At 39.7% G+C, this 72089-nt stretch overlaps 1 protein-coding gene across 1 annotated transcript; it reads left to right on the top strand.

Moving 5' to 3' along the window:
* Nucleotides 1-20359: 20359 nt before the first annotated feature.
* TMEM47 (transmembrane protein 47) lies at nt 20360-45237 on the top strand. Its single transcript, XM_032100896.1, has 3 exons — nt 20360-20852; nt 33827-33967; nt 41459-45237. Exons 1-3 carry the CDS (start codon nt 20627-20629, stop codon nt 41635-41637), a joined length of 546 nt encoding a protein of 181 aa, XP_031956787.1. The 5' UTR covers nt 20360-20626; the 3' UTR covers nt 41638-45237.
* Nucleotides 45238-72089: the final 26852 nt, after the last annotated feature.

Genomic DNA, 72089 nt, shown 5'->3' with positions numbered 1-72089 from the left:
TTAATCTTACTCTGCATAATAATTTTAGAAAAAGTATTTTCTTCCAAGTGGAACTGGCCTCCAACAATTGCTTTTATCTAAGAATTTTGTGAACAGTGGAGAAAGGAAAAATTCTTTATTTTAAACTTTAAAATGTCATAAGTAGCCTTATTTTTATAAAAGCTGTCAAAGTTTTGTGAATCATGAAGAAATTAGTAAGACTGCAACCTGTTTGTAGATGTCTTGTGTGGATCATTGCATACATTATTTTTAATGGACAATTTTACCACCGTTAGCTCAATCAGCACAAGAATTATATTTCTCAAAGCTAAGACAACTTGGACACATTTTCCAAATTTCTTTCCAACATGTTGGAAGCAAAGCAAACTGCTGTGTTTACTGAAGAGGACAGCTTTCCTGTGAGAGTTTATTTTTATTCCTCTTCTTACCCAGTTACAGGGAAAGATCCTATAATTATCGACTATCTTTTAGTGGTGATTTACTTGGCGAAGATTGATTAGCACAATCAGTCACTCTAAAGCAATTTTCATCACCAAATATTAGATGGTTTCTTCTCCTGCTTGATTAGCAGTCCTGCTGCAGGTTACATGGTAGATGTAATTCTATAAACACGGCTTGCAAAGTGTTGTTATATGAAAAATCCACATCTAAATATAGAAATTCTTAAATATTTATAGGTACTAATTGTGTGCATCCACGTGTGTACACGACTGTGTGTCTGTATATATGCATATAAAGAAAATCTTGAAAATCTTGAAAATGTTGATTATATTCTAAATATGGAGCTAGATTTGGATTCAGAGATTAATCTTCCACATGTGTACATGAATAATATTTTTTTTTTTATCTTATCATCCTGCCCCAGCATAATCTGGGTAAAAGAAATTTTAAAAATCCTTATATATGCTTAGCAGAAAATAATTCAGATTTGTCCTTAAAAATGTAGCTAGCTTAATACATTTTGGCTCAGGAAATGTGTTGTGCTGGTTTTGGTTGGAGTAAAGTTCTCCACCCCTTATTCTGTACCATTTGTGTCATGCTCAGGTCCTACACTATCCAACAATTTAAAGGCATATCCGATATAGTCTCCACCCCTGACCATTTTGGGCCAGGCTATAGAGTTTAACATTACAATTAACTCCTTCCCTTGCTCCTAGCCTTCCTGTTATAGCAATTTCATAACACTTCACTCAAATTATGAATTATTTTCATGAAGGTTTTGTGTAAAACCAGCCAAAACCAGCCTATACTGTTCAGACTGAGTTGGTTTTTTGTGGGTTTTGTTTTTGGTTTTTTATTTGGAATGTTTGCTTGTTGAGCTATTCTGTTTTAAGCTTTCAGCTTTAAAGGCTGCACTGTTTGTCTGTTTTCTAGGGCTGATTTGGGTGAACTGCTGCTCCAGCTGAAGAAATCATATGTAATTCCTATCCTAAAATCTTCCTCAGTTTGGAAAGAAATCAGAAGCAGCTATGCTCAAGTATAGATTTAGCAGAGCTGCTAAAGTGTCTGCAACTCTAGGTATTGCAAGGCAATGTGCATGGTATGGATCAAATAATTCAGCTCACTCTCAGAGCCATGTAAATAATACATTTGCCTATAAAAATGTTATATGTGCATTAACAAGAAGCCACATTTTATGAGCAACTGAACAACATTGATTTTGTGTTTTGGTGCAGTTTCCTCTGCTGTGCAAACAGAAGGGCGAGTGAACTGCAGGTACCTGCACAGGAGGCACAGAATATCTATCAGATGGGGGATTCATTGCCTTGAGGAACTTCTTAACCTGTGGCTGACCTAGAAAAAGGAAAGAGACTTCTACTGCCAGACCCTGGCCTGGGACAGCAGTCTTCCCTCAGCAAGAAGCTGTGGTTGTGCTGAGAAAGGAGAGGCTGAATGCAAAGCCTGTGTAGGGGATGTAGGACTTGGGAAAGGGATGAGTTTCATGGGAGCTGCAGCAGGGCCCCGTCTGCCACCAGTGCTGGCAGCCAGTGTGAGGAGCTCCCAGTCTCCTTTGGTTCCTGAGATCAAATTATTTCCTGATTTCCCCAGAACTGATTTTCCTGCTGGGTAAATTCAGTCTTTCACTTTGTCTTGACTTTCCTTTCAGTGCCTTGACTTTCTGTTCAGTTCAGTTGGAACTGGCTATTCAGTTCCAACAGTGGAATACAGGATTCTAGACCAAAATTTTTTTATGAAGCAGAAATGAAAGCTTTTTGAAGCTTCAGTGCACTTTCTCAATTTTCAAATGGCACAAGTCTTCCAGTCCATAGTTATGCAGAAGTGAAACTATCTATATTTATATCTATCTCTCTATATATCCTACTCTCCTATAAATCACATAGGCAGGTAAACCCAGGAAGACAATCTTTCATTTAAAAATCAAAACTGAGGAAGGCTGCTGTTTTTTTCTTGAGTTGATAAACATATAGCCCTGTTTTCAGTGAAAACTTAGTTCTGTTTATATCTCCTGTTGTTCTGCTCACTCATATCTACTGTAAGAGTTAATGGAGTTGTAACTTACCGCATACAATAAATGAACATGAGGAAATTATGTTTTCATGTCAAAATCACATAACTGATATCTTATAAAACACTGAAAAAACTTCATGCTTTTGCAGATATATCTAGACTTACAGTAAACACCCAGTACCAGAGGAAAGTGTGTAAAAATTATTCCTTCTGATCCGAGGACAAAAACTGCATGTTCACATAGGAGTCCAAGTCTGAATTCTTGTTTACCAAGTAGCAAAAAAGAGTAAGGCTGGTACAAATTCATTATTCTAAGCATGGTACCTGGCTGTAAAATTATAGATAGAAAAGCTTGAGGAAAGAAAACCAGATATGTAACATTTTAGAAATGTGAGTCTGTTGTATTACTGTAACACAAAAAATCTCCAGTGACAGAATTATCACAAGGAAATGTTATTATTCTGTGTAATTCCATCATTCTTTCTGACAGACGGGCTTTAAGTCACTACTGTAGAACACAAGTTAACAAAGAGAATAGGAAAACTTCTTGAGTCTCCAGTGCTTCATTTTTTCAACTTCTAAATGCACAGGATATTAGGAAATAGAGCACTTTTGATAATGTAGGAGATGTCAGTAACAGCTGTCATGGTTTAAGCTCTGCTGGAATGAAGCTACACTCAACCACCATCTCTTACCCTGAGCCCACTGGAATGGAGAAGAGAATCAAAGTAAAACTTTTACCTTGAAACAAGAACAGTTTCATAATCAGAAAAAAAGTAAAATACAGTAATAATGGTAAATAATAATAATGATAATAAAAAGGGAAAAATAAGTGATGCACAATACAACTGCTCACCACTTGCTGACCAATGCCAGACCCCCCCTTCTGAATGCAGCTCAGGTCCCACTTCTTATACTGATCATGATGTCACATGGTCTGGAATATCCCTTTTATCAGTTGGGGTCACCTGTCCCAGCAGTGACTCCCCCCAAATTCCCATTCACCCCCAACTTCCTCGCCAGTGTGACTGTGAAAAGCCACAAAGGCCTGGGCTCTGTGTAAGCCCTGCTCAGCAATAACAAAAATATCTCTATACTATCAACCCTGTGTTCAGCACAAATCACAAACACTGCCCCATACCAGCCACACAGAAGAAAATTCACTCTACCCCAGCCAAAATCAGCACATGAGCATATTAATTTCCAACAGTAACCTCTTTGCAGATTTTTTTTTTTTTTTTTTTTTTGCAAACTCTCACCATTAGAAGCAGTGATGGTAGCAGGCAGCATGCAGCAAGGTGAGGGTTTTCAGGTTAAGCCTTATTCCATTTCTGAAGCAGCTAATCCGCTCTGTACCACTAGTACTATACACATACCACAGGTTACAACCCCTTAATTTATGTCAGGAATTTGTCTGAAAGCAGTGAATGCATATAGAAGGATTGCAAAAGTTTTCAATTAGCCAAATGAGAGATGCTGAGATTATTTCAAGTAGTATTTGTGGCAAATCACTATATTCCAGTTGAACAAAACAGAAGAAAACTCGCTGATCTGTAATGATTCCTGTTGCTTACAAAAGCTTTGACTATTGAGCTGGAGAAGATCTCTCAGATCATGCAGTACGACCTCCTGTGCGGAGCATGATGTTCCTGTACAGTAAGCCAACAAGAAATGTACCTAACTTATTTTTGAACACCATTAGTGAAAGTGACTCGGGTTCATCAGTAGAAAGCATTTTTCCATTATCTAATTGCTTGTCTGCTAAGGAATGTTTCCTTTTATCTAATTCTGACCTTTTATTTTTAAACCATTAATTCTGATTTGATTTCTAAAAAGAAAACAAGCAGTTATTCCTTTAGCTTTCTCTTCAGATATAAGCAACTGGTAAATAGCTTTAAAGACAATTAAGCAATGCCAACTTAGTGCTCCAGTTCCATGATATATGATAATCACCTTTGCCATGGCTGAGATTTAATTGAGATAAAAATAACCCCCAAAAACCAAAAAACAACAAACCAATCTGGATAGGTATTTGCTTTAGAAAAGATCTCCCAAGTAGTCAAAATGAAAATATTAGACTCAGGAGTCAGACCCAGTCTTTATAAATAATGCATTTTCTGCTGAAGTGAGGGATACATACGGTTTTTGTTAGATCTGAGTGGGTACTTTCAAAATACTCCAGCAGACCAAACATTGGAAATCTCAATTATGTATTTGCACTGAAGAACATACTAATAAATTAGATTTATTAGCACAAAATCCTGTGATAAGCCCTTAAATTCATTTGACTTCTCCCTGTAACTATTACAATTCACAAAAGCAGGAACTAGAAAATGCATAACCAACCGCTAATTCAAGTCCTGAGCTGTGTCTTTGAAATGTGTGTTGTAAGCTGTAAGTTAAAGATAATATCAAATCAGGAAATAATAAGTATCTTTTATGACTGGTTTTCATTGTGATGCAACTTTTGCAGGAAACCTTTTAAATGATAGGCAGGAAATGAAAGTTTTCTGGTGTAGAACACTACAAATTCCCATCTCCAAGAGTGATTAGGAGCACTGCCTGATGTCAACCGCCAGTGTGGTTGTTTATACTCTGCTCAGCTCTCCTTTTAAGTCCCAGCCTTGTATCATACTATTTTTTCTAAACTCATTATAGTTGGGACTAAAATGTGCCTATAAGTCACAACATTTTCCTAGAGACGGTCTGGTGTCCAAAGTCATGGGAATGTTGGCTGCTCTGACTGACCTACCAGGCCATTAATCTTAAATGTATTACTCTTCATTTAGTGGAGGAGAAAATGAAGTTAGGAGTGTCTCCTTTGGTTTCAAAGAAGAAAAAATTAAAATAAAAGAAAGAAACATTTGAAATAGATGTCATAACAGTTAGTGATAATATCTAACCCTGTGGACCTGAGGTTGAGAGCTAAGAAGCTTGTTTCTAATTTTCAGATGAAGGATAATTATTACACAGCAAGGCTTGAATTAAAAAGAAAGAAAAAAGAAAAAAACACACAGTAAAAGTTGCAACATGAAAATTGGGACAACAGAGAAGTGATTACAGAGAAAGGGCTCTTTTGTTTTGGTCACAGCTGGATTTTTAAAACAGATCTTCCTTTCCAAGGAGTGAAAGTCCTGCCTGCTGCTAGGAGAGGTTCAATCCTGCAACCCATGTGCTGCTGGATGCTTCCCCAGGAGTCGCCTTCCCGGAGCTGGGGGTGTTTGCCTGAGAGCCCTGGGCTGGGGCTTGCACGTGAGGGGCACCTCTCTGAGGAGATGTACTGTGGTTTTCCTGCTATTGCAAAATGCTCTGTCCCTCCAACAAAAAGCTGTCACCAGCAAGTGAAAAACGGATTTCTGCTTCCTTCATACGTGTGACACCCTGAGCCTCACCAGGGGCTGCAGTCACAGCCACCAGTTCCATATCCAGCATCTGCATCCCCTCCTGTCTGCATGGGTGGCTGGGGGTGTCTTCACCCAGCAGTATTTTTGGGCCAGTTTTCCTCTTTCTCTTCAGCACAAACCTAACCCATAATTTTAAAGCTGCCCAGAGGGGTGCTGGAGAATTGTTTCTTGCATGCTTTAAGGAGAATTCCAACATGTAGACGATGCTCAGAGCGAATTCTTTTTATCCTCATTCTATGGGGAACTAAATAGAGCACTTGTCTGCCAGTGCTAGTATTCACATCATCAGACATGGTTACTTTGTTTGTATTTATTTTTATACAGTGAAAAAAACACATTCTTTTTCCAGAAGAGATTAATTTTATTTTAGTTTGGTTTTGGTTTCCTTTGGGTTTTTTTTTTTTGGTTTTTTTTTTTTGGTTTTTTTTTGTTTGTTTTTTCTTTTTTTTTTGAGAGAAAGTATCATATCTCAAATTGGAAGATGTACACTTAAAGACATTAAAACACTGGAAATAATACAGCAACCACTAATCCAGCAAGAAGTCTGGGGATTGTTCTTAAAGACAAATAATAAAGCCCTATTTTGCTGGTGATGATGCCAGCTCTAGACAGACAGTGACAGTTGAGTATCAGTGATGGACAAAGCAATTTCTGTGTGTGTCTACATAAGCTGTAGTAAAGCCACCGGGACCTGGTATTCTTTCCAGTTGTTTTAATTGGGGTTTTGCCATTAAAATTAGCAGACTTAGACATCTAATCATGATGAGTCTGATTGTACATATCTACAAGAAAGCATTTAAATAAATAATATGCTTAAGCCTCTTCAACTGTATCAATATCTGACACCCAATCAAATGTTTTTAAAGTGAGATACCCATAGATCTTCCAAGCCTCTGCTAAGTGGTTGTTTTTAAATAACTAGAAGATGTATGAAACTGCAAAAAGATTTAGAATATTAAAAATCTTGAAAAGAGATGCATTCATGAGCCTACCACTGGTAGTATGCATAAGTACCACTGGTACCTAAAATATATGCATACTCACTTACCTGCACAAAATTTCTGCCATAAAAAAAAAAATTCATGATGTGCCATTGTTGTGACCGTCTTTACCTGTGATCAAAGTACTTTCTGTTATATCTCTGGCATACTGAATTCTAGCATGGGGAAAAGCACTTAGAAAGGACTCAGATATGAGGGCCAAAACTGTTTTAGAGACCGACACTTAACAGAAATGATGATTCATTTTTGCCACGCCAAGTATCACAGCTAAGCACTGCAATCTATTTCTTCATTGTAACCATTTGATAGTAATCTATGCTCAATGTTCAAATCTCAAATTATTAATTCAACTATTATAAAAGAACTTTGGCTGACAGACAAAGTCTGATAGAAGATAACAATACCAGGATCCCTGCTAATAGTTGTACTTCCTGTGGCTAAACTTATCTGAGTGGGACTAGAGCACCAAGGTGGTCACAAGAAAATATGCTAATAATAATTCATTTAAGGGACTGAAGTTCCTCTCACTTTGTGCCATGGGATGTGCTTTCCTTCCCACACCTTTAAAATGCACAGGGATAGTAGCTACTTGATGATAATCTAATTTCTTGCAAGAAAACAAAAGTTTACTATCATTGCAAGTGAGCTTTTTTAGAGAGCCTGAAGTATTTGATCTTGTTTTAGGAGTTCCATAAAAATGCAGAAAGTTACAAAATTAATAGTCAATTGTGAAAATTTATGCCGTTTATATACAGGCCCATATATTTGATTTGTTTATCTTGAACTATATCAAGGTTAATATAATTATTCTAAATCTCATTGCCCGTGAATGCAATTACCAAAAAATTGACACGTAGGTAAACAGGAGCCTTTAGCAGGTCCTGCTGCAGGGTACTTGTTGCTCTATAAGAACCTCCCTGCTGAAGTGCAGACATTCATTTTTACTGGTGTCTAAATTAAATGTTTGATTCTGAACCACAATGGAGTAAATTGAAAGGAATAGTGGGCATCAATGGTATTCCTATTATTATTCCTACATTATGCATACATCTGGGGCTTTAACCAAGACAGAAGAACATTAATTTCTGACTCTTTTCTTCCTCCACTGAAAATGCCTGGTATACATATGTATTTATAGACAGTTTATAAGCATATTATATATATGTTGTATTTTATATGCATGTGCATACATACGTTAAAAAGTAAAGTAAAACCATGAAATATTAAATTTTCCATTTATTTAGACTGTTTTCCACAACAATAAGTACGTGAAAAGGTGTTTAAAAAGCCCACTGTGATTTAAAATAAATTATAAAGCAGTTCCGTCATCTAAATGAATGCCTGTGTTTCTGGAAAAAAATAGATTGCCTTTTTAAAAGGATGAAGGTACCTTCTGCTGTGACTAATCTTATCCAAGCATCTGAGAAAGCCATAGCAGGAAGGAGTTTATTGAGTGTAATTATTCAGTATGCAGGTAGCAGTAAATAACAAACACAAGCTTCTTAGGCCATAGAGTCAATAGAAGAAATACTTACTTACTGAGGGTTTTGGCAAGTCTGTTTTCAGAGCAGAGTCAACATTCAGCTCTTAGGAAGGGCACATCATTATCTGCTGTGGAAAGACTTTGGACTAACAAATTAATATTGGTTTTTTGTCCCTGTATTATCAGTCTTAAATACAGCAGAATATGGATAATATAGAGGTCTCATTTTATGAACTATAAGAACTCATATTTCTTTAAACAAGTTGCTAATAAAATAAACCAATTCTAATTAAAAGCTCCTGCTGCATTATCCTCTTCTCTGGCTGTATAGGACGTATATAACTTCAATTACAATATTTTGGAATCTATCAATTCATCATCTTCTAGATGGCTGTTGGCAGAAGCTTTATGACCTAGAGATATAGGATGGCTAAAAACGTCATTTAGACTTCATGGTCCCTCTGAAAGGAAATCAAGTATTCATTACATTGATCCCTTCAGCATAGAGAAAGGGAGCCTAAGTGTGCCTTCCAGAAATTTGGCATATGCAACTAATAGTAATTTTCCTCTCTTCCTTTTGTTCTGCTCCTTTTTTGTCTTCTTTGGCTGCTTCAAACAGAGAGATGAGTCTTCTGGTAAGAGGTTAGTCCTTATTTCTTGGCCTCATTCTTGTAAGATAAGAAGTTACTGGAAATAGGCTGTAGCTCTTGTTCCCCTGAGAAAGAAACTTCCTATTTTTGTAAAAGGTTCCTTCCTGTCCCTCACTGTATCAATGTCTATCAATTCTGAATTATCTTCCAAGGACTTGAAGACCCTTTAATTTTATAATTTCATTTTAATTTTACAAACATTTGTCACCTTTTCCTTTAATTCCTCAGTTATGTAAATGGAATAAAATAATTTTCAATTTTTGATAAAATATTTTAAAGGATATTTTATTTCTTAGTACTAAAAAGTTTTTCTAAGCACCTTTATTATAGAAATCAAGAAAGCTTAAAGTAACTACAGTGCTGATAGCATCACCTTTTTTCTTTCACTTCTTTCAAAGCCTTGAAAGATTTGCACATATATATCACTTGAATATTTTGCTTTATACTGTCTTGTAGATTCTTCAGGGGATATGTAAAGAATTTATATGGCTGATAATCTTATAGACAATGCCACATTGCCTAGTATTCAGAAAGCTTGACAAAAAAATTAATGTGTTAATGGGCTAGTGAATAGTCACACTGGGGTTTTACATATTTTCTTCCTTGTGTGCTGGTATTTTTGATAGTGGTTAACAGCTGTTCAGATTGCAATTTTATATTTTAAATCAAATTTAATCACCTTTACCTAAATGCAGACTCAATTTTTTCATTCTTCTTTATTTCTGACACCACATCAAGAAATACGGAACAATCCCCCAGTAACAGCATTTAATTCACAACTGTTCAGTGGGTTTCGAGGTGACCTGGATGCATTATTGCATGATATTTCATCTCCTTCATTCTGCCTCTTTTGCATGACATATCTATTATTTAAAATCTAGGCTGGTGTCTTCCCATATCTTTTGCAGTTTTGAATGTCTTTCCTCCCATAAATATTCTCTGCCCTCCCACTTTATGGCTTTTCATTGCCATGATATGAGCTTAGTCCCATTGCTTCTCTCAATATTGTCATCCTCATATTTACAGCCTCGGTGTTACCAGATGTGGTATCTCCTCTGATGCTCGCATATACAATCCAGTGCTCCATTTTTATGTTGTTTTGGTTTATTTTATACTTTCAATTGAATTACAGCCTTCACTAGTATTAGACTTTGACAACTTAGGATGCCTTTCATCTATTATCTATCCTAGCCCATATTCTTCTTAAAGCCCTATACTCACAGTTTGATCTCACTGTGAACTGCATTAAAAAACCAAAAAATCCATGGGGGTTTTTTTGCTCATTCCATTCTCCTTTGAACATTATATTTTTAATATGATATGCCTATTAAATGAACACTACTTTTTGCATCTTTATGAGTAATCCATATTTTCCATGTAAGTGATTGAGAGCATACAGACTATCAGGTGTCCGAACCTTTGAATTCAGTAACACCTGTGTGTATCTGAGTTTCCACAACTGACTACTCTTACCATTGTGAGAGGGATTACAAACACCATTGTATTGCAGTGACATTTCCACAGTTTCATGGCAGCACTTCAACCTTGCTGCCACTTCTTGCACAGCCTGAATACCTTCTTGAACATAATAATTCTTTCCATCATTTTGAAGGTATTTCTGGTGCTCTATTTTTTTTTTATTTTTACAGTTTCTGCCCAGTATCCTTGACATTTTGTCCCCACCCATCTTCAGCTTCCACTCCAGCCTTTTCATTGCATTTCTCCCTATTACCTCCCCAACATTTCATCAGCTCTCCTCATAGCTAGCAGTTCAAAGGGATTTGGAAGGCTGTTGCATTTTCTTTTAATTTCTCTGTAGTCCCATTCCAAAGAAAAAACACACAGTTCTGAAGCATGGGAAAAAGGCAAAGTTCCCAGACACCTGAGTAGGCAAGGTCAGCCTGATCCAGGAGCTTTCATAAAACCTTATTAAACTCCTGCTATGCATTAGGTTGTTTTTTAAAGTTCCCAAATGCAAATGTAACAGCTACCAAAAGCAAGAACAAATCCATATGGCTCATTAGTACAAAAAATAAACCAATGCATAGATTTAAAGTCAGAGTCATCATTTCAAAGGGATGTGAGATAGAAAGACTCTTGAATATTGGACAGAAATTATTGTCTCCAGATTGCATGGCTGTTTCTAATTCTCACAACAGTCCTTTGTGTCCCTCCCCACACTGGAAGTACTTTTCTTGCCACAGAATTCGTCCATTTTAATTAAGTAGTCAATTTGTAAAACCAACACATTTTGCTACTACATTTTGAAATTCGCATTCTTCTTGCTCCTTTTGTGGAGTGGGAAGAAGAGAAAAATTCACTATGACAAACCCAAATTTGCATAGTTTTGAATCCAGAGACATGGAGTCACTCCAAGTCATTATGGAGGTGCTAGTTTATCATGTCCACATGCACTTGTTCATACACAGCACCATCTGATGCTTTTGTGCGAAACAGAAATATTGGCGTCGAGTTAAAGTTGACGCAAAATTCAGCAAGTTTTGAAAATAATTATGGCACAGAGAGTTTGGATCTGATCCCAGCCTTCAAGGACGTCACACAATTTCCATAAAGCTGGAACTTATTAAAAAAACAAAAAAAAAGAACCAGCCCCATAAATTTAAAACCTTGTGTGGTCATATACAACAAAACATTGTAGCTCACTTAAAATACCAAGGAATGGAGATTTATGGGAAAATACTTCAAAATTAATTTCTGTTTTCTTTGGTAATGCTCAGGCCAAAATCCGCAGCATTTAAAAGTTTCTGCTCTCTGCTAGCTTTCTTCTGGCAGCCTGTGAGACTGGTTCCAGCCCTGTTCTCTGGCAGATGGAGCACAAGGAGGGAAACATCTGCCTCCGTCTGCCAGGGCACTGAAGGCATGTCTAACCTAAAGTATGTGAATACTCCTTACAGAGTGGGAACTGGCGCTATAAAGCACAGAAGGAAGCTAGACAGCATTTTCTTCTCTACCAAAACAAAGTGAATTGCTATAGATGAGAGGGTGACCCAACACTGATGTAAAATCATTGGCATTCCCACAGAGAATTCCCTGTCAGGCACACTATTTCAGTGGGGAGGCAGGGTAGTGGGATAGGTGTGACGTAGGCTGAAAAGAAGATCCAACTCTTCCAACCAACTCCCATCTCGCACCCTTTTTTCACAGTGGTGGGAATCACTTTGCTTTCAGTATAGTGTCACTCTTTCTAGTTGGTTTTTAAACCCCAAATGCCATTTTTAGAGAGCCAGACATGTGATGTAACAGGGCCATGGAATGTTTTCTTCTCATCCCCCAGACCTGTACTGCCAACCTGCAGCTGCCTTCAAGCAGAGGCGAGCCCTCAGCACTTGGCTCCCTGGCTTCTTAATGCTCCTTGTACATTCAGGCTGCATCTGTTTGTGAATCAGTCCCTTCATCCTTCGCACCAATGGGGCTCTTCAGACAGATGAATCCCACTCAAAACAGAGAGGCAATTTCCAACCCACATTTTGGAGATGCAGGGATGAACAGTGTGAAAGGTCTATAATGGTCCATCTCCAAATGAGCAGCGTGCCACAGACATCTGTTCTCCCTGCCTGTGCAGGCACCGCTTACAGCCAAGGCTCCAGCAGCAGGGCAACACCAGCCACGCTGCTGCCAGCAGCTGGCTGCCATCCCACTGTGGTCCCGTAAGGACAGAGAGCTCTGGGGATTATATAATGTTTCTGTAAGTAATAAATGAAGAAGGAAAACCTCAGTGCAACCTTGCACTCCTGAAACTGAAAAGGAAGTTGACTTTTTAAATTTATTGATTTATAAGGAGCAACACCAAAACACAAATATTTCCCCCTGTGAAGGGGTGAAAGGGGAGAAAGGGGAATGGAATGATACTGCAAAAGGGCTTGGGTTATTTATTACCAGTGCTTGTTCTAAACTAGTCTGCATTCCTAATGTATTCATCTACTCAACTCAGTAGGAGATTGGGGTATGCAAAGAATCTGGGATTGGGTTTAATTTTCATGCTAGTCAAAGTGATTTTTCTTCAATCTATCATATACTGTATTTGACATACGGCTTTTCCCTTGATCAGTAATTGACTGGTACATGCTTTGTGCTCCAGTGAAGGTAGATTTAATACACTGGACATCAGATTGAGCTATTTTTGTCTTTTGAATGACAAATTTAATTTTTGTAAGATGTATTGTTCCATTGTTTCTACTAATCTCACATTCTTCACCAGCTCTTCGGTCCATCATTTCATAACTAATGTTTTACTTCAAGTGAACAAGGATCCTGAAAACATCAAAGGTGACTTGACGTCTCTCAACAGATCATGACAGCCTCTTTCGTTCTCCATATTCCTTAATGTGGAGACATCCAGTGAAGGAAGAAACACAGGACTGTGGTAAATAGACTTAGGAAAAGTGAGTCACTGTTTTTTCAGGGACTTTAAGAGTGGGATTTCACTGCCCAGATTAAGTGGGCTAGGGGATTGAGCAATTTACTTGGTCAGCTAGTGGAGAGAAGCACATGTTAAAGGAAAATGTAAGTCACCTTCCACAAGAGAGCTTTAATTTATTTTCTTTATCTAAAATTGATTTTTCGAGTCAGAATAATTTTTCTGGTTTCATTCTGAATCTTGTTTTTATGTGTATTTTTTCCTTATGAAAACAAAGCATTTTGGTGAACAAAACACTTAAAAATAGATCTAGAGAAAAGGCCTAATAAATATCCATTATTTTCTCAATCTTCTAAAAAATAATGACCTTATTTGCTTTGCATTCGATTCTGTTAAGAAATGAAGTTTTTGAGACTTCTCAGTGCAAACCTTTCTTGGCTGTGCTTCTGATTGCAAGCTTCCCTTAACTTTTATTTTCACTACTTCTTGTATGACTGACAGAAGCCAAATGAAACTTTTACTGGCAGTCTTAATATGAACAACAAAGCAACTGGAGCTGTGCAGCACCACTTCTTGGCTAAAAACAAGTGGTGAGTGTACAGTGTGGAGGAGGGAGCAGGAGGAAAGGGAACTGCTAGGTCTCAATTTTCTTCTTCTTAAATGTTAAACATGCATGAAGTTAGTCTGACAGAAGAGGAGATTACAAAAAATGGGTGTAAAACACTTGTTGTTGATTCTCAGGGTATCCAAAGAAAGGCCAGACAGGGTTTAAAAAAGACCCAGCCAGATGACTGTCCTTTCCCTCATTTAGGAGAAAGATCTGAACCTTTGCTTGAAGGCAGCACAAAGACTATGACAGAAATTCTGACATTTTATAATAATACAATAGCCTTGCTAGACTAGTAATAGGATTGTCCTCAACAATGAGCCTTCCCCTTCCTCATCTGCAATACTACTAAGGGCACTACAGAAAGAGAGGAAATGCAAGGGGACAAAAGGGCTGGAGTTTAGGGAGAGGGAACTGCAGGACTGCTGCTGGAGGACAGGCCTGGTGCCTTTGTCAAATGCCAAATGGACCACAGGAAGGTAAAACCTGAGGGAGCACGGACCTGGGATGGGTCACACCAGGAATAGCAGCAAAACTTCCAGGCTTGGCTGTCCTTCCCATGAGCAGGAGAGCTAGAACCACAGGATGGATGCCGGGGGGGGAATGGTTTTCTAGGTGACCTTCATGTTAACCAAAGTAATCAAAGAGCACAGCAATAGTGCAAATCCTGACTTCTTTCTGTGTTTCATAAATTCCCATTTATCCCTTTTTTCAAATGCTGATTTTTTTCATTAATTTTAATTAGATTAGCTCTAACATTGAAGTTAGAAGCATTCTCTTAATATAGCAGAACAAAATGAACCAGCTTGCTCTCTTTAAATACTTTGTCATTTAAAGTGGAGTACTAGGAGAAAAAAAAAAAAACACAAAACAAAACAAAAACGAATGTCACATTACAAATGCAATGAAAAAACAGCAACATCAATTCAGCCAATGAAAAATACATTTCTGTTGATGCTCGAGGGCATATGAAAAGTGCTAAAATATATGAGTGAAGAAATGCACTCAGTCAGATGTACAAATGACGACGATTTGGGGATAGATTCAAAACATTGTGAAAGAAATTCCAACAGGCATCAACAAGCAGAACAAATATACTTTCTCAGATATGATGTCTAGGAGGTTGCACAGTAGCTCATTTGGTCATATGAGGTGATGATATATCAGGAGATAATATTTCTACAATCCCAGCCTCTGCAGAAAAAAAAATAAAGAAAAGAAATGAAAAGGATATTAAAATTTGTAGCAATGATACTCCTCTTCTCAGTTTTGGATGAATCAGTCACATTGAATTTTCTGTTTGTCACTAGCTTAACCATATATTTCCCCTTGGTATGAGTTTGCCACCTGGCAAAGAGTAGTTTCTACTCACCTTTTTTATTTTCTTTGATATGTCATACTCAGTTTCATCATAGTTTTCAAAACACATTTTGTTTTCTTGTATGGACATAACACTATTTTCCATTCCTGCTAAAATAAACTTTTCACATGCTTTTTCAGTATCTGCCTCATTTTTTTTCATAGTGACTGTGCACTTTGTGTCACAGCCAGTACTAAACCACCCAAGGTTTTCTTCTGCCACATAGTGACAAGTTCACTATGGATAAGGGAAATGCAGCAGCTCTTAGGTGGTGCTGTACTTCCCAGTTTGGGTGCTATTTGGCTTTAAAGTCTAATATAAAACCAAGCATGTTAGCAGCAGTGACCTCAGCCCATGCGTAATTCAGACCCCACCCCACTTCAGAGAAAAATAACTGAACTGCTTTCTCAGGACTCCTGATATTATCACAGGGGCTGGTGCTGAGATAGTATGCAGAACAGCAGAAGTCCCATAGAAACCAACATCTTGCTTGCTTGGATACTTGTTTAAAGGTTGCAAGACTGGAACCTTCCCAGGGGACCTCTGTCACACAGCTTTTCCTACTGAGTCTGCAAAATTTGATTATAGAGGCAGCTGTGGGACTGGGCTTTGACTGCTTGCTGCTGCTCTCCTGTAAGAGTCTTGTTCATGACTGAAGGGGAGAAAGGCTTGTCTCCCTCACTTTTCCTTATGCAGTTGCCATCATATTCAGGCAATTCCTTCAGCTCTTTGACTCGGAAGGACCCTTGACAAGGCATATGGTTGTTTCAGCTGTGACTTAGGACAATTCTCCACAGATTTTCAGGAGACACTGAAACAGAGGGGGAGCAGCCAATGCACTGGAGGGCAGGACTGGGATTCTGAAGGAGCTGCTCAGGCTGCAGTACTGGTCTGGTAGGAACTTCACAAAGGTCAAGAATGCAAATGCAAACCTTGTACCTTGGAGAGGATTATCCCACACAGCAGTACAGGCCGGGGTATGAACAGCTGGGAAGCAGCTCTGAACAAAAACGACCTGGTGATCAAGCTGGGCAGTGAGGTGAACAAGCACCAGCAATGTCCCCGTGCAGCAAAGAAGGGCAACAGCATCCTGGGTTGCCTTGGCAAAAATGCAACCAGCAGGTCCAGGAGAGTGATCCACCACTTCTATTCAGGATTTGTGAGACAGTTTCTAGAGTGCTCTGTCCAGAATTTTGGCTCCCCAGTGCAGGAAATGTACAGACATGCTGAGTCAGGCCTGCAGACAGCAATGAGGATGGCCAGAACACTCTATACTAGAGAAGCTGAGAGAGTTGGGATTGTTGAGCCTGGAGAAATAAAGGCTCAAGAAGATCTTAGTATTTCCTGACCTGAAGACACAAAAATGATGGTGCCAGACCCATGAACTAGTACAACAGAAGAAGTAGTAGCTCACTTTTATAACACCTCTATGTATCTTGGAAAAATAGTATTCGTTGGAAATACTTCAAACTAGAGTTGTTCTATTTCAAGTTATATGCAGAATAACATAATTAACTTCAAAAGATATTGTTGTATTGTTGTTCCAAAGTGTGGCACTTAGAAGTGTGGAAATGACAAGATTAAGATGGATTTAATTCAGCTGTTTCTACATGTGCTCTGACTAACATAAAGGGTGGCATACTAATTAATACATGAGCATGAGCTATGTTTCCCGAGGATCCCTGCCTCTCCAAGGAAATGAAGCAGGCAGACAGTAGGTCTTAGAATCTTTACTATTTATTCACTGCATTTTATCTCTAGACTGACTTGAATACAATGGTATTAATTCTCCTGAAATACTTTTATGGTCCTTGTGACTTTAGCATATGGCTTCTCATAAACAGTAATGAACATCTCAGTTAGATTTAGAGATGGTATATTTTTTCCTGTTTCCTACGAGAGATTTCAGGTACAGACTTACTGAGATTCATTGGAACTGCCCAGTTATGGTAAGAGTGGTCAGTGCTTTGCACCTGGATTTTGGAAATATTCAACAAGCTTTTAATATCTTATGTGTTAGAAACATCCTTGTAATTGATTTCATTTTCCAGTTTGAGCTCCAAACATGAAACCAGGTAAGTCATTCCAACATTTCAAAAAATTACTTATTTGTACAGATGAAAGGTACATTGTGTGAAACTGCACTGAACCACAGCTTATGTCATCAGCAAAGGTCAGGTCTTCCTGGGGACACAGAGGAGATCCTTATCACTTGAACTAATAGTTTCAGTAGCTGTTCCTTCTCTGGACTGACCACCCAGGGAGGCAGGGCAGACTTCTGCAGTTGATTTCACATCCATTCACCATAGGAAAACAGACAGTCACAACACTTAAGTCAAAGACAAATTTTTGAGGCAATGGTGCTTGTTACTTTGTTATGAACTCTGCTACTTCAGCTTTCTTGCTGTCTTTTCCCATTTTGCCTCTATTCACTTAATCTTGCCTGTCCATTTATACTGTCTCTACCTTCTTTCCAGCCCTCCTTGCCCTTTGTGAAGCTCAGGTTTCCAAATCCTTGAACCCCCAGTGTTGGATGGTACCTTAGGACAAGTGGTCCCACCATGTGGGCTGTTTTTAATAAGCTCTGTGAGCAGAACATCTTTGAGGAGGGCTGACATGTCCCTGTTCCTTTTCACTCCCAGATGGGCTCCAGCAGGCTCTCCCAGGTACACTGGGAACAGTGGGTGGCCAGAAGGTGGAGGCTGGAGCATGCCCAAGCATCCACTTGCTGATACATCATTCATTCAGACAGAGGAGCTGTAAATGGTTGCAGCACAGTCATGACAGATGAATTCTTTGGAGACTGTAAGATACAAAAGCATCTCTCTCATATGCAGCCCACTGTACTGAGGTGTGCAGGTCATGCTTGGGTTTGTTTTTGGGGGGGCTGTATGTCAATCTTTTGCTTCTCACTGAGAAAAATGTTGAAGTCTTTGGGATTTTTTTTTTTTTTTGGTAGATGGTGAAAAAGCCTATTTTTCAGACTACATATGACTGAACTTTAGTGTAACTTTTAAACAAAAAATCAACCTGAGGCAGGTATCTTGCAGAGGCAACTCCAGCCCAAACAGCAAAGGTTTAATAAAGTAAAAACTGAGTTTTTGCTGCCAGAAAGTACTGGCAACATCAACTATAGGTGACAGTGTTATCTCTGTATATAATATCACAAGTTTTCACATATTCTAGCAAACTGTTTACTTTTTCTCTCCCTTTTATATGAAATACTAGACCAGAACCACGATTCTGCACTTAATGTGGTTTTGAAGTCTTTAGCTTGGCACATGTATGTTGTTTTATCAATTATTGTTTAAATCCTTTCTAATTTTTTAAAATTATTTTTGCTATGTTCTTCCAATGCTTAACACTTTATGTTTGGGAGGCAATAGAAACATGACTCAAACAAATTGGTTAACATATTACTCTGGTATATACCTACTGAAGCGATACCAAATATTTTTAAAAAATCCCAAAAAACAACAAACTCTGCAAAACTCCAACCCCAAATTTGTAATTTCTTTCCAAGTTCTAGCAGTAACAGGTCAAGGAAATGTATTTCTTACTCGGGATTAGTGACAGACTGGCAGTAGTTGAATTCACAGATACCTATGGCCAAGAGCCCTTTAGAAACACACCCAACTTCTGCTAACATCAGGGTCTTCAGACGCACTGTGATACATCTACTATGGTATCAGAGCACCGAGCTTTGGTGGCTGTGCTTCTAGCAGAGGAGATAACTAAAATGAAAAGGAGAAATTGTTGCAATATTCTGTAAGTGTTCTCTAACATAACACCAGTGGGAAACCAGAACTAGACCTCAAATGCTAACTCCTACGAGCAACTGTAAGAGCAAAGCTGTTTGTGCTCCGAGAAGTTTGTCATGTAAATAATATTTTTTCTTTCTGTTTCAGCCTTAAACTGTGAACAGAATGAAATGAAACTTGGAAGGAAGTTGTGCAAACCACTAGGGTAATCCTAATTAATGTGAACATTTCTATAGTTGGTAAAAAAAAAAACAAACCCCTAAATACTATTAATAGGGATATAATAATTAGCACTTATGGACAAGATTTTTCCCTGTTTCTTCACTAGATGATGGCTTTCCTAGCTTAATTTTTCTCTTCCTACTTTACAGTTCTCCCTCAAATGTAAGTAGCAACACTTGCTTTAAAATCTGCAGGTTGTATCTTCCTGCTCTTCTTTTTTTAGTAATCCTTTATGGACATCACACTCCACCTTCGTGCCTATGTGTGTTTGTATCTTGAGGAAGAGCTGCTTCAGACAGTGAATTATACTAGTACCTTGTTTAATAACTAACCTAAACATTTGCCCTTGACATTCCCAGCACCTCAGTGCTAATTAAGCAAAATAAAGACCAAATAGAAACCGGGCAAAGTACTTATCCCTTCTCAAAGATTTAATTTGGGATCAGCAATGCCGCAGACGGCAGAGGGAAGAGGGAACGGCAGGTAGGTCCACACACGAATGGTGAAACGCTGAATTATTTTTTTAAACCCTCCACTAATAACTTATGATTTAAAGGTCACTCCAGAAGAAGAATTTAGGTCAGGCACCGCTAATCCTGCACCCGAGGCGGCCTTGCCTTTCGCCCGGTTCCTCGCCGTACGGATGCCGCGGCGGGCCGGGGGTGCGGCCCGGGACCCCCCTCACTGCCCGGCCACGCCCGCGGGGTTGCGGCACCACCGCGGGGCCGCCGGGGCAGAGCCGGCGCCTCTCCCTCTCCCGGCGCGGCCGAGGCCCCCAGCGGGGCCGGGGAGGCCGCTCGGGGGCAGCGGGAATCGCTGCGATGCGAGGCGAGGCGAGGCGAGGCAAAGCGAGGCGATGCGAAGGGATGCGATGCGAACGGCTCCGGGCGCCGCCTGCGGCCGCGGAAAGTTCCCCAAAGTCGGCCCCGGCGGGGCGGAGCGGGGCCGAGAGGGGCCGCGCCCCCGCCCCTTCCCCGCGGAGCGCGGGCCCGGCCTCCCCCGGCAGGGGCGGGCACGGGGAGGAGCGCGCCGGGCCGGGCCGGGCCGGGCCGGGCGGCGCCGGAGGGCCGGGGGAGCTGCTGCACCTGATACACCGGGGCGGGAGCGCGGCGGAGGAGGGCGGGAGGGAGCGGCGCTGCCGCCGCCTGCGAACGCCTCTCGCCGCCGTTAGACAGCGCTGGTCTCGCCGCTTCTCCCTCCACCCGCCCCTTCTGCGCGGAGCTGGGCTCTCGCTCCTGTTCCCCTCGGGGCCGGCGGCAGCGCGTCCTCCTCCTCGTCTCCCCTGGGCCCCATGGCTTCGGCCGGCAGCGGCATGGAGGAGGTGCGCGTCTCGGTGCTGACCCCGCTGAAGCTCGTGGGGCTGGTGTGCATCTTTCTGGCGCTGTGCCTGGACCTGGGAGCCGTGCTGAGCCCCGCCTGGGTGACGGCGGACCACCAGTACTACCTGTCCCTCTGGGAGTCCTGCCGCAAGCCCGGCAACTTGGACAGCTGGCTCTGCGAGTCGACGCTGCACAGCGGTGAGATTCGGCTGCCCCCGGCCCCGCTCCGCTTCCCTCCGCCGCCGGCCCTTGCTGCCTTTCACCCCTCCTCGTCCGCCTCCCGCTCCCTTGGCCGCTCCCCGGGCACTGAGAATTCCTTCCCCTCGCCGTGCCCTGGCTGACTCACCAGCATCCCCCGAGCCGCCTCTCCTTCACTTTCACTCTTGTCTCCTTCGGGACTGTATCCCAGCCCTTTCCCGGGGCCAGCCCCCACCCCGGACCGGAGCAGTGCCCGGGGCCGTGCCCCGCTGTCCCCGCTGGTTCCCCGCCTCGCCCCCTGCCGCTCCAGATCTCTGCCCGGCTCCCCGCGCCGGCCGCCGCTGCCGCCGGGAAGAGTCCCCGGCACCTTTGTCCACCCGTCCTCTGCACCCTTTCCCTACCCGAGCCTCTTCACCTGTCCCCATCCTCCTCCTCCTCCTCCCCGTCCTCCCTCCAGCCTCCCCGGCACCGACTCCGCATCTCGCCGGCGGTCGGGCTGGGGCGGAGGCGGCGGCGCTCCCAGCGAGCGGCGTGTGCGGGAGGGGCAGCTCCGAGCGCCCGTGCTCGGATCGTGCCCGGCGTGCGGGAGATGGGAGGCTTCAGTCAGCGGAAGGGGTGACTGGCTCCATATCTGCCGTGGTATTCGTACAAAAGATCCCGAGTTTGAACTAGTTTTGATTATTTTTTCCGTGTGGTGGCTTCCCTGTACAGTGAGAAACTGTTTGGGATCGAGTATCTTATAAATCCCCTCCGCCCTATCTGAGAAGTCTCTGGTCTTGGAAAGTTGGGGCTTCCTAAACCAAAACCGGTTGCTACTTTGTCCAGAGTGGGGACGCCTGGGCTCGGACTCTCTCCATCACGCCGGGTGTGCCTGTGTGTGTCTTTCTCTAGCACGTACTGGTATTCCTGTCGTCTTTCACGCTCCTTTGCCTTCATGCCACACTACCCGTTGTGATTTCTTGATGCTCATTCGTTCTTCACCTTTTTAAGTCTTCGATCACAGATTGTTATTTTTTTAACGTCATTTCACTGTTGCTTGGAGTACTTCAAAAACGGGTTGTGAATGATAAAAACAAGCTGCCTGTTGAATATTTTTCAGTAAATTCTTTTGTAGTACGGTAATTGTTTTGGTTTTCATGGGTGGTTTTATTTACTTTATGCGTGATAGCAACTTCTGGAGCCCCAACAGAAACACTGACAAATGCAGCCAGCCTCCCCCCACATCGTTTTCATCCCCATTCCTGTCCACACACACTTGCATTGATAAATCATCTGTTTGGATTGCTGTGCTCTTTGGTTGGGTAAATCATGTAGGGACAAGATGTGTGTTTTGGGAGGTAAAGCAAAGGACTGACTATATTCTCGGTGTGTTTTGTTTTCCTCTATTCTCTGAAGTCTTTGTATAGGTTCTGGGAATTAACTGATCTCTTTTCGCGTTAGAATTACACAGGTTCCTTTGCTGCTCTGCTTATTTTTTTTCTGTTGTGTGCAGTAATGTTTGAGGGTTTAAATATTGTTTGGGATTTTGTTTTAAATAACATAAAATGAGTTGTAAAGAAATATCGGTTTCAGTCAGTTACCAGGGTATCTACACAAAGTTTGGAGTGCTTTCTTTTCCTTCCCTGGTATAAATGGAAATTTATGTAGGAATGTCAGCTTCTATGTGTCTCCTTAGCAACATGAATCCTTTGCCCCTTCTCCCTGTCTCCTGAAATAGTATCCCCTTGATTACAGAAAGACTTTTCAGATGGCTTGAATGAGAACCTGCTTCAAATCCCCCCCACCTCCACACACTTTACTGGGCTCCCCCCTTGATCCATCTCCCTGTCACGCATGCGTGTGTACACATACATACACACAAAAGTGGGACGGGAAGAGAAGCAGGACAGCTTATGGAGCAGCATAAAAGGACACTAATCTCTCTTGTTCCTCTCTTGGTCACCTGTCTGTCTCTGGGGAGATGGAAGATGAATGGGTGAGGATGGATAGGAATGAGATGTAGTTTTTGTGGGATGCTGTGTGTTGAAAATCTGATCTGTCCTCTGGTGGTGCCTTCTACTATCATGTGCCCAAATTCCTGCCTATCCAGTTTTATTCAAGTTCTTTGAATGTGCTTTACCCATTTTCCTCACATACTTTCCAGTCTACTGGAGCCAGGTTTCACAAGCTACTGTGGAAGAAGTGAGTGATTGTTTTACTTGAGGTGACTGGAATAAACCCTTCAGTTTCCTCATGTTCAGCACAGAGTACTGCATTCTGACCAGACCTGAAATATGAGAAATTGTACTGTTTTCCTCTTGCCTTCTGCTAGTGTGTTACAATGCTATTAAAGCCAATAGGAGGGCTTCCACTAAGTTCACCAAGTTGGATTGGGCTCATATTTGAGACCATTTTGTGTGCTGGTGTTAATATTTTAAGTGCACTTTCCTCCTACATTGTGAATCCAGCAAACGGTATTTTGGAGATAGTGGAGAGCTCCCACAGGGAAAGCTCTTTTAGCTTGATACCAGTGCAGGCAGCTTTGCAGCTAGCTGTGAAAAGCAGCAGTACACACAGGAAAAAAGGCGTCTTCACCCATGGTTTTAAGAGATTTACTTCATCATCCCTTGAAGGAGAGCACCTCAAGTGGCATCATCAAGGGCAAGCTCATGCTAGAAGCTGTTAAAGCACATTCGAGGTTTAATTAAAAACTTTTGTTGTAATTAGATGTAGGACCCCTGACTGCTGTCAGAAGGTCAGCTTGGTAGTGGAGAGGAGAAGGAAATGCACAGAGCTTGATTGCATTGGTTGTTGTAGCAGCGAATAATCTCGTTTTTCCTGGAGCATTGCTAGTGCTTGGAGCATGTGTTCACATTCATTCTTTCACTGTTCCAATGGCTTTTTTGTAACTTGCAAGCTCACATACGACTTTTGAAGTTGTGTAAATACTTCACAATATTGATGGTTCAAGTATGTAAAATAGTGAGTCAAATTAATTTTTTGCCATATGAAAATTATTCAATATCTCATCTTAATTTGCTTTTCTTTTTTTTCTGAGTCTTTAGGGTCTATGTAAATCACACATTAGCAACAACTTCAGGAGAGAAAAACTAACAAAGTTGCCAGTGTGGAAAGCTTCATTATAAAATCTTGAAATTCAGAAATGCAGTTGTAAAGCTCTGAATTTTTGTCAACTGTCTGGGCATATAACTATTTTCTGTGATCAGAGCTTACCTTGGCTAATGCATGAGTTGTCTTTAGACCAACTGTATTTTAAACTCCTGTGTCTTTAAACAATTTTTTTTTATGCCTTATTTGAAATGCATTATATCTAGTTTGCGATGGTTTATTTATCAAGAGTTACATATGAATATTTATTCCTGTCACAGCATTAAAATTAAATGCATCCTGTGTACACTGCCTGGTGTATCTATACCTGCACAGGTACTTGTCTTCATCCTGCAGATTAATAACAGTAAATTTGAATTTGTGCAATAAACTGCAGCCATTATAGCTCTTTAAATCAAAGATACACAAATGTGGTGTAGAAGAAATAAAGGGCTCCATAGAATCTGACCTGCAGGTAAACATTGTCTATTTTGACTTCAATACATTTATAAGCTGCTCATAGAAAACAATGGCTTATTTGCAGCCTTTCAGTTTATTGTGAAAACAGCATATATAAAAATATATTTGAATGGTTTTGATTAACTGTATTCATTCTGGTGAATGCGGCGGTGGTATCTGGCTTTGTTACTTTACAACCTGTGGATTTCTTTATGCAACATTCAGTTTTCTTCAAGAATATTATGCTCTTTTAGAACTGTCCATGAATGTTTGAAAGACAAAACACTGTCAGGGAAATACATGCAACAGGGTCTCTGAATGTCTATTCAACTTTGTGATGAGCAAACAATGAAGGTAAGCTTGGCTTATAGCATAGTGCAGTAAACAACTTGAGTCTAGTTCTATGCTTGTAATTTTGTTCTAATTTGTTCTTAAAATAAAAACAGCGTCTCAGACTGTTCATTCGGTAGCACTTCAAGGGGCTTAACCTTAATTACACAGTAAATGCAGATATCTGAATTGGCATGCCAGAATAGTCTTGGATGGTATCTCCTTGTTCAGAATCTAAGGATCTGTTCCAAGGGGAAATTGCTAGCTGAAAAGCAGCTTCCTCATTAGAAGATCTGGATCATTGCTCAGATTTGATGTTGACATGTATTTGTAAAAAGCTCAGCAAGGCTGGTAGTTTGCTACAAAATAACAGAAGAGGAGCTAATGTAATTTTACTAACCTGAAAAAAGTGGCTCATACAGTGTAAGGAGGAATTAATAAAACATTCCATCTGGTTTTGAAAACTCGTCTGTCATTTTGTGTATTAACTCTAATAATCATCCCAGCACTTTTTCTGAAGGTGGATGTAAAATCAAAAGCCATACTTCTTCAAACTCAGCATCTAAGACTGAGCAGGCTGATCTAACTTTGAAGTTGAGTCTGGCTTGAAGGTTGGCCCCACTTTCCATGGAGATCTGAACTAGGTGTCTTCCAGAGGTCCTTCCCAACCTAAATTATTCTGTGAATCTGTGATGACTGATACTCTGTTTATGCCTTATGTCTATCTGGCTTCTTCAAACTGCGTAGAATGCCTTGAATTGGCTTAACTACCCCTCACAGCAGCCCTGATAGAATATTTTAAGGTGTGCTCCTTCTCTTACAAATGGATCAGTTATTTCAGCCTCAGACTTCCCAAGGCCATGGGAGCAGCAGATCCTGTTCAGCAGTCTGGACCTTTCAGCATGGTGGATGCTACCATTGCAGCCACCCTTCTCCAGCCAGTAAGAGACATGGTTAGAGCACATTTGTGATGTTTGTGTGAGTTCATTTGATCAGGTCAAGAGTACCATACACGTTATGGGTGATAATACTCTTAAAAAAAAAAAAAAAAGAGAAAGAGGCTTGTAGCTATAGTGGGTTATTGCTACTGCTGTTGTCCATTGCAATTTTAAAATCATTAATGTATCCTGTTGCTTTAAGTTTTGTTTATTAAATATGAGGTTCCTGGAGTTAGGGATAATACAAGTAGTTTTAATATTTGATGAGATTTTTCTATTTAGAATTGCACAGAGAGTGGTCTTGCCTCTGCTACTGGTTTGTGGCCCAAGATGACCACATAAGATTCAGGGTAACAGGAGGAGTGGTAAAGTCCATCCAGTGTATTACATTATGTGTTCGACTTGTTCCTCTTAAAGCCATTGTTCAGATGGGAAGTACTCCTCAAACTCTTTTAAATGCTAATTGTTTTTCTCAAGGAAAAATGGAATGAGTTTGGAAAATTGCAGAAGATTGCCAGTTTGCTGGAAGAACATTGACAACCGTGGGAAAATAGTTACATTCTGGTTCCAGTGCAAAGCATAGTACTTCAGATTGCTAAGGAGTAGTAGCTTATATAGAGGAGGTCAGAAATAGTGAGCTTTTTGTGAAAAGCTTGTATAACACATCTCCCACACTTCTCTCCTAATGGCAAAGTTCTAAGAGTTCCAGGTTTTTGTGAAGTTCTCTAAGTTGTGGGTGTATGCAGTTGTTTGAGGGGTTTTATTATTTGTATTGAATGAATGAATATCCAATAATTAAAATGACATAGTAGCAAGCTAATCTCAGAAGAGTGCTGTGTATCCAATAGAGGAAATGCCTGAGTACATGCTGTACTACTCTGTGAATGAATTATAGATTACATGATTTTCTGTAATGCTGTGCTTGTCCTGAAGTCCTCTGTTGGTGAAAGCGATGTGCAATGCATGTTGCTGTTAAATGGCAAAATAAAGATCTATGTAATGGCACCACTTAATTCTTTATTTGAAGTTGTGCTGTGTTTAAAGAACTTTGTGACTTTAGAAATAAAGGCGGGCCACAGAGCAGACGTACAACATACTCTACCTCAGCCCACATCTCTATGAAGTATATATATTTCATATAAATAAGGAATGCAAGCTTTATTCTTCAGGAGAGATGTGTGTCCGTGGGCAGACGAGCAAGAACCTGCTACATTGCAAGTTGCTCATGCATCTGCAACCCCCCAGACCATTTTGTTGTCTTGCTGTCTCTTTTACACAGCAGTAGAGTTGCTTACCATACTTTTATATATATAACCCAAGTGTCCCCTGCACTCCCAGTGGCATCTTTGGGTGGAAGGTGAGGGGCACTGCTGTCCATGGAGAGGTGAGCAGTCTGTATAGTGGCTGCCTAGTTATTCCCCCCAGACAATCAAGCACGTCCTTTCCAGGCTGAGGAGGGTAGGTGGCAGAGCACCTACTGCCTGGAGCATGCTGCCAGTGGGCTGTTATCTTGTCTGGAATAGAGTCAACATCTTTCTCTCTCATCCAGTTTTCTTGCTCCTGGAAAAGAAGAAAGCCATAGGAAGAGCCCAAGTGAGAGGGTTGCAGCTCTGTAGGTGGCTGCTAAGGCCTTTTTCCTTCAAAGGTGAGAGAGCCCTGATTCTGGGCTGCCATGCAGTAATGGTCAGCATCCTTATGCAGCAAGGGAAAGGTGCATAAACAGCAACAGTGTTGGAAGGTGCCAGTTAGGGTAGAGGCTGTCTGAAGCAAGACTCAGATTTGGATTCCCTTGCACAAATTTATTCAAGGACCTCATAAATCTTTTTGCAGCTTGGATCTAGCAGACAGAAGAGGAGAGCAGTTGCAACCTACCCTAGCAGTCAAGAAATCCCACTGGGAAAAGGGAGCAGAGGTTTGAGGTTAGAGTCTGGAGCCAGAGCTGGGAAGCAAAGACCTTGCAGCTTCTGAGAAGCTCTCTAGCCCCTGGTGTATGGCAGCTAAGGAGGCATCTGCCTTTCCTCCTTCAGTGGTTGGCTGCCATCGTTATCCATTGGCATTCTGCACCTCTGTAAGACACAGGGTCTGCACCAGAAAGCTGTTTTTTTGGACGTCTCTCTGCTTGTTCTCTTTTTCTTTGACTGATTCTAAGTGAACTCTCCACTCAGCATCAGGAACACTAAATCATCCTACAAGCCTCTTGTACAGTAAATGCAAAATGACTGACGCCTTATGTGGAGCCTCTGAATTATCCTTAGGAGGCACTTAGGGATTTTGGCACCCAGCATAAAATGCTTAAATTTCTCTTTGGGTGTTGTCACTGTCCTGGTAAATTAGAGCTATGGGAAAGTCTTCCTGTTAATCCCACGGGTGTTGTGCAGTACTTGGGTTATTGAGGTCTTTGTCCTGCTGCTGTGTGTGGATGAAGACAGATTTCTTAGGGAACATGTCAGGTCCACAAACAACTTCTTTTTAACGTATCTGTGACTTCACGTAGCTGTTTCATGTGTTTCAATTTATGGCTTTTAGAAGGAAGCCTCGGTGTAAAGTGAGTTCTCTCTTAAGGAAATTATACTTTCAGCCAGAGCTGGCTGGTTCCTGTAGCTCTGGTAATGCTTTTTAAGTGTCTGAGTGACTTGAGTAGCCACATGCACAAGTAATTTTCATACTTCAGAAAAATCTTATTCTCAATCCATAAAATAAAAAGGAAATATAAAAGCCAGAGTATGTGCAGCAGCCAGCACTAGTAAACGTACTATACTAATCAACGAGCAGAAAATGCATATTTATTGTCATTTTTGTACAAGGCTCCACTGTGAAAAGCTGTGGCTAGAGCAATTTTTGGAGGTTTGGTATGGATCTTGCCAGACAGCACTTCTGTCTGCAGTGTGCAGAAGTGTCCATTGAGGGATCCCAAGGACTGTACTTGCAGGCTGGCTGTACAGGAGCAGAGTGTGGACCCAGTAACTTACAGGCATGGGGCTTCCCAGCTTTAGCCAATATCCCCATCAGCCAGGACAGAATTCTTCTGAGCAGCTCTTTGAAGGCCATCATTTTGGCTCAGGTTGAGGCTCCAAAGATGACCTCTGTGGAGTAATTTGATGTGAGAACTTAATGGCCCCTGCTGTATCTCAGCTTTTCCTCAGAATTCAGTGGACCTTCGGCTTCCACAGATGCCTCTGCTCATGATCCTGCTGAAGAAAGAAGAAATCATACTGACCATGCAACCAAAGCACTTTTAGGAAATAGAGTTTGCCTTATGTTTTTATATATACATTATACTTTAACTTTTGTTGGCTATTTGATATCTAAGTTTGAATATGAAGCAATTAGGAATATCTCTAGCTATCCTATTTATTTAAGATGATTGTTATGATACTTAATGGGTTTTATTTAATTTCTTATGTGTGGGTGCCTCAAGTTCTTCTGCTTCACACGTTCTTTCAAAATCATTATTCTTGATTTTAAATACTGTATTGCAATTTATTAGAGTGTTTATTGTCTGAGGGCAGGTACTCAATAAGTGGAAGCTTTGCAATGAATCAGAAAGACTTAGCCAAGTGTTGTGTTTTTGTTTCTTACCAAGATTTTGTTTCATACTAGAAGGTCAGTCATAATGGCAATCTTCATTATGTAACAGCTGCATGCATTTTGGTACTTCAGCCTTTATGAGGAGAGGACTTGGTGGAGAGCCATTGTATGGAAGAAGGGAAAATTTGATTGTTTCTTAAGAAATTAATTCAGTTCACATGCACTGTCTGAAAGAGCCCTATACACAAATGCTTCACATATTCCACGGTATGTTTCTATGTCCACCACTTCTTCTTTTACATGGTAGAATACCTTGTCAAAAAAAAAAAAAAAACTAATTTTGAGGTACCTGGGTGAAAACATGACATCTACTCCAGCCTTTTGCATTGATCTTTCTTGTGTTCAAAAAAGGACCTAGTTATTAAAATACACATTTCAGAACTTTGATGTGTTTTATTCTTCTTTTATGGCTTTCCCTGATTTTACCCTAGTAGTGAAGTATTATTTCATCCAAGAAATTGGGCAAATGGAGCTGCTCTTAATTAAAAATTACTATACAGCTTAAAGCCTTGGGTCATTTCTTTCAGGGAAAGAAGGGAGGAGGGTTAGAAATGTCAATGTACAGTTGACACTGTGCCTCTGGATCACTAAGAAGCAGGCAGAATTTCCAAATAGCATGGAGACCAAACTGTCCTCCAGAAAGGTGCTGACTGTTGTATGAGGAAGTAAGTGAAAAGAAGCAGCAGCATCATGATTTGGGGGCTTTTTTTTTTTTTTTTTTTAAACTAAAGATGCTAATTTTAATAAATTCTTCACCAAGTATGTATTGGAAATATGTGTTAAGTGCCTGGGTTCATATTTATATATATTTCCAAATACTGAAACCCACATCCACAAACTAATGGGCAGATTGTTATGGTTAAAAATATGCAAACACTATAATCGCTGTCAGAACTGCAGTATATATTTCTCATGGTTATAGACATTGGGATGCTTCTTGGGGATTTTCAGACCTAAAAATAGGATGCATTAAGTGAGGCTTTTCTTAAGAAATCTCTCGAGTTACTTAACAATTGTCAAAAATGTCTTAATTCTAGTTTGGATGGGATAGGTATTAGTGTAATTCTTAATGTATTGCAAAAAGGGTGGAACACTGAAAAAATCTAATGTTATCTAAACCAACAAAGCAGTCTTATTTGGGCATGACATGAGGTCACAGTGCTTTTTAAAGTCTAAAAGTTTATTAACATTTGTGTGAGTTTAACTAGCTTTTTTACTAGTTCCTAATATTTTTCTTAGGTAATGGATGTGTAGTTTAAAAAACTGTAGTGGTGTACAGTGAAAAAGACTGATGTGCACTCTTAAAGTGTAACCAAATTGTGTTTTGAATGCAGAAAAGTAACAGTTATCATCTATAAGGTCCCATTATACTTGTGGTTTTGCATATTTCTATCTCTGTGAGAACAAGCAGTCTCAGTGAACTGCTGAGGCTCCTGAACTTACAGTTCTTATTAGTAACTTATTTGCAAGATTGGTGCATGCCTAGAAGAGGTACAAGCATATTCTGGATACTCTAAAGTAGGTTTATGATGTTTATGTTCTGTGTACCAGTAGCACTATGTAACAGAACAATCTGCTGATCCCATTTTGGTGCTGTGTGTTGTATATCACTCTTGGGTAGTCTGAGGAAAACTACAGATCTTTGTTACAGAAAAACTGTGTTCACTGTATGTGTTTATATTGTAGCTATCTGTTTTACAGGCTGTTTGAACTTCAGAGGTAGGGGTTCTGTTTTCTTTGGATCTTCCTTTTATTTTTCGTAAAGTCCAGTGGCATGGAAAAAAAAAAAATTCTGTTAAGTTGAAGACCCATGCAGAAGGTTTTGCTTTCTTAATCCAGCATAAGCTTTATTTTGTCACCAGAGCAAATGGCTTTCAGAATTGAAAGTTAAGATTTTTCCAAGATGACAAAGAGATTTAAACATGTAGTTACTATGGTAGCCAGTATAGGAAAGTTTAGTCCTGTATTCTTTGTGCAGTTACATCTGACCTTCATGATGTTCTTCAACCAAAGTCCCACTTGAGCTGCAGCTCAAGGCAAGGGCTTGTAGCATTGTATGCTGCTGTGAAAGGGGCTAAAATAAACAGGCAATTCCAGACATTGTGGCCCAGAGCATAACATTCAGTACCTGGTCCCCAGCTGGTAGTGAGGAACAGTAAGAGCCTTGGTTTTGTCCTGCTGTCAGCATCACTGAGTAGGTTGTCTTACTCAAGAAATTAATTTTGTTTATCTAAGTCAGTTCTTTTTTAGTTGGGAGTGTGGGTGTCTCCCAACACTCATTTGTCCTTTTACCTCCCACATCAGTACTATAGTAAGGTAGTTTGTTTATTTTTTAACCTTTCTAAAATCTGTATATGTATATTTGTCCTGGAAGTTAAACTATATTCTAACCCCACACTTATATCATCTTTGCCTAATTTATTATCAGTTGTTTGGTTGTTTTCCAGTGTGGTTTTAGAAAGCAATGGGATACTCAACTTATTTTCCTTTTAGCTGCTACTCCAGTGTTGTATGCCTTCCTTTGCATTAGACTTTGGCATCTGATCAATGCGAAGACAAGATTTAATATTTTATTATTTGTAGTGACTTTCAAGAAATTTTAGTTTCTGAGTTTTCCCATCTGACCCTTTGATTTATTTCATCAATTTTGTATGGCTTTTAACTTTGGTGTGATATGGATTTATGTGGCTGGTCTTTGTACCTGTGCAATTTTCTAGCGCAAGGATTCCTTTCATATTGTTCCAAAGTGGTCCATTCTGTTTATTTATTTCTGTATTTTATATCTGTAATGCACTGTGATATTGGAAGAATCCTTTCTAAATCATCAGTACACTAACCACTTGGTGTTTCTGAAGGCTCATGTTAAAATTAAAAACCACTCTCCAAAACATCTCCATCCAATACTGAAATCATATTTCTGTCCCAATAATGATAGCATAACAGCGGGACACACAGCAAACTGACATTTGCTTGCATGCTGATGATAGAATGAAAGATTGTTCCCAGCCTTGGGGTTTAGTCCAGTAAGAAAACAAGGAGTAAAATAGCTTGGAAGGTTGAGTACTTAGTAATTAAACGATTACTAAAGAACATGCCTGGATTTCTGAAAAGAATGAAAATAAGTGAGTGTATTTGCGCAAACACACCTTTAAAATCACTTTCTTTTCAAGCAGTGCTTTTATAGCTTTTCTATTCACTTTCTTTTAATCTCCTTCATCCTTTTTCATATAATATGTGAAGGCTTTTTGGTGATAATAGCTGCCAGCATTCCATTCCCAAACTCCACAGCTGCACTGTCTGTATCTTCAGCAGATTAGATTCCTCTTGAAACTGGATCCATTGTTTATTTAAAACAGTCCTTTTTACTCATTTCCAAAAGAGGATGTTCATTTTGTTGTTGGTGTTGTTTTTGTAACCCTAAGATATTTATTTTGGAAATTTATTTTGGAAATACCCTTACTTTCTTTGAACTGTGTAATGCATTTGGACATTGTATTCTGAGTATCACATGACTGCTAGTGTTTTCAAAGTAATGAGATGCAAAGGATCCATAGGTCCTTTTCCCATGAGCTGAATTTATATCATCTTCCTTGAACTAGTAGTGATAAGCAGTAAATAGTGATCTGATTCTTTTTCTTGATGCCTGCTACTGGAGAGAGAAAAGGTCTTAGATATTCTTTTGGGAAAAGAGACAGCCCAAAGCCTGTGCCTTTCCAAAATCCCACAGAAGCTCTTATGTTAGATCTTGGATGTTGTATACACACATCATGGCCATCAGTTTACAAATGGATTTTGATTTATGTGACTTAAGACTGCAAAATGTTGTTTATAACTGCATCCATTATATATGAGAATAACTAGAAAATACGCTGGGCCAAGTGCAGAGGTTGCTTTTGGGGGAGGAAAAACTGACACTTGAGGATAACTGACATTTTAAAATGGGCTTGAGATTTGACTGGGTCTGCAGCTAATGATTGTTACTGCCTTTAGAAAGTCTTGATTCCCATCTATCTTTCAGTGCTGAATATATATATATATATATATTTATACATTTTGATTCCTTTGAGCATCTCCTCAGTTTTGTTACCATACTGTGTGGCCTTGGTACTTCCCAAGGGACAGGTGTGTATGATGAGGCTGCATGCATTTCCCTTGCTGTGTCATCGTAATCAGTTCAAGCAGAGGTTTGACTTTCACTCTTTTGTGAGAAAGTTACAGGAGACTGAGGGTCAGCTAACACACCACCAGCTAATCCCGAGCCAGCCTCAATTTCTCATTCTAAATTGGATAAAAACCAGGGGACCAAATTACTCAGTTTTACTTCAGACAAAATCCCAACGAGGCCAACTAAGGCTTGAGTAAGCGTGGGAGGTTGTGGCACTTTGCTTCTGAGTTACATCTGTGATTCACTAATTAGGGGAAAAGAAATTCAAGGCACAGCTGTTTATTTACCTGAGCCTTGATGCAGCTTCTGTGTTCCTCATATTGTGCTGTTTCTGTCAGGCCTGTGGGCTTGTTTTACTGAAATTGTATTATTATTTTTTCCCCCTCTTTGTTTTTTTTTCCCCCTAGACTGGCAGATAGCTACTCTGGCTCTGCTGCTAGGTGGTGCTGCCATTATTCTCATAGCTTTCCTGGTTGGGCTGATCTCCATCTGCGTGGGATCTCGGAGGCGGTTCTACAGACCAGTTGCAGTCATGCTCTTTGCTGCAGGTAAGCACGGGCATCATTAAAAAGATTTCAGGAGAGCAGCTGAACTTTTGTGGAGGGAGATATGTTGTAAGGTATTTGAACCTTGATAGTGTGCCCCAGCCAAACCCTCTTTAGCTATTCTTATCAGAGCCCTCAGAGTGGGACCAGGCTGGAATTACCCTCACTGGCTTCACCTGGCCTTTCCACCTTCAGCTGCAGCACATCAGCCCCAAGAGGGTTTTTAAGCTCCAGTCTGAAGGCTTGAGGGGAGAGGTGGGACAGGTTTATATTGGCTTTTTGTTCTTTGCTGTTTTGTTTGGATTTCCTGAACTAACTTGGCTGCTGATCACTGGATGGGTTTTGTTGCTGTCATCATCTTCATGCTGCTTGCCTGGATCAGGAGCCCCACCTGTTAGAGCCCTCAGGAATTCATCTAGGACTGAAACATAAACTGGGCTAAATTGGAAAAGAATTGAGAAAGAAGCAGCTGAAAAACTAAATGCCAAGACAGCAAGGAATAGATAAAAAAGGACTGTGCTGTGCTGGATTAAAACCAATCATATTATCAGAAAAGTGTGTGCAGAGCTCATGGACAGAATAGAGAAACTGATTAAGCAATGTGAGATCTCATGCACAGCAGTTACAAAATGTATATGTACTGTATCATGTAAAGGTTGTAAGATGTATAAGTAGTGTATTATGCATAAGTAAGTAAAATGCATAAGTAATGTATTGGGTAAAAGTCGTAAAAGGTATAAGTTAAGTAAGATGTATAAGTAGTGTGATATGTGGAAGTTATAAGTTATAGAATGTATAAGTAAGTGAACTGTATAAGCTGTGTATAAGTAAGCAAAGTGTTTAAGTAGGGTATGATGTCAAAGTTGTGAGATGTGTGAGTGGAGTGTATTTTAAACAATAAGAAGCTTCTGTGTAATCATATTGATTCGTTGATCAGAAGGCATGAGTTCCTGCAGAGATATGCCTTGTTCTGCATGCTAGTTCAGAGGTGTTTGGTTACTTCTGTGTTAACTCTGGTGAGATTTCTCAAGATATAAGTTCTGCGCAGCATTAATAATTTTTGCAGTTGCACTATTATTAGTTCATAAACAATTATTTATTTGCATTATATTTATTATTTTGTGAAGTACATGCAGCAGGGAAAGCTACAGAGGATAAATCTCAAAATATCATTTTTAATCTGTGACTTTGTGCTGCTAGATGTCCCCATTTTTTTTCTTCATGCAAAGCCATCTTTATTTTAATGTTCTCTTTTTTGCAATTTTAAAACAGGGAAATTAATACCCAGAGGTGAGCCCTGGAAGCTCTACATGTGAAAATAAATAGGATTATCTTGCAAGGTGTTTATATATGCCCCTGTGCCATAAGGAATTAATTTCCTTGTCATCTCAGTTATTAATTTAACAAGCTGTCACTGTAGTCCCTGTTTGGTTCTAAAAACATAAAAATGGAACAGTTTATATAAACTATCACAAAATCTTAAGGGAGAGCTACGAATCTGAATTGTCTGTAAGACTGGTCCAGTGAGGTACAATTACAAAATCAAATCATCTCCTTTTATATATTCTGGTGCTTTGGGGCTTCATCAGCATGGATGTTTCAGATTCTCCTGAAACTCACCAAGCATGGTTTGCCTTCATCCTGTCACTCACATCTGCATTGGAGCCAGCAGCTTAAGCCCCTTCTGATAGCCCATAATGAAGAGGATAGCAGAACCTTCAGGATGTATTAAAAAAAGCCACTTAGGAGGATATGAGAGGATGAGAGCACAGAATTGGAGGGAGTTTGGGATGAAGCACAACTCCGGGAAGGCTCCTGCTGCCCTCTGCTGATAACGTTGCCTTGATGGAACTGAGCCCTTCAAGATGCTCTTTTATGTGCTCGAGACATATTCCTAGATTACATTCATTTGCTTTTAGGAAATTAAAGCAACCTACGATCAGAGTCCCTGAATGGAAATCATCTGGTTTTGTTCTATGTGTGGCATTGCTTGCTTGGTTAAATGAATAAAGGTACTGGTGACATTGTTTTAAAATTTAGAGTTAATTCTGAGATTATAAGGCATGCCGGGCAGTTAACTTTGAAGGAAAGGGGGTTATTGAATTTTTGTAGTGGTTTCTTATTTGGCTTTTGGCTTCATTTCTCATAATGTTGTGTGGTAACTTGGTAATTATTCAGCTGTACATGCCTCTCTTGCCATGTTGCTCATTTAGTAGTTAAGTTTGTACTAAAAAAAGAAACAGCTTTCCCCAAGAAAATATTTCCTCAAATCCTGCTGTTTGTCTTCATGTTCTCTCCTCTGCATAAAATTGTTTCCAGTCTTTACTAAAAGGGTTGATGGTGAGGGGGGTTAATGCTTACTTGAATTTAAGAGGAAATTAAATTGGTCCTTTAGCTTATGATGGTGTTCACATCTTCCCTTTGCCTCTGTGTGTGTGCATGTGCATTTTGAACAGCCCTAACCTGAAGCATATGAGAAGAGAGATGATGAGGCCAAGACAACCTGCCCCATTCTTCTTCATTATTTAGCAAATCTGAGAATCCTTTTAGGATTTGACACTTACATTGTTAAAAGACATTTCCTACAGATTTTATCTTTGATGTCAGCAATATGTAGAGATGAATATGGATGGCACATCTTGAAAGAATTATGGAAAAGAATCCCCCACTGAAGAGGGGAAAGTTAAGATTGTAGCAGTTTGTGCTTTATGCAGCTTTCCATGGAATCAAGCCTTCATCTGTGGATTTCACAAATCTTTCAGGATAAACCCCACCCTGACCTGTGAGTGTGTTGACAAGACCAAATATTCTGTGTAACTCTGGTTAGGAGTCTATCAGCTGCTTCTGGAAAAAGGGTACAGTAGGCATTGCCCAGAGACATTTAATGATGTGTGGGTGTTGGGTAGAAAAGGTCTCTGTGTGGAAGAAAGGACAAAATGGAAAAGTTATTTCCAGATGCTTTATAGCGTCCAAACAGTTGGCTCCAGGCTATTTTTTTTCCTTCAAGTTTTGATTTATTTTTATTTTTTTTTCTCAGCTTCAGGTTTCAGTTAGCAACTCTGTAGGTGAGGGAGAAGATTGACTGACTAGGACTGGAAGAGATGAGAAAGAAGGGGACCAAAAAAAACAAAATTCGACCTAGATACTGAGAATAAGCCAGCAAGTAATGAAAATATGTGAATGTGTTTTTATAGAGCTGACAGTAAGTATTTTAATGTTGGAGGAAGAGAACACCTCAGGTAGTGGAAAAATGTGGAGCAACGGGGAGGCAGTTGGAAGAACTCTGGCGTGGAGCCACTTTGGCTCATGTGGCTCTTTGGTCTAGTGCAGGTCACCAGCTCATGTACCTGCCAGGGTGTCTTAGAGATCATGAACCAAACATGCATGAAAACTTCACCCTCAAAGTGCAAGCTCACAAACTTTTCAGTAGGAGTTTCATTGATACACTTACCAGATAACTGAGTGCTAACCAAGTCTTAATTTAGGGGCAGAAAGAGAAAGTGTGCTTGCTGAAAGTCCATAAAAGAAAAATAAGAAAAATTAAAGATGCTTGCCTTTTAGTGCTGTAACAAACGTAATAATGTTTGGAAGAGTAACCTGTTGACGTCAGCAAGCTTTTAACACATTTCACAAGATGCTTTTACATGCAAGCTAGGGAAAACAGTGGCTAAGTGAAAAAATTATTTGTAAGAGAGTAATATAAAATGGTGGCAGATAATAATTGGAGAATACTTGGAGGATGTATCTTTTAATTCTGACAGAGCACAGTCCAGCTGGATTGTGTCCTTAGTTCTGTGCTATTACCTATTTTCATAATGATGTGGAAGACGGAGTGAAAATTTGCTTGTCAAATTTTACAGTGAAGCTAGAAAAAATTGCAGATACATTGAAAGCCAGAATTTGATTTTGTGACGTTGATGGAATGGTCTGAAAAAGTAGGACTGACTTCAGTAGGGTGCAGTGCAGGCTGCTACAGGGCAGCAAAAAGAGTCATAATATCAAAGAAATACTGTTGGGGAAAATACTCTGTAGGTCATGTACTCCAATCTCCTCGTTGAGGCAGGATGGTCACTAACAGTGACAGCTTTGTCTGGACCAGTTTTGAAGAAATTTAAGCATGAAGATGTCACAGCCTTTCCAAGCATGTTCTCCTGGGCCCATACTACCTTCCTTATGATATTTTTTTTTCTTTGTTGATGTCCATCCTGAATCTCTGAGATTAGTGTCCACTCTCATTACTGCCAGCTTGCATGGCACTACAAAGAAGAGGGATTTTTTTTTTTCTGTCATTGTTGCAGCTACATTTTCAGGTAATCTTTGAAACACCCAGCACTTACTAATGAAGTGCTTTACTCATGTGAAATGAGTGGGAGGTAGAGAACAGAAGTACAGAACTCACTAGCCAGCACCAGCATTTTAATAATTACTTGATCAGTTAGAAAGCCACATCATAAATGGGGTTTTTTCTTCACATCAAAACTTATAGTCAAACATTTGAAGAAAGAAAAAGATGACTGAAATTATATTTCCCTAGTTTTAAAGCATTTGTTACAATTTCTGCATGTTTAATATGATGAGTACATATAATTGCTTATATTTCATGTGAATAGAATAAAACTAGTATTCCCGTTCCCATATTGCAAGCATCATAGTGGTACTCATAAAAGTGGGTCTACATTTGAAGTGAACAATCAAGTTTGAGATGAGTAGTCTTTTCTGAGCAGCATTTCAGTAGCAGACTTTTTAAGATTTCCTTTGCAGCCTGTTTTTTCTACAGGAAAAGACTTGTGCTTCTGAAGAAAGATAGTAGACACTTCCCTTAAGCAGGTCAGCATAGCATGGAGTCCCTTTAAATGCATTAGAAGCAGAGCAGTAGTTGCAGGCATTGCTTTCAACATCTTTTGGGGTCATACTGGTCATTTCTCATAACTCTGCTGACTGCTGCTTCTGGCTGACACAGCTCCCTTCCTGCTCTACAGGGAAAAACAATGACAGAAGGCAAAATTAGTGCAAAGTGATGACAGTGCTGTGTAGGGTGGCTGCTCCCACCAGCCACTTGCTGCCAGCACTTCCTTTGAGTTCTACAGTAGTGTATCTGGACCAATAGTAGGAAAAGCTGGAACCCTCACTATGGAAATGTCAAAAAAACCCTCTTGTGCGTGTTGCTGCTTTAGCAACATGTTCCTCTTCCAAGAGAATCACTTTTTTTTTGGTTGTGTTTTGACAAGTCCAATCTGTAGACTGAAACTTAGCATACTTCATATGTTACACTGGTGAAGGTGGAGACTTTTTTGGTTTGCACTTGACACAGACACACGTGGAGCAGTTTCTGCATTGACTCAGCAGAGATGCTGCATCTCCAGTGCAGGAAGCCACTAAAGAAAAACTCATATATTTCGGTACATTTTCAGAAATCCTTTCTGACCTTGAATAGTCTTAACGATGTGTCTGAAAGCTGAGCATATGTTGAGGTGCTTTTGGGTGTAAAGATGCTCTCATTATATAGAACTGGAATGCATAATCTTTTCATAAAAGTGGGTGCTTTTCCCAGTGTACCCTGCCAGAGTTTCTCCAGTGTTGTGCAGTATTTTGTGAGCTGAGAGACAAAAAATTATATTCAAATGGAATAACGTCAAGTAACACTTCAATAACTGTAGAATTAAAAAAAGTCCCGTGGATTTTGATATCCCCATCAGAAAATGCACTGTGCAAACATTATTCAGATTGTCAGTCTTAAGTAAGAGTCCAAAGACTACTCTGTAGGCTAAGGTGGGATGAACAGAAATTTCCAGTGAGTGTTTTATAGAGTTTTGTCACTGAGGTTCTGATGAACGTGGGGCATGATCTCCCTGTACCAGTCCTGTCCTCAGGACAGGTGAGCACTTGTCTCCAGGGCTAATGAAAGGGGCCAGTTGGGCACAACTGAAGGGGGTGTGTGAGAGTGAAATGGCCAATGTGTGTCTGTGGATCTCAGAGACAGTGCTATAGGAAGTAATGATTTTGAAGCTCTTTAATGTCTTGGATTTGATCTATTTTATTACCTTCTTTCGTTACAAAGTATTTCTGACCCACCCCCTAAATTCATAATAGTTTGCCGGTTTGAAGTTTAGTGACTGATCAAATTTTATGGATTCCTTGGTATTCTGTGTGAGAATGCCATTAATTCTGATTACAGAACACAGTAATGCATATGAAATAGGTGATTCACTGAGTCTCTACTGTCAGAGACTGAAAATAGTTCATGCCTCAAACATTGATATAAAGTTTTGCCCATTATAAAGAAGCTACAACCGAAGAAGCCTCCCTGAAGAGTGGGACTTTGAACTGAAAGTCCAACTGCTGATTAGATAAAGGAAACCTATTGTTCAGTCATCTCAGGCTGAGGGAAAGGTGTGCATCCACAAAAGGCCAAAGCCACCAGCTGCAGCTATCCCCAGCTGAGTTTGGGGTGGGGGAAGAGCGTGGCTCACAGAAGCCAGGTTTACACAGACTGCCCCCAACCGAGGGGGGAGGAGGAGGTTTTGGGTGCATGGTGCAACCCCTGGTGAAAGGCAGTGAACACCCATCCTCAAATTACACAAACTGGCCCCGCTGTGGAACCCCCAACCCCACAGAGCACATCCACGGGACATTTACATGAGGGGCTTGGCCCCACAGGGCTGCACGTGGTGCAACAGACCCGGAGTCTGCTGTGAGAGACTGCCCCAGACATGCCCACCCAGCCTGAGCATGTACACCCATGGGACTCTGTGCCTTCTGGGGGACCTTCACCACCAAGAGACCAGCTGGAGAAGATGATCGAGGCACCAGTGGGACCCATGGAGCAGTGATATTCTTTTTATTCTGTCCCTGTCACTCTTCATCCCCCCACCTATTTTCTATTCCTTTCTTTTTTCTTTTCTCTTTCTCTGATGTTTACTATATAATAAAACCCCTATTATTGTCACTGGCATATGGTCTCGTTTGCACCTTAATTCGGGCAGAGGAATTTCCAAAGGACCTTAATAAAACTGGATCATAACATGTACTGATCACAAGTATATATCACCTATGACAATGAATTATTTCTAGGCTAAGTAAATTATTTGATTCTCAGCTACATTTCTTAATATGTATTCTCGCTCCTCGTTTTGACTTTTTTATAATGGCAATAGAACAAGATTTGCTGTTATGGAAGGAGTAATGACTGCAAACTAAAAGAGAAAGGAGAGACAGAAAAGAATTTGGAAAATACTACTTTCACTGTTAATTTTGTGGACATTTGAAGGATCATCATTATATCACAGCAATAACATTTGTTCATCAACAAGGGAGTATGGAAGAGCTGCTCTGTTCTCTGTGAATGAAAGGAAGGTGATTTAAAAAGAGCAGCACTTACAAGCTAAAAGTCACCAAGAGCATTTTAAATGTGAATTTCAGTTATTTGATGTTTTCTTTGTTTTAGGGAAGCAAATTGAGACTTCTTCTGACATTTGTGCTTTTTTTGTCTTTCAGTTGTTCTCCAGGTCTGCAGCTTAGTCCTTTACCCAATCAAGTTCATCGAAACGGTCAGCTTGAAAATATACCATGAATTCAACTGGGGCTATGGCCTGGCGTGGGGTGCAACTATATTTTCATTTGGGGGTGCCATTCTTTATTGCCTGAACCCTAAGAACTATGAAGACTATTACTAGAATCATTTAATGAAAAGAAAAATAAAAAAAAGGATTACCCCATCTTTTCTAGCTCACAGTTTTTTTAGAACACTTGTGGAGCACCAAACAGTCTGCTCTGTTGATAAAATAGCCTTTGCCTTTTGGGTGTGAACACTGTAACCAGCTTTTACGACCATTTAGAAGAACTGCAAACACTAGGATTGCTGATCTTACATAGGCAGATGCTGCAAGCTGCTGATACATAAACTTCATTTTTCCTGACAACAAGCAAAAGGATCTACGTGAGAGTGATCATTGCGAGAAAACTGGTTGGAATGAGAATGCAATGCCAGCATCTGCTATTGCCTTCAGGGGAGCAGCTGGTATGGGCTCCATTTAGAAGTTTTCCTGTATCATAGAGGATTCAGATGTCTGATAAGCAGGCAATGGCATCTTGTACACTAGGCTGTGTTGGCCCCTTGTTACTTGCTCAGAAATGCTCTTAAGGAATTAGTTGCAAGTGACTGTGTTTAGGGCAATGAATGTAACTGGTTAATGACTTGTCTAATATCTGCACTCAACAGTCTGCTGGGAGAATAATAAAAAAAAAGAAAAACCCAAACAAGCCACCAACCCACACAGGATTTCATGAATTGGTAATTGACATCACCGTGCCAGCTGTAGCAGATTGTTGAAGGAAGTCCAAACCCAGAGACATGTGCTTCTGACTGTGTAGTTGGAAGTTGTCTCAGCTCTCAGTGTTTTGCTGGAGGGGTGAAGATAATGGGGAGTAGAAAAAGACCTGATCTGTCCCTGAGACGCCTAAAATGTGTGAATGAATTGTAGTTGTCCTGAGTACCCATTTAACTTCCAAACATCGTCATGGAAAGAATGCATATGGAACAAGTTCAGTTATATTTTTGAAAGGTATTTGTTAGTATAAATGAATATATATAATGCAAATATATATATGCAGAGGGAGAGAAATGCTGCATCTTAAACTTGTAATTTGAGCTATGATGCAGTGGTTAAAATACTAACTTTGTACACATTCTTGAAGGTCTTGGATTGGTACCCCCAATTTTGGTTAGTGTTACAAAATAAACACACAATGGTTTGTCTTCTGTATATGCCCTTGTACAGACTCTGTGTTATGGGAAATGCTTAAAAGTTCACATCAATTTAAGGTCAAACTGGACAAAAATAACTTCTTGCTATTCCATGTGTAATATAATACTTTGTAAAAATTCTTCTCTAGGCTGTTGCAAATTAAAAAACTGCCATTTTTTAAAAGTCTAGTTAGGTTGTGAGTGTCCCTGATCATCAATAATACCGCTGAGACCCCATCATGTTAAAACATTAGCACTTCAGGAGGTAAGCTCTTGTTTTTAAAAGATGAGTTTCTAATGGACTGTCTAATGATGATGTACTTCTGAGTACTCCTTGCTTAGTATGTTTCCCACTTAAAACATCCAGAGACTGTACTCATGAAATGAAACCCAAGATAAAATAGGGAGAACTCTCATATGAATTAAATCCGTATCACTTTTATTTTTGTTTACAATTTGCTTATTTGGATATTTTCAATTAATTGTAAGCATATTTTTATACAATTGTAATCTTTAGAAATAACTATTTTTTTTAATGGAAAAATTTAAAATATATTCTATGTGGACCTCTGCACAAGCAGATATGCTGGGGTTGCACATCCACCTCTACACAAATGGTTTTGCTGCTTCCACGTAAAAGATTCCTGAATTACTCGGTGTTAAGATGGATCTCTTGTGTTACTGCTGGGCCACCATCTGCAGGGTGCTGAGGGTCTGCAATGAGCAGGGGACCACAGGGCTGCCTTTAGGAGGTCATTGTGCAAGTCTTGCTGGCTTGTGGAGATGGTTTCTAAAACTCTGGGATGCTCTGGAGTTCAGTCTTTATTACCGTGGCAGAATATTCCATATCGGCAGTCTTTGCAGAAGCAGTGGTGATTAATTAGATTAGACGGAGCAAAATGCAGCTTGACATGGAAGGGATTGCATGGCAATGCCTGGAGAGCAAAAAGGATGGGAGGAAAACTTGTATCCAGTTATTTCACAGGCACCAAGAGAGCATTTGTAACTCTGCTTTATTTCCTGAGACTGACTTAAGGCGGATATTCAGTATGTAGTTAACTCAGTATCTTTCTGAACAGCTGTGTAGTTCTTTTATTTAGCAGCATGGAGAACATTGTAGTTTGGCATGGGAATTAGGTTCGTGCAGAGAAGCCCACTGTGAGAAGATGTCTGTACCTTTCTAAGAGGATGGTGTTTTGAGGCTGGCATTGCGTGGCACTTTGTGCTGAGAAGAAGGTACAATGCCGAATTATCAAATTATTTTTCTTTATGTGGAGTTTGAGCAAAAGCAACTGTCAGGCCTAAGGCAAATGCAAATGAATGGTGTGTGCTCTGCAAGTCACTGGCTGCTAATGTAAAAGGTGTTCAGGCAAAACAATGTACAAACGTGAATGCCTAAAGACAAGGTTCTTGATTCACATCTGAGTCAGAGATCTGATTTTCAGTCTCAACATCTGCTTTTCCTCTTGAAGGTAATGCAGTCTATTAGGACCCACCTCTCAGACTCCTCAGGACCTTTGTGTTTGGGCAGATAGTATGTGGATTTAGGTACCTACCTTTAGCTTAGGTTGCTACTGCAGTGTCTTTTTTTTTTTTTCCCCTTTACCATTGCAAATTTTGGCAAGCATTCTGTTTCTCAGAACTGAACTAAAGGTAAATGCAATTTTGTGCTGATTTTTTTTTTAGCCACAAAAAAGATGCAAGTCTCTGTCTTGAGTGTACGCACGACAAATTAATAATTTGGTATGTTGTGCTTGTGTCATGTCATGACTGTTTCAGTTTGACTTTCTCTCACTGGCAGAATGATTCTCTCCCACAACAAATCTTTTTTTTTTTTCCTTCCAAATATATATGAATAAATATATATATAGCAAACTTGCAAGCAGGGCTAGTTATTTGTATTTTTTAAGCTTAAAGTATACCGTCCGGTGCTGACAAGTACCCAGCACCTCTTCTGGATTTCTTGCACAACTTCGTTTAGCTTTTGTAAATTTTAAAAACAAATATAGAGAGACCTATGTGTTTGAAATATAAATGATATATATGGATTAGCATGTAACTGTATATTATTAAACATGCAATGAACTGACTGGTAAGTGAAGTCTAATCTTATGGCTAGCAATGTAATTTATTCAGACTGTATTTTTGTACAGCGCAGTGCACACTAACCTATTGCCTCTGTGTCCTCTATAATGCCTAAAACTGTGCCTAGAAATTTCATTTATGTCTTTCAAGGAAAAAAAAAGAAAAGATGACTAAATGCTTCATGTTGTTGATAGTATTGGTTTTTCTGATGTTGTTCTTTATTTATTTTTGAGAAGTGTATGGTATGTTTATTAAATGAGTCCATCAAAATATGGTTCGTTTTAAATGGTCATTGTTAGCAGGGAAAGATGGATTTTTTTTTAATCTAAACTTTTAAGTTTGCAGTTTTAATACCATTTCTGCATTTCACGATTTTTGTAGCTTACATAAAGTTTTATGTGAAAAAGTAACTGAAATAAAAAAAAAAATTGTTACACTAAGAAAATGTGCCTGTTTTGCTCTGAGTAGAAGATGTATGCAGCTCAGGTGGCATGGTTTCCTGAGAAGGAACAGGCTCCTTAGGCTAATGAATATTCCTGGTATTCAGTTATTCCATGCTAAAGGAGTCTTACCAAAATATACAGGGGGAGAGAGGGAGAGATGGAGGGGTGTCATTGGCAAGTTCCGTATCTCACCTGGCCATAAAGCAGTAGCACAGGGTGAGTTTCTGGGTGTCACAGAGCCCACACTGCCTTTATAAAGATGCAAGTATTGTAACATCAGAAAACCAAATGCTTTAAATGTAAATAACAAGACCATGTGTTGAAATGGGAATCTGCACTGAGCACCTTGTTCCAGTGGGGGAATTTATTCATTATATACAGGTTTCATTTTCACATTTCCAATAACTAATACTTTTGTCGATTTTGATTCTGAAAGCTGGGTTACTTTTCATTGTGAAAAAAAATAGATGTTAATTTTGAACCTTAAACCTGGTGTTGCAAAAACAGAAAAGCATGTTTAAAGCACTAAAGACATGGTACTGTGTTTTTTCTGCTGTTGGGTAATGTATCCACTGCATCACTGGATATCCCCCAAGTGGGTGGGCAGCAACCTGAGCCTGCCAGAGAAAGGAAGAGGAGAATGGGAGGCAAAAGTCTTTCTTGGATTCAGCAGATGAATGCTGAGTGAATACAGGCACAAGAATGGGGTGCAGAGTGGAAATCAACTCATGGAAAAGGAATTCAGAGCAGGGAGTGAGTATGATGGGGGTGGACAAGGATGGGAGGTGCCCAAATCTTTGTTTTCTTTTGAAATGCACTGGGGGAAGATGTCCATAGGGAACTATGAATCCACAGTCACTGGGAGTGAGGGATCAAGCCTGGGCTGATGACAGCAGGTGCTAATGCTGGACAGGAGCCAGGGACATGTTATTGTTGATGATGGGTTCATCTTGGTGGAAGCAGTAGATGCCAGGACCAAAGGAATGGTGACTTCCATGTTTCAGGAGTGGTGTCTGAGTTGGGTTCAGGTCCTCACTGCTCTGCAGATTCTCTGCCTTGCAGCCTCCTCCCTCTCCCCAATGAGAGGGGAGGTAATAATTCACCTTTCTGTCAAAGTGAGAGTATTGGGACAGGCAGCACAACCATTTTGGGTATCTGATTGTGGTTACTTTGTGGTACCGGATGTTATGTCACACTAAAGGGTCTGTAAAATAGGGCGGCAGGGAGAGGAGTTGTCTGTTTACCTTTTGCACTCTGGAGGGGATCTAATCCTCTACTGAAAGGAGTCTGCCCTCCCCTGCAGTCGATCAGGCATGGATGAGGTTTTGGAGTTCAGGGTACAATGAACAGAGGGAGCAGAAGTGAGCATTAAACAGGGAGCCCACTGGCTCAAGTCAAGGTGAGAGACACCTGAGGGAAGTAAGTGACCTTCCTGCCTGTAGAAGAAATACTCCCAGAACTAAGCCTCAAGGGTGACAGAGACACAGAAAATACCTTAGTTTCATTCCCCTGAGAGGAAGTGGACTGCAAAGCAGCTTTGGAGGCTTTTGTGAGCTCAAATCCTTAATGTATTCCCACTGAATGTGAGCTTCTTGTGGTGCTTTTGCCCTTGTAGGTGCCTTTGGTCACTATGCACCTTCTGAGTATCTCTCTGCACTGTACTGTGCACCACTGATAAAATCCTGTCCTGAGGGGGGATGTGGCCCACTGTGCTGTGACACTGCAGCTGGGCAGGACATGGAGGGATTTGGGATGCTCCTCAGTCCTGTCAGAGATCAGGATTAGATGCAGACAGCAGTGTCTCCTGGTGAATATGAAACCAGCTGTAATTCCGATAAATCGTAACGGTACCATGGGGCACAGAAGAATTTCTGCAGTGGCAGACAAGCCTTGGTATATAACAATGATTAATGGATTCATAAATGCCCTCCTAAATATGAGGAGTACTTTCTGACTCAGAGCTGCTGTGAGCTTAAAATACCTTTGTCTTCAGGTTGGTCTCACAGGAGGCAGAATCAGAGCCATTTTCTTATAAAGTTTTTTCATTGAGAGCAAGTCAAGTTTTTTTCTCAGCAAATTTAATAATACTGGAATTATTTAAAATACTTAAATGTATTCAAGTTGTGAAACTGCAGCTCTTCTAAAATAATTTCTTGGCTAGTGCATCTCTTTTAGGTTTTGGGGTTTTTTTTCCCTTTCTACTACTTATCTATTTTTCACATCAATCGGAAAAAGAAAGCTGAAACGTTTGAGCCAGTTCGAAGTTAAGAGAATAGGAGGGCAAGGCTGAACATTATACTTATCTTGGAATAACAGGACTGTTGAGGGACTAATTTCAGCTCTATCAGCAGATAGCTCTATAATGAAAGTGTCTGAAAAAAGGTGAAATGAATAGCAGCTGAGAAAAAAAGGCCTCTCTTTCCTAAAAACACGCACATTGTTTCTATCTGTTCCCATTTCTTCCCTTGATGCTACAAGAAAAGAAAAATTTATTTCAGGATTTGTCCTGGTTATCTTTTGAAGTAAGTATGCTTACTGCAAAGCTGTGTAACAAAGTAGTTGTTAAACTAATATCAAGAATTTCTAATGGAAATGTTTAGAATACCTAATTTCTGAGGCATAGTTGGAAACAACTTAAATTATTACATCAATAAAATTTGCTTGAGGGAAAGCCAAAAGGGATTAATGTATTGAAATAGAAAGTTCTAGCTGGAGAAAATTATTTTCACTGTGGAACATCTGAAAAGCTTTGCAGATGTTGGATTGAAAGAAACACTGCTGAATTTTTCTGAATCTTTTAACACATGGGCATTTTAACATAAAATATCATGCAGCTTGCAAAAGGAACAGGCAAAGATATTCTGAGAAGCTAAGTGTGAACAGATTGTGCTCCATTTGTTTGAAAACAACCCTTACCTGACGGAAGTGCAGTGCCATTATACTCCCTTCCAAACATCTTGTAATTCTAACACAGCTTATTTTTATGGCTGTTTTTAGAGCTGGAAGAGTGTGACAACATGGGGGTTTAGGCCTCAGATTTTAAAATGCCACTTCTCTTGGGAACCGAAGATGCAAATCCAAACTTCACTCAGCTCCTGCCTTCATCCTGGCAAAGTAGATTTGATGCTGCTTGCAGCTTCCGATTCTTGAGTCTCATGGACTAAAGCTGAACCCCCAAGAGTTTGGCTGTTCTGTGTCTGTACAAATGCAGTCTTTGCAGCAGATATGGGAAGGGGGGTTGGGAGGGAGCCGTGTCAATTTTCTCACAAGTTCTCACTCTGTCCCTGCAGTAATTTGCAGACCTGTGCATGTCTGTGGGACACGACTCTCCAAGCAAGAGGGGGGTGGGTGTGATCCAGCACCGCTGCTCCTGGAGGGCTTTGGCCAGCAGCTCTCACACTGTGAACTAAGGAATGTCAGACTTGTCCCTGCTTAGTCGGTGAAGGTCTGTGCACATAAAATGTGAGTTGGTAGAGGTGTAGCCAGCTATCCTGGTGGTGGCTGACCAAGTCCACACCCCATTAAAAAATGATGAAATTGTCACTAGGCAATTCTCAGGGGCACATGTGTCTGTAAGAAATGACTTACACTCATACACTTCAGTTGATGAAGCTTTTTACACATGAAAAATTTTCTGAGGAAATAGAATATTTTATAATGTTGGCAGAGAAGGATATGTAACTCTCCTTAGACTTATTCTACAAACAGAGAAATGGAATATCACTGAACACATGTACATGCTTTCAAATGTGTACACTTAAAATCAGAATGTATCAGTGGAGAATATAGAATGGCATTCTAGAATGTTGTTCACACTTAGTTTTTAGCAGAGCTTAACAGAATATGAAGTATGTGATCATCTTAATAAGAAATTAGCAACAGAAAGAAAAAAATGAGGACTTCACAAACAACTAGCAAGTGTAAAAGTTTCATTGTTCGTGGGCTACACACCTTTTCCCATAAAGTGGCAGCTGGAGAAGAATGTTTTCTCAGATTTGTGTTTTAATGAGGAATTTTACCTTATTTCCTGAGAAATCAGAATAGATACAGGTTATTTGCTTACAGTTAAGCTTTTCGCACCTCTGGTTCAATTTTGTGGGTCTCATGCAGCTGAAGCTCCTGAGAATAGTTACACTAGTTCTTTCAGAGATCCCATTTTTAGTACTGCAGCAAAAGTTTACAAAAAAGTCAGATCAGCAGCCTCTGCCTCCCGACACAGTCACATATCTGGGGAATTCAAAGCAGGGTTCTCTAGAAGCTGCTAATTGCCTGTCAATCATGTGCTACACCAGCAGTTCACACGTTTTTGCTATCGACCTAGCAGATTAATAGTATAACCCAAACAAAGGAACAAAGGCTAAACTGTTCAGTTGGGAAGGGTACTGTGTGGTCTTTTCAGGCCAAGATTAACACAGAAACAGAGAAATGGTGTTCTTTGTAAAACTAAAGCTGCAGTGACCTTAACTCTGGCAAACAGACTGAATGAGTTCAGCACTATTTGCCAGCAAAACCTGAAACAGCAATGCTTTAAAAACAAAAAGAAAACAAAAAACAAAAAACAAAAACAAAAACAAAAAAAAAGAAAACAAAAAGAAAAACCCCAAACCATATATTGAAAAATCTTTCCAAGCAAAATGAAGTAAAATTAAAATTAAATTGGAGTCAGCAGCATAGCTAAAATGATCCACAGAGCAGTGCTAGAAACTGTTGACCATTATGCTGAATATATTTTTAGTATCTGTGAGAGTCTATTTTCAGGACAAAAAACAGCACTGTTTAAAAAAAGAGTGTTTAAATTTTCCTCTGGTGTCTTTGGGACTTGTATTCTTGGATTGAGGTCAATCAGAATAAGGGTACTATTATTACTGAAATTAATGTTTTTTTAGTTACTTGTATATTCATCATAGCTAGACATTCCAGCTGAGACTAAGACTCTGTTGTACTAGAATCGAACCAACACCAAAGGCAAGACCCTGAAAATTTCCAGTCCCTCTATACTGTGGAGTTTCCAGTCAAATTCATAATTAAGATGGCAGTGAGATTTGTTCTCTAAGTAGGGCAGTGCTGGTTGAAGAGAAAAGGGTGACTTGTGTGAGGAATGTCTGCTCCAAAAAGTGTTTTAGCCACCTTTATTGACATTTATTTGGTATTAACTAGTTACCATCTGGAGAGAAAAATTCCTTTCAAGCTAAAAGAGAAAATATAGAAAGTGGGCCTCTGGTCTGTCCTGATTTATTGAGGTAGTGGCCTCAACAGACTGTACAGTGGATGAAAATGTGGAAACTAGCCTATATCACAAAATAGTTAGTTAATAATTCTTGCAACTTTTGGTCTGAAAAATGCAAGTCAGATAGCCATCCTGAATGTTTGGCTTTGAAATTTCAAGATAATTTAAATTTTCTGTGTGACTCCTAGTGCCACCATTTTTGTTCCCTGATTCAATGCACAACATTGAGAAAAGGATTTCTTTATTGCAACCCTATGGGTGGATTCAATTTTTGTTTTCTGTGAATATTCTGTAATAGTAATTTGAAATTTTTCATTGCTAGAGATATTTAGTTCAGTAAACTCATTCATTTGCCTATAAAATTTTGATGAGTTGCAAGGTACTCACTCTTCTTTAGTGAAGGATGCAATTAGTACTATTTCATTTCGTAGTCATAAAAAAATAGGGAACTTTCAGCCTGGAGTCAGAGCCAGGAGACTTTCAACTGCAGTCAAAAAAACTAAAGTAAGGGCATATATTAAATGTAGGTAGAAGAATATCTCAGATCTTACAAAATCAATGGAGAAGTAATGAACATTGATGAACATATAAAACTTGCAGAAAGTCTCATTTATTCATTGTGAGCTTCAATAAAGGACATCTCATTTGTCTGCTACAGAGCTGGAGCAGGATGGATTACATGACATAGTGAATATTTTGCTTTGTGTTTTATTGATCTGAGTGGGAAATACAGATTGCACTGTAGAGTATGAACTGGATTCAAAACCACTAAAGTCAATGAAAAGATTTCTTTTGGTTTTGGGGGGGTTTAGAGCAGCTAACATCTGTGAAGTGGAAGTTGCCCAGTGAAGAATATTCTCTCTCTGGCCCAAATGAACCTTATTGACTCCCTACCCTTTTCTTCTATGAACCTAATCATATAGAACAAAACTACAGTCTTTCATTTCAGAGAGGCATGCATGTATCCTCCTACCTTGACTTCCATGGCTGCCTGTAGAACGTGGGCTTAAAAAAGTAAATGAGGGGCAGAAATTGTTAGATCCTAGATGCAAGTTTTTTCCACCGTCTTAGAAGGACACTTCACAGATGTGGGTGTAACCCTAAAATTAACCTTAAATGCTAATCTGAATTATACCAAATGGATTGTGCATGGACTAGCAGCACTCAGGATATAGTCGAAGAAAAAACCATCGTATTTGGGAGACCAATCTCTGGGCGCTGGGAAAGAGATGAGGGTCATCAGAAGGGGTGTCCTTTGTCCCTATGACTGAGTCTGGTTAGAACACCTCCAACAGGCAGAAATTTACTTTTCTCAGCCATCTCCCCAGTGTTTGAAGAGTCTAAAGGTAAGCCTAACACTGAGGAAAACAGAGACCTCCCAAGCCAAATGCAGACAATGGGGACTGGTTGCTGTCTGCACAGATACTGATTTTAAACATGTGTGCTCCCTTACATTTTTGTTCCACTGATATTTTGAGGTAGATATTTTTTCAAGAGCAAGTGCACATTAGGCAAGATATGGAATAATCTTACATTAGGTAAGATATATTTGGAAAAGCTACTGAACTTGACTTCCAGTTGCATCTGATTCTAACAGCAACTTGAATCAAATTTGCAGATTCTTCTTTGCAATACATACACAAAGACCATGAGATAGCTCTTTTCATCTTTCACTCAGTTTTTTTCCCCCACTTTTATTTCAAGGTATTGGAAAATTCTTTGTACCCCAGAGCAGCAGGACACACTTGTCTTGATACTTGAAGGGGCACAAAGAATGTGGAATTCAGCTCCTATGTGCTACAATGTGCCCTGAAATGTCAGTAAGATAAGATAGATACAATATTCTGTGTGCTAGTGACAAATTTATCACAAAACATTAAAAATCACACAGATGTTCTTTGTCCTCTGATTTTGACAACTGTGGTTTGTTTTTAGATACTCATGATGAAATGTTCTAGTTAAAGGTATCCATATGCATATTTTTAAAAAACCCTTTAAACAGGCATTAGAAATCTCTCACTATGCTATTTAGTCTTTGCTGAGACTTGATAAGTCCTCCTGAGCTTTGCTTCAGTTTTGATATAAGTGATGTGTAATTTGTTTTAGAAACTGATGAGGTTTCATACATGTGCTGGTTTTGGAGGGAGTGTAAATTAAGGTGGCTGATGAACATGTGGCTACTTGTACCTCTTCTGCTGTATAACTCAGTAGCAGAAATGCTCTTCTGCCAATAATAGAAAGTGCTGAATGGGTTTGTAATGTCTGCTTAATGAGAAGGAAAGAGAGAAGGAAGGCTTGGACTACTGCGGGGAAGAGGATGCTTTCGGCAAGACGAGTGATTGCATTTCAGAGCTGGTTTTCAGCAGGACTGTGGGTGGCAAAGCTTTTCACAGGAGACTGGGCAATATCCTCTCTTCAGACTCTGATGCTGCTCCCCTTGCCAGGCCTGCTAAGAAATTAGAGATATGGTCAGATTTATACAAGCTGTCACAGAATCGCATTTTATCACTTTCTTTTCTCCACACAAAAGCCCTTTGTCTCTGCTGGTTTGTACCTTTCTTCCAGTGCATTGCCATCAGTCATGCAGGGGGGGAGCTGAGCTCTCGGTGTGTTAGATGCTGGGCAGCCTCATCAGACAAGAGGAGAGTCCATGAAAGCTCCTCACCTCAAGACTTAATTTGGATTTCAAACATGAGCGCTCACAAACGATATAAAATCAATCACCTTGTGTCAATGTAAGCTACAGTCTAACCCTAAACTTCCTTTCTCTTGGGTGTCTCTTCAGCAATGGCAGAGAATAGACCAAACCTTTAATTTCCTTTTTTGCTTTTCAATACTTCTTATTTCAGTGTGCCAGAAGCTGCATCTTTTGATCCCTATCTACTTTTAAAATTTCCCACTACTATGGCACACAATGAATTTCTTGCAGTTCAAGTCTTGAAACAAGTCAAATCATGCGTCTGCTTAGCATGTTCTCTAAGTGCCAGATGAGAAGGCAGCTATTATGGCTTAACCCCTTTTTAGTTATAGATCCAATAGTAACAGCCAAGAGAAGTGGGGAAGATTATATTTGACCCCATATGTTTTGAATATCTATAGTAAGCTCAAATACCAAGATAATAGCAGCTTCTCAGAGTATCTATTTCTGGTGTAGTCTGCACATTAATTTTCTGGGAAAGGTAAAGGAAATTGTTTTCTCCATAGGTTTTTATGGGGCTAGAGTGATTTATCCATTTTTTTTTCAAAAGGCTTGAAGTCTGTGAGGTCTTGAACCACCCTCAAAAGACTGCTAATGAACAACGTGAACAATGGAGTAAAAGCAAGGAAAGCAGAGAAAGCAGAGGAATCTATTATTATTACCTTTTATAAAAATTATTACCTCTTATTACATTTTATAACAATGATGAAGACTGCCAGAGTTAGCTACTGATCTTTAGCACAGAACCTCTCCACACCCTTCACAGAATTTTTTCGTATCCTAAATGTGGAGAATAATTAAATCTGCATCTTTCTCAGCATAGAGCAAGAGTATCTTCCAGACAACAGGGACACCACAGGGATACTTGATTTCTCCCCATGCATTCACATCCTGGGAATGAGATTAAGTGGACTAGGTAAAACATTTATTCCCATGAGTTTGTTACTTAATTACTATCCCAACCTGCTGCAAGATCATCAAGCATGACGAGGAATGAGAAGAAAAAAAGTTGTCTTCTGTATTTTACATTCAGCAGCAGCCACATTGTGTTTATCTACAGTAAAAATACTTGTGCATCTGCTTTCTTCCCAAGGCTTCAATGCATACTAATTATTTTCTCATGTATATTAACTAGGATTTTATAGCTTTGGTGCTTCGTGCACTGTTTCAAATCTTTATCGCATAGCGTTTCTCCTATCTTGCTTGCTTAGAGCTGGAAATACTTTTTCATAAAAGTCTGGTGCAAATTCCTTTTTGTGCACGGGCAGAGTCTTATAAGTTTACTACTACAGCACACTACAAAGACCATATTGTTTAGGGGAGCCTTATGTTTCCTGGGTGAAGTGAAATACTTTAGTGTACTGGGGTAAATTGCCTTGGTTTATGGTGTTTCCTTTGTCTCCAACCACAGGCTGGACAGGTCCCTCTATGAGTGCCAAGGAATTCTTTACAGGCCCCCACACTGATAACTAACCTTAATATCACACATATTGGGTACTCACAGTTTACAGATACTACAGGTATTCGAGTGATAATGCAGCTCTAAGCTTTGTCCTCATTGTCCTGGTTCCACTTCCCACCATTCTTTGTCTCTGCCTTGCTCTAATTGAATTCCTAGCAGTACATCACCTTTTTTGAAACAATTCAGCACTCTTTCATGTATCACCCTGATATTTATTGAGATGTTGGCCTGCCTTTGTCGTATCAATAAGTGAGAAATGTATATTTTTTCCTGTTGTTCATAGACAGAGAAAACAAGCATACCAAGTCATGATTAAAGTCAGTAGTTTCTTCCTCTCTCTCCTCATTTAGCCAGCACTGGAAATACCCTTTTTCATATCACTGCTTGGCCTAAATAATATGTAATTCACAATTGGTATTAATACTGCATCTGGCCATTACACCTTGCTTTGCTTCAGTAGTTCTTCCATGGTCCAAGGGTTGCCTTTATTATTGCCTCAGATCAGCCTGAGGAGTGAGCCTGTTGGAGAACTGCAAATAGGATTCCCAATCCCCTCCTAACTGTTCTGACATATTATCCAATCTTTGCAAGCCCATAAAACTTTAAATGAGAACTACCTACAAATTTAACTTTACAATACAGTCACACTTTGCTGATTTTGAACTTTCTCCCCACACACATGCAATTCAAACTGATCCAGTTTTTAATTTATTGTGGGAATCAGAGGGTGAGGATAATATATTCACTGTAATGCACTCAAAGTGTTTATCATTGCTACCTAACAGCTGCAAGCTTACCCTAAAGAGGTTTTCACACTACCTGGTGTAGTGAAAGGGATGGGGCTATACATGCATTTGGCTGGGCCAGTCACCCCTTTGAAAGGCAGAGTCAAAACCCATGGATTCTGTTTTAAAACAAATGCACTCAGTCTGTGGGCACCCCTGACTGGTTGGCTGATTCAACATGCAAAGCTTAAAATGAGACTGGACACTGGAAATTCCATAAAAGTATGTGATGGGGACTTGCCATCTTTGCAATGTCGTATGGTGTTTCTTCTGCTTTGCTTTTGCATTACTTTCATTCCTACCTTCTTTTTCTAGTCCTACACCCTGGCCATGGTAGTCACACACTGTCACCTATAATAATCTGCCACTAAATTGCCTTTTTTGGGGTAATTTGAGAGAGCTGTGGGTTTTCAGAAGTTGCTTTACCTTTGTAAAATTATGTCCATCTCCTTCACTGTGAAGAAGAAAGAACACCCAAAAGTTTAGGGTTACCCTAAAGATTCAGGGAGCATATGTGGAGTTCCAAGATCTCCCCAAAACTTCTTGTGTGGTTCTGTGAGCATCTCTTTGTATCTTTTCACATTAGTCTTCCTCATTCTTGTGATGGGTTGATGGTTTGGTACCTTTTTAATGAATTAGGTTAGGAGGCAGCAGTAAGAGGTTACACACCACATGATCAGATAAGCATACTAAAGAGGGCCCAATGATTATCAGACAGAGCCCATTTCTATGGGTAAAACAAACCAGAATTTTAGAAAACAATTCTGCAGACAGTTTAGGTAGAAACACCAAGGTGCTGATACACTGAGATGTACTTCATTTACCTCTTTTGCTTGTTGAATCCAGAGCTAGAATCACAGAATCATGGTCATCGTGGGATTTGGAGGGTGTTCTGGAAGCCTACTGGTCCAGTCCTTACTCATAGAAGGGTAACTCAGACAAGGTTTCTCAGCTGCAAGGAATAACTGCAAGGATGGAGTTCTTACAGCTTCACTGAACCTCTATTCCAGTGTCCAACCACCCATTTTCCTTGAGTCTAATTTCCTGTATTCCATCATGTACGTGGTGCCTTGCATCTTTCTACTGTTCCTCTTTGAGAACAGTCTGTCTTTAAATCCTGTCATTAAATAGCTTTAGACTGCAGTAGGTCCCTTGACCTACCCTTCTATCTGGGCTTAGCAAACTCACATCTCTCAGCTTGTCCCCCTGTGCCAAGTGCTCCACCCCCTGGACAACCCTGGCTGGACTTGCTCTGGGATGTCCATGTCCTTCTTGTGCTGGGGAGCCGAAAAGTGCACAGTGCTCCAGTTGTGGTCTCACAAGTGTTGAGCAGAGGTGAAGGACCACCCTCCTGGACCTCCTGGTTGCACTTCCACTAGCCCAGGGTGCTGCTAGTCTTCAAGGGCCCATTTCTGGGTCATGTTGAATCACCAGGACTCGAAGGGTTTTTCAGCAGAACTACTCCCTGATCAATCATTCCCTATCTTGTATCTTGTGTATTGGGCTGTCCCATCCCAGGTGCAGGGCTTTGCTTTTGATTTTATTGAACTTAGTGAGAGTCTCTACCTTACTGAGGTGCTTCTGAACTGAAGCCCTGCCCTCCAGTGTATTTTACTGTTCTCCCCAGTTTGGTGTCATTTGCAAACTTCCTGAGAGCACTTTCTGTCCTATTGTCCAGGTAATTAATACAACTACTGGACATCATTGGTTCCAGTGCTGGCTCCTGAGGAATTAGTTTGTCTGGTTACTGGCCACTAGATGGACTTGGAAGTCTGGAGATGAACCTTTGAGCCAGGCTGTCCAGACAATTTTCCAGCCTATTTACTGTCTGTTTTTCTAGTCCATAGCTCTCTAATTTGGCTATAAGGTTGCTGTAGGAAAACACATCACAGATGTTAATAAACCCAAGATAAACAACATCCACTGTTCTCCCATCATCCATCCCAACTGGTGGATGACTGGTAGAAGGTAATCAGGTTGGTCAAGTATGATTCATTCTCAATAACTCTGGTTGTTCGCAGTCACCTTGATATGCTTGGAAGGAAACAAAAATTAAAGCTTTACACCTTAATTTTAGTGAAAGCTGAGAAACTGGTACCAAAATCTGGCTAAACACTGGCAGAGCAAATCTACTGAGCTATTTCAGAGTAGAACCATATTTTGCTTTGTGGTGGAAGGAGTCATATAACTACAGATGTAACTGAAGGATTTGGCAACAACTCCAGAATGAATAAGTTCAGACTTCTTATACAAACACGGAGCCAAAGTCATACTATCAACTGATCAGAACAGATTGCATTAGCTGAGATCTGATACCTTGTATTCAAGGCTTATAATATTTGTACAGCTACTGAATTTTCTGAAGTGTAAGGATTGCAAATAATTTAATTTGTAACTGTAGTCCATTCTTAATCTTAACTGCTTTCTTAGGCTGTTATATTTAAATTCATATTCAAGAACTTCATGTTCTTTATATGAATGTTTCTTTTAATTAAACAGGATAAGTGTTTGCTACTGTGAGTTAAATTCTGAACCAAACAGAAATTGGATTGTGTTATCTCTGGGTGAATGTCTTTTGAGATAGTTCCTGTTTGTGCTGCCTCATTAAAGTTGTCTAGTACATATTTAGCTGCTAAAAAAAAAAAAAAGAAGAGAGATCTTATAAGCATTCCACTTAAACCCATTTGTTAGGGTTTTCTCACCTTGTTAATAATTATCTATACTTTTAAAATGTCAGTGTTATAAGGTTAACAAATCCCCCCTTCTGCAGCAAGTATATTTGAGGGAGACTGAGGCAAAGACAAAACCCTTCCTTTCCCTCTAAGTCGCTAAGGAGGCACAGGCTGCAGCTGCACCTTATCAAAAGTACTGAGAACACCTTATTAATTCCTTCAGCTTTTGCAATGCATGACTTATGCTATGGATTTTATTCACATATAATCTATTTTTTAAAGCTAATTCACAAGAATTCGTTGGGATTTATTTCTGTATGTATGATTGTTACCTAGGAAATAGCAGTGAACAGTCTCACTGTTCTTTCATGAGAACAACATGTGCAGTTAGGCAGCAATCGTTTAGTTTCACTGTTGGAAAATGACTTTTTTTTTTAGAATGTTTTATCTTTTTTTCCCAATATATTTCTAGAATCTCTCTTAAGTAAAAATAACACTGCTGCTACTTCTCTAAGCACCTCCAGGTAAAAAACCTTTGAGAAATGAAATACAGGCACAAGGCATCTCTGTGTTTCAATGGTGTGTTAATGTAAAGTAGAGTCAATTCAGCTCTAGGCCAGCTGTTTATACCAGACTCAAGTCAGAGGTGGTAAAAAAATCTTTATGTTCAGATGGCCATGCAGCAGCCTCAACAAGTCCATCTACTGTCTAATTTCCAGTGAACAGGTGTTAAATTAATAAAATGTTGCCACAAGTGCAAATCCTTACTTTTCCCTGCCTTTCTTTAGATGCAAGAACAGGTATTTCAGCAGAAGAGTAACCCAGGACTGTGGGCCATGAACAGTCCTGCCAGAAGTGCAAGTGGTGTTCCTTGGTCACTGTTAGCTGGTGTGATGGTCTGCTCCTGTAGAAGGGTGAATTTTCCTCCTGTCTAAGGAATTAACAACATAGTTCCTAGATCTGCTCATCAAGGTCTGTTAATATGGGAACATTCTTTCTGTAGGTACCCATTCTTAAAAATTTGGCATTACAGTTTTTCACAAGTGTCTCCAGGTACAAAAGCTGAGAAGTCCACCTGAACAGATCTGAAGAAACACCATTCTTTAGAAAGTAAAGCATGGCTTTCCATAAAACCCTCTGACTGACCTCCAGCTGAGTATCAAATATAGCATAAGAGCATTAGGACCAGCCACTGTGAAAACTCTTTGTTTTGATATAAAGTATTTTATAGAAGTGGTGATATATAGAAGGGCTGCTGTTGATGTAATATCCAAGAATAACACTCTGGCTTGACAAACCATTAGCAAAGCTCTGGTGTGGACAGCTCCTAAAATGAGCAGAAAATTAAAATACCTGGCCATTATTCATTAAGAGTTTCTCAATACATCATGTAAAGTTTCACACAGATACCTCACTAACTACAAGGTTTCTTTATATTTACAACTGGTGGCAGAGGTTTTGTGGTCATTCTGCAGGCAGAGACATCACAGCTACATAAAGCACACTTCCACGTACTGCTAGATGGATGGGGGGTGTCTGGACAATCAGACTAAAACCACAAACAAACCCTGTAGCTGCTTATGAGGCAACTTGATGAAGTACTCTATGTAAATTTATTTAAATGTCTGATCTCCAGCTCTTTGTTTTGTTTCATTTTAAGGTGAACAGAGTGACATAGATGTAGAGGAATCTTTGCTAGCTACTATAAATACCCATTGTGAACATCTTTATGTGTGACTTCTATTTATACTCTTCTCTATTACACATCCTCCCTGTGCTTTTCTCCACTGTAGTCCTCACAATGCCTCCAGCACAATGCCTCCAGCACGCTCTGTGACACCTCTGTTGAAGGAAATGTGTCGATTGTAGTCTTCCAGTGTGCTCTCAGAGTAGTACAGATCCTGCTTCCCTGACACAGGACAGACTTGCTTCTGGCTTCCCTAAAAGCACCAGTGGGTCCCTTCCAACTCAGAATGTTCTGTAGTTCTGGGATTCTGATAAAGCTTTCATTGTCTCAAACAAGATCCCCAGGCAGATTTGGTTTTTAAGGGCACATTTTCTTTTTGACAGCTTTTTTTTTTTTTTGCTTTTGCCATGAGGTTGCTGGGATAAAATTTCATTCTTAAGACACTTGTCTGGGTCTATAGAAGCCAGATCCAATCTTATGCACTCTTTCAAAATGCTGAAGAAACACCATTGCCTGAGAGAAATACACTTGCTTGTTTTTTCTTCCTTTTAATTCCCAAATGAGGGAGATAATGTTAGACTGCAAGCAGTAACTGTGAACACAATAAAGTAAACTCAGCTTTGTCCAGCTTCCTTTTTCCTTAACTCTTGTTTAAAATAGATTTTTTTCTGCCTCCGTCTGTTAAAAAATAATTATTTTCTTGTATGCCCTTGAATATTTTGATATTACAGTTATCCTGCAAAGTGCATACACTTAATTGGACTTAGGAGAGGATGAGGAAATGTATTATGGAATTATGGTGTAAGTTTTTTGTGTCTTGTCTGATTGAGTTATTTGTCCCTAATGAATGTTTGTTCCTTAATTGTGTTAGAATTATGACTTATTATAAATTAATGCATTATAGTCAAGGATCTTGATCTTTGCTATTTAAGGTTTTTTAGGGTTATGGGTGATTTATGATGACTTCTCAGAGTCTTCTATGCAGTACAGTTCACTTAACTGGGAGGGTTACAAATCTCTTGCTGTCTGCTACGGTGCAGTGTGGTGCCCTTAGAAGTTAAGTTGCATTTCAGCATATAAAAATCAATTGATACCTAAGACTGGTTTTGCCTGCAAGTTGGAGTACCCTGCAGGTACAGAGTAGTATTGTAAAATGTAATTCTGGTTGTGTGACTCCTATATGTCTGAGTCATTCTTTTTGTCTTGCTCTGCTGTGGCCATTAAAGAAATCAATCCTAATTCAGGGTAGATCCTAAAGCATATTGTGCAAAGCTTCTTGAAACTGGCTCTTAAAACAGAAGGTGATATACAGCATATCAACATAATGTTGTCCTCCAAGCAAGTGGCACTTATGATCACCTAATTGCAATTTTTTCCTTCCATTGATGTGTGTTGGTTCTTCTGAACTTAAAATACAATAATGAAAAAAAGATACCCCCAAGAACATTTTCATTTCATTCCATTTCATTCTCTTTTTTAACACTGATTGCCTTTGATTTTCATCCAGAAATTCTTGCAAAATTCGCTGTGTTAGATTATCGGTCTTGTCTTTCTTTTGCAAGGCTTAATGGGCTCTTACTTAAAGAGCTTGCCTAATTATGGATACCTACTTCACCTCCCCAAGTATTACTTTAAAATTAAATGTAGTGATTTCCCCCTTTTGTTCTAATTTTTCTTTAGTCTGTTCTAAGTAACCCATGAAGTTTTTGATTCATTGGTTGAATCCTTACTTTTTCCGTAGTATGTCATCGTTTCTGTCTGGATGGTTCAACTGTTCTGCCACTTTCAGTCTATTGCTGTCCTGCATGACAGTTTTGGGGGTTGATGCTGTTTCACTTTAAAAAAATTCCACAAAATCCCACTAGGAATTTTATTGAGGTCCTAACTCATTTGGGGGTTTTTTTGTTGGTTTTTTTTTTTTTCTAAAGCACACCCAGCATTTGAGGGCTGCTTTGGGGCTCCTGAAAGGTTTCTGACAGGGCGCAGGACCACCTTGTGCTACAGCAGGAAAGCCTGGGCTGAAAACAGATGTAATTCCTGCTCTGAGCTTGTCATACTCATGTATTTGTCTCTCACATGAGAGCTTAGCTCTGCTTTCTCTTCTGTCCACAGATGAATCCTTCCATTTTGGGTAGCTTTAGGCATACAGTTCACTACAATTCAGATACTGATACTTGTTAACAGCCTTCACCCCCACACCCAGAGTCCCCTGAACAGTTAGTTGGTAAAAGATGTCCAAATAACAGTATAAATTCATCCCCCAGTAATATCTGTCCACAGTCTTAAAAGAACATGGGAACCTATGGATACAGTGTTGAGTGTATCCCAAAAATGTTTTTGATCTCTGCCTGACCTTACTAGATTGTTTTAGATAATTGGTTAGTGCAAAATTTCTATGGACAAGTCTGCATACATGTATAAAACCAGGTCTTATTAAACCAGAGAAGAGACAAACTCTGAGCATGCAAGTGTTTCCTTGGGTCGAAAACAAAACAAGCAAGCTTAAAATATGGTGGGAACAAAACTGTTACTAATTCCTTGTGTAAATCACTTCACCTCTCTGCATCTTTTTATTCTTCCTGTCTTTTTCTTGGCTTTTTGGGTCATAGGTTTATTGTGAAAAAGATGTGTCTTTTTGTTATGTTTACATAACCTATCACAAGGAAATGGTGCTCTTGAAGGGTGTGGGAGGATGAGGATGGAGGATGTGGGCACCTCCCAACTATACATTTTCCTCTTTGTCATTTTGTTCCCCAGGAAGAGGATCTCTTTCTTCATGTCTGCATCTAGGGCCAGGTGGGAATATAAAATATCTGAGTCTTGCTGGCTCTTTTCAACAGCTTTGGGAACCCTTCCACAAACATTCCTAAATATGTTCCACTGTTTTTTGTACCACCATGTGAATTCATCTGAACACCCTCTGAGGTAAGAGCAGGAACAGGCTCTCATACTTAGCCGCACCTTGCTTGACCACCCGATCCACGGACAGAAACTACCACAGTGCAAAATGTGTGAGCCCAGGCAAGTTCCTTACTTGCCATTCTGTAGCAGCAAAGTCTCTCTGATTTCTCATTTTACTGTCCTGTACCTGTGTTACATAATTAAAAAATGCAAAGCCAATGCTTTGACATTTTTGCTTTCCTCTTGAAGCAAATGATGTAACAGAAGAAGCTTTGTCCATTTTTAAGGAAATATCATATAAATTCTAGGTATGTAAGGCCAAGTGCTGCATCTGAGTACCTAGGGAATAATTGGTGATACAAGAAAGCATGTGTTATTCATGGTTAAAAGCCTCCATAATTCTTAATTATTTTAAATTCTTCCAATTTAACTTGGAAAAGGAATTACTTGTACTGGAGTATCTGTATCCATCTTTACTATTCTGTCTTCAAAGAGCCTCAGCATTATGGGGGGAAGCAATAAAAAATTTAAATTAACTTTTGTTCTGACATTAGCCATTATATTTCTACAACATACTAAATATTAAATGGGATTTTCCTATTCTAATTTATTCTTACCCAGAAATACAAATGTGACATCAGAAAATAAGGAAAAATACTCCTCTTAACTCTTGTATTCTTGACTGCAGTAAAATACATTTTGTATTAAATGGGATAGTAAAAGCCATCTAAAAGTATCTCCAAGGGACATTGTCAGTAGCTGTTAATTTGCAGACGTTGTTTATAGCTTTGGAAGTAAGCAGTAACTTTGTTTCTTAATTGTTTATCTGTTGTGAAAACAACCCTGTGTTATCAGCACTGTTTTCAGCACGAATCCAAAACACAGCCCCATACTGGCTACTGTAAAGAAAATTAACTCCATCCCAACTAAAACCAGAACATTATCTTAATCAGGAATTTTCTTCTCTATGCAAAAAAAAGGTACCCACTTTAATTGCTGCACTATTCCTTCTCAGAAAAGAGATGTGCTGAGTCACTGATAAATAATTCACTTAGGCCTGAAACCATCCAAGCCAACTTTTATCTGCTGCAGATACTTCACTCTTTTATTCCCCTGTTCTGCTTATACCATTAGGGGCACAAAACAAGAGCAAGACTGGCAATCCAGTCTAGTGGGGGTGAAGGAAAAGAGAGCGTTTCCCCTCGTCTTCACATTAGACTTCTGCACAGCACTGAATTATTCAAATTACAACATGTGAACTTCCATCATTTAGTAACAATCGACATCTCAGTTTTACCCTTCGCAAATCACTGCATCTGTTTTTTCAAACAATTTCAAACTATTGGTTGTTGTTGGTAAAGAGTTTGGATTTATTATAAAGCTTGAAAAATTACTAGTGAATTTTGGAGGTTGAGCCATCATGATTTAGATCTTGACATGGATTTGACATGAGACATTACACACATTATTCCAAAGTGACACATTATTCCAAAGCTAGGAGTCTGATTTGTGGTTTGGGAACTGACTTGGCACAAGAATTGCTCTTACTGCTAAGCACACAGCCTTCTTGTAGCCAGGCCAACATAACAGCAGTAGTAATGTTGGCTGGATCTGGGGTGACCAAATTTTGTGAAGAAAGACAAAAGCAGCAGCAGGTGACACTTTGTGACAGGCTTGCCAACTTCTGCAGGACCCTGACAGGCATCACTGTGAGGTGCTGACACCTGGGACCTGCTGTTGCTGCGTCCCAGGACGTCTCTCTAATTTGCAGCTTCTTGTCTGCCTGAGGTTGTCTGCAGGCAAAAATGTCAAACTTGTAGCCCCTTACCTCCCCCTGTTTTGGCACATCACCTGCTCCCCATGGGAGTGTGGTTATTTTGACTCCATGCAAATGGAGAAAAATGGATCTGTTTGGCTGCTGCAGCAGAGTGCTGCTTCTCACCCTAAAATGTGCAGTGTCAGTGCCACAAAGTGGTGCCAATCCCACCATAATTTCTTTGCCTTATCCTTATCATCATTTGCACGTCTTTGCATGTCTGCAAGGTTCCCTGACTGATGCCAGTTTTTAGACAGCAGATGTCCTTGTGTTCAGCTCTCTGTTGAACAAAATACTAGCCAATGGCAACCCAGACATCTTCGCTTCTGTAATTTAAATGCACTAAATATGGCATGGAGTCTACCTTAATGCAGACAATTTTGGGTTTTCTTTATGAGATTACTAAAAATGTGATTAACATGAACTTTGTTAGGAAGACCAGCAGAAAACCAGACTGCATTTTGACTTTCCCCCTCTCTGTATCAGTTACACAATTGTTTTTTTGGCTACTAATGGTTGGTGGTAGAGATTTAGCTGGGTTCCATAATTCATGTAATAGTTGCTCTTTATTTTGCTAGCTGTTCACAGGGGTTTCCCTGATGGCATTTTTTCTGTGCTGTTTTTGGGGTTTTTTTGGAGAGGCTCAGAAAGTGATGTTGGTGTGGAGGATGAGGAGGAGGAGAAATACTTCCTCCCCTGTCCCCTTTCAGTGGTGTTTGTTTTAATATGCTTCACAATTGCTACACCTCCTTTTCTAAAAAAATTGTTTGGGGAAATCAGCATGGTCCAGGCGTTGGCAACAGGAAATCATCAGGCCTTTTATAGGAAAGTTGTTACATCATCAAAAGACAGTCACTTTCAAAATTGTCAGGCTTTGGTACAAATCAGCTATCTTTTTGAAACTAGAAAAATAGTAGAGCTCATGTTTGGGAAAGAAAATTAGCCTTGATGATTACTTATTAACTAATCTTCTCCAGAATTATGTTTTTCTCATAGCATTCAGCATGATTCTTTCCATGTTTATTGAAAATATTCCTTTGTTAGAAAACTGAACTATAATCTATCATTGTATTGGCAAAGGTATAAGTACTTAAGTGCCAACTTGCTGATTCCAGTGCTAGTTGTGTTTTTGAAACAAATGTCATATTTTACAAAATTAATTGAGCTTTTAATGAACAAACATTCTCCTGAGTTTCATTTAAATGTGAAGTGAATGTTTCTCAAGGGGCCCATTCTCAGGCAATACCTACAAAAGTTGAATTTTTTATGCTTTATGAAGATTTTTAGTTCTGGAATGTTTTCAAAAAGAAATCTCAGGAAATAAAAAATGCTTCATAGGAATTGCTCCAATTAACTGACTAAAATCCATTGCCTGGCTCCAGGGTGCCCATTTTTCCACATTGCAAACAAGATCTTATTCTCTCAACTTGGCCTATAATTTGGCATAGGTGGAAAGCTTTAATTGCTCCATCAATTTTACTGTTTGCTTTAGGTACTTCTTGCCTTTTTTCTTAGGTTTTGTAATTTTTAAATTTCTCATTCTTGTAATGATTTAAGAATCTCTGTCCCAATGACTTTTAAGTAAAACATGTTTGAAAACAATGCAGCTGAAAAGTCCATATTTTGGTTCTATATAACCAGGCTCATTGAGCACATTTGTGTATTGCTGAAGGTTCCCTGACTTCCGTGGGTATTTTTGTTGTCTTTTATTTTTTTTATACAACTGTGAAGTTCCAGTGTCTCTTAGAAAAGTATCATCATACCAGTCCTCTACAAACAGTTTTTGCAGACACTTTTTGTGGCCACTTGTAGCTCCAAAATCAAAGATTGTCTGAGGTGGTGGAAGCAGGAGTTATGGTAACCAGTGCTGGATAAATGAACATATAAGACTGTGCCTTAAGTTAACAAATTCCCACAACTATTTCTCACCAAATTAGAAATTCAATATAATTACTGTGAGCTCCAGAGAAAATATTTAGAAATATTTTTGTTTAACTTCAAAGGAAATTACTACCTTAATGCCTCTATGATAAATTTAAGAGAAGACTGATTAAGAATGGATCTTGTTGAAAAGATTTACCTAAAGATCTGTTTCACTACTGATAACAGGAACAGTGTTGTGAAGCTAAAGGAAGAAGTCTGTAAATCTGGTCCACCAGAAGAAAGAAAAAAAATTTAAGCATTTTGAAATTAGAAGTTTTATATTCCATGGTGTTGGAATGTTTATTTTCTTGAATACTGGATTCATCTGAGAAACCAGCTTCCAAGCTTAGGAGGCCTCTGAGTCAGAATGTGTATAGTTTGATATCCAAGATAAAAAAGAGTAGCTCCACAAGCAAACTTCATCATGTGAGCTGGAGCATGCTCTTGGGTCTTCATTTAACCAGCAGTGGTGAACAGATCCTGTTCCCCTCCCTCACCTCTGACAGTGTCCAATTTCAGAGCTACCAAAACCCATCACATAGCCTGGTGGAAAGGTACTTGACCATCAACTCCCTGACCATAGATTAAAAAAAAAAAAAAATTCCTGTAAATACATGAGTGAGCCTTTCTTTCTGTTCTGCTGCAATACAGTCATCCAGCAGAAATTAATCCTGGGCAGAAATCTCATCCTAGCAATATTCCTCCTCTTTATATATCTTTCCCTGCTGTGAATTCCCCCCTGGTCTCAGTGCAGGGATGCTGGCAATGCTACTTGAGATGTTATGGGACAAACTTGTTTTCTCCTCATGACAGTGGTATACTGTGAGAGTTATGCATTCCCTCTGGTGAAGGATTAACTCATACAACAGATTTGATCATGCGATGCAACATTAATCTAGAAGTGAGGGTCCACTCCACTGCTGAGGGAGAAAAACAGAAGTAGGTTGTGGTAGATCCTGCCCATTTATTCCAGCTGAGAATTTCATCAAAAGGCTGCTGAAGTAACCTGGTTGTCAGGGTTGATTTGAGAAGATAGTGGTGTTTCTCTGTTAGAGTCTGACACTTGCCTACTTCTGATGAGAAAGACATCCTCTACTGTTCTGCATTATCGTATGCCAACAGTTTCTCAAACTCTTTTGTACTTCAAGTTAATCCTATACCAATATATTAAGGAATACCTAGAATGCTCTTTGTGCTAAGTGCATACCCACCATGATACCAGAAGGGCTGGAAATTATATTCCTTCGTATATTCCTTGTTGAGAACAGGTACTGAGGCTGTGAAATAACTATGGTAATTCATAAGTGTCTGTGAAATGAAAAGCACAGAGCAGACAGAGAATATCTCAAGTACTCAGCATTTTCTGTAGTGCTTTTTATTATCCTCAAAGGCAGGCAGAAAATCATTTCAACACTATCATAATTTTCACACACAAAACATTAATAAAAATTGTCTCCTTGTTTTGTGCTTTACTAAAAGCAGCTGCTACTTCCCCTTATCCCATTCAGTAATTGTATTGATAAAGTTAATATTTGACTCTAGCAGTAACCAGAAGGATTTGAAATGGCTTCAAGACCACATTTATGAACTTCTTAAGTTTCCTGAGAGATTTAGAAGGAGCCACTGAAACTGCTGACCTAAAGGCTATGTTTGTAGTTTGTATTTTTGAATCACCTGGGCTGATTATCTCTGGTAGAAGGCAAGGCTAATGAAAATTCTCTGTCTCCAGAACTCAAACAATAATATCCAGAGGCAGCTAAACATCACACTCAGGTCATCTGTAAAGACAAGTGTGAGATGATAAAAAGATAGGTACTTCCAGCCCCCTCTCCCCTCTTGTATAATCCTACTGCAGGGTTCATCTGACTTATTTTAGAGCTTTACAAAATAGATTATCTTTCTAGTGAATGGAAATAAATGACAATTTTGGGGGCCAATTGCTGTAATTTACTTCAGGCTCTTACTTGAGAACTCATGCCCTAAAAGCTCTACATTTAATTTGATGCATCCCACCTGTGAACACCTAACTACTGAATGAGTCACCCATCACTGCACAACTTCTGAGGCAGCTCATTAATACTGTGTAGCCCTGCTCACATCTGTCCCACTGGGCTCCAAGCCCAGTAAATATCTGTGAGGACACAGGCAGCTTTCACTTGCCCACAATAAATTTTCTTGAAACCCATATAAAAAGGTTTATCTGACTAAATACCACTTAGTGATGCTTTGTGTTACCTGTTTGTGGTTGTGCCAGCAGTCACTTTACAAGACTTATCATGTCACTGTCACTGGACAGAAGCTTTTGGGAAGAAGACAGCACAGGAAAGGATTTTTATGTTTTTATATTGAAATGAGTTATCCTCTCTCCAGACAGCAGGAAGAAAACAGTTTCTTCTCTTACTGGGCTAAATGATTTTGTGAGGTGCTCTGCACTATGTAGGGAACAGATAAATAAGTCACTGATGCCTCCACAAATGTGAATGAGTAGATGGACCAGAGGAGGTGAGCTTTTCTCTGTAGAATCCCAGCTAATTTTTCTCTAAATTACATAAAAATGTGAACCTTCACTTAGCTCTCCAGGGCTGTCTGAGACAGGAGTCTGCATCACAGATTCTTCTTTCTGTTCCTTGAGTGCCTACTCATGTTCAGAGGAAGCTATTCAGAGTTATTCCCTTTGAAAGAGTGACTATTTAATGTGCATGCCTGAGTCATAGAATCATAGAGTATCCTGAATTAGAAGGGAACCACAAGAATTATCGAGTCCAAGTCCTGGCTCTGCATAAGACAACTCCAAGAGTTTCACCCTGTGCCTGAGAGCATTGTCCAAGCATTTCCTGAACTCTGTCAGGCTGGTGCTGTGACCACTGCCCTGGGGAGCCTGTGCCAGTGCCCAACCACCCTCTAGATGAAGAACCTTTTCATAATATTCAACCTAAACCTCTTCTGACACAGCTTCAGGCCATTCCCTCAGATCCCACTGTCACCACAGAGCAGAGATCAGTGCCTGCCCTTCCTCTTGCCCTCACGAGGAAGCTGTAACTGCAGTGAGGTCTCCCCTCAGCTTCCTCCAGGCTGAACAGACCAAGTGCCTTCAGCTGCTCCTCACACAGCTTCCCCTCAAGGCCCTTCACCATCCTTGTTGCTCTCCTCTTGATGCTTTCTAAGAGCTTCATATCTTTCATATATTGTAGAGACCAAAACTTCACACAGAGCTGGAGGTGAGGCTGCCCCATCCTGCTCTGTGTCCTTAAGGCTGCCATGAACCCCCACAAGAAGCATTGCAGGACACCTCTACCATGGAGTCCTTTCAGCTGGCTGTAAGGAAAGCAGTAAATAGGTTCATACTGTTGAGCTCTGTATATGAAACTGTTCAAACTACTGCACTTCCTCACATCCAGACTGTTTTGGATTATGGAATCAGCCATTTTTCCTGATGAGAAAAGCATAATTTCCCTATCTTAAAAAATTTTTCTTTTAAGGCATTCTGTGAAAGGTGACTATTTATTCTTCTCCCAAACAAAAATATCATTTAATAAGTCAGTCTGTGAATAATTGCATTGCATTTACACATCCTTAGGTGGGATGTAAAAGACTAACTATGTAGCTCACCTTTGAGGACATGCACAGTAATAATAATGATAATAATTATACAGCAATGGTAGTAGCTGTGGGTGAAAATTATGTGCTCTCAGAAAGCTCTGGTCTTGCAACCAGGTTTGTTCATCTTTATGTGTCCTGCAACTTCCTTGCTGACTTTTGGTGAGAGAAAATCTTACTGAGTCAAGCCTACTGGCTGTGTTTAGTGGTGTTGAGGCTGGGGCTTTCTTTTTTGGCACTGACTTATTTACCCTTCTCTAACGGCAGACTTAATTTCATTTTAATACAGAAAACTTAAGTTGTCTCTGCCATGAAGAAGAAGTGCAGGGAATACCAAAAATAGCAAGGCATTGTGATTTTATATTTTGCCTTTATTATCCCACTTCACCATTGAAAATTCATTCACAGCCACAAGCAGAGAGATTTTGGCAAAGGATAAGGCAAACAATAACTTCACAGTTTTCCTTGTAATCTTCTGGCAGAGTTTCCCCTTAACAAAAAAAAAAAAAAAAAAAAATTAAAAAAAGGAATAAAAAGTAAACATTAAGAAGCTTCATTAATATCAGTTATGCTGCACTGTGTGGCCATTTCCCTTCTATTTTTGACACACATTTGAATTATATTCAAGAATATGAAAGCAACATACTCAGGATTTCCTTAATGAGAAAAATGGCTTTGGAACCATTCTAGCTGCATAAAACCTGAATTTATGGGTCACACCTGAGCTGAAGATTTTGTTGCTTGTTTGTTGTTGTCAGGTTTTTTGTTCTTTTTTTCTTTGAATTGAATTGATGTGTGTTTCAGGTTGGATCCACTGAACAGAACTGAAACCTGTGGGGTTTGCTTTATCCTGAAACTACTTTTACAGATGAGCTCTTTCTATTTATCTGTAGAGTTTTCTTTTCTTCCCTTGGCATTTCCTCTATCATCTAATAAAATCAGCTTACAAGGAGAAAGGAAACTGGTTTTTCCTGTCACAAAACAGATCAGATATATGAATTAATAGATGGTGCTGATAATATTTCCATTGGACAGGTCAAAATGGGATGCAGCAGTATTTTTAAGTTGCAAGCACTCAGCTGTGAGCCACATTTTTTTTTTTTTTTTCAGTTTTTAAGGTGTTTTTAATTGCAACTGAAATGCGGTGTGGCAATACTCTGCAGTTATTCTCTCAAGGTCCTACTGTAATCTTTGAGCTTCATTTTCTTTCAGGTCTTATGGAGCCTTGGGAAATACAGAGTTATTCACTTGCTGAGGGAAACAGGGAGGATGTTGTTTAATATTTTGCTTTGTTTATACACTGCCATTTGAAACATTTCAGGGCTCTGATTAAACTAGAGGAAATGACTTTATAACTAGAGTTTCTGAAGGCAATATGTTCTGGGACATGTACTCGAGCCTTTCTCTGCCTCCAACAATTTTGTAAATAACTTTAATATGCTTGTGAATGCCATAGCTGTGTATCAGCAATGTCTAAAGCATTGTCTGGGGGAAGGAAACGGAAGAGTGAGAACATTGTGTTCAAGCTCCTGACAAAAAATATGAATTTATCCTTTTAATGGATAGCTTTTGTTTCTTCAAAGTAAATAAACAATAAAATAGAAATATTCTCTTGTAAAATTCCTTTTTAGGTAGAAAACTGTGTTGATGCACGAATCTTGGATCACTCACTGAATCTTGTTTAAATGAAAAACCATATCTTAAGTTCCTGAATTAATTCCACTCACACTGAAATGTTAGCACAGCTTACATTAAGACATATTAAAAAACTCTCACTTCATTAAGAAGTTATTAATAGAATTGCCATAGCCAGTCATCTTGAAGAAGCACATTGTCTTATTTTTATCAGCAGAATGTGAGCATTTTAAAAATAACATTCAATCTGAAACAAAAGGCACTTGAAATAAGTATGATTAAAAATTTAATACAAGGACTGGCAAATTAATTAAGATGGGTGGGATGATTTTTCCTAACTTTTCTCTCATTGACAAAGAATTAATGACATTAATGCTGCTCAGGGGGACACAGTATGGAATGTCAGTGGCTCTCCCTGTTCCCAGGTGTTAACACCACCAGTACTGGCAGC

This window comes from Corvus moneduloides, chromosome 2, assembly GCF_009650955.1.
Source record: "Corvus moneduloides isolate bCorMon1 chromosome 2, bCorMon1.pri, whole genome shotgun sequence".
Classification (NCBI taxonomy): Eukaryota; Metazoa; Chordata; class Aves; order Passeriformes; family Corvidae; genus Corvus; species Corvus moneduloides.
This window is presented reverse-complemented; position numbering and strand designations above follow the sequence as displayed.

What these genes read in the sequence shown, in the direction of transcription:
- TMEM47 (XM_032100896.1), top strand. Translation starts at nt 20,627, where the DNA reads ATGGCTTCGGCCGGCAGCGGCATGGAGGAGGTGCGCGTCTCGGTGCTG. An exon ending in CGAGTCGACGCTGCACAGCG is followed by an intron (nt 20,853 to 33,826) that starts GTGAGATTCGGC and finishes TTTTCCCCCTAG; the next exon opens with ACTGGCAGATAGCTACTCTG. An exon ending in AGTCATGCTCTTTGCTGCAG is followed by an intron (nt 33,968 to 41,458) that starts GTAAGCACGGGC and finishes TTTGTCTTTCAG; the next exon opens with TTGTTCTCCAGGTCTGCAGC.